Source organism: Enoplosus armatus, chromosome 8 (assembly GCF_043641665.1).
Source record: "Enoplosus armatus isolate fEnoArm2 chromosome 8, fEnoArm2.hap1, whole genome shotgun sequence".
Taxonomy (NCBI): Eukaryota; Metazoa; Chordata; class Actinopteri; order Centrarchiformes; family Enoplosidae; genus Enoplosus; species Enoplosus armatus.
Genome location: NC_092187.1, coordinates 10,283,402 through 10,339,687, shown reverse-complemented (window position 1 = coordinate 10,339,687; position 56,286 = coordinate 10,283,402). Strand labels below are relative to the sequence as shown.

The 56,286-nt window shown below is 40.9% G+C and overlaps 1 protein-coding gene across 2 annotated transcripts; it reads left to right on the top strand.

The window, feature by feature from the left end:
- The first annotated feature begins 716 nt into the window (after positions 1 to 716).
- chl1a (cell adhesion molecule L1-like a) lies at positions 717 to 51,352 on the top strand. 2 transcript variants are annotated; one of them, XM_070909660.1, is made up of 29 exons: positions 717 to 784; positions 18,209 to 18,384; positions 18,796 to 18,904; positions 19,056 to 19,234; positions 19,348 to 19,470; positions 21,072 to 21,242; positions 21,605 to 21,643; positions 21,855 to 21,966; positions 22,084 to 22,265; positions 22,383 to 22,517; positions 23,429 to 23,569; positions 24,892 to 25,003; positions 25,765 to 25,931; positions 26,861 to 27,026; positions 27,590 to 27,714; positions 27,924 to 28,028; positions 29,721 to 29,918; positions 30,286 to 30,356; positions 30,443 to 30,665; positions 31,585 to 31,700; positions 33,328 to 33,532; positions 34,326 to 34,448; positions 36,165 to 36,347; positions 42,592 to 42,654; positions 43,106 to 43,219; positions 43,519 to 43,680; positions 44,061 to 44,243; positions 45,451 to 45,523; positions 50,212 to 51,352. In XM_070909660.1, the coding sequence occupies exons 2-29, from the start codon at positions 18,303 to 18,305 to the stop codon at positions 50,423 to 50,425; spliced, it is 3,876 nt and encodes a 1,291-aa protein (XP_070765761.1). In that variant the 5' UTR covers positions 717 to 784; positions 18,209 to 18,302; the 3' UTR covers positions 50,426 to 51,352. The 2 variants fall into 2 exon arrangements, with proteins under 2 accessions (XP_070765761.1, XP_070765762.1); XM_070909661.1 differs by lacking the exons at positions 717 to 784; positions 42,592 to 42,654; positions 43,106 to 43,219; positions 43,519 to 43,680 and adding an exon at positions 15,898 to 16,019 and having other exon boundaries at positions 21,852 to 21,966; positions 44,061 to 44,192.
- The last annotated feature ends 4,934 nt before the right edge of the window (positions 51,353 to 56,286 follow it).

Sequence of the window (56,286 nt, the reverse complement as noted above, 5' to 3'; positions counted from 1 at the left end):
TTTAAAGTGTTTCCACCTACTCTTTCTAAAGTGGCCATGAGAGATATATTGTACAGTAGCACTTGTCCATTTAAATTATAAGCTATTCTTTAGCTGTATCACCTTTAAATTTGAGCAGGCAAATACAGCAGGGAGAAGGAGAAGTCCACTCAGCAGCCATTCATCCTCTTTAGATATTCGGAGAGGGCAATTACGTGCATGAATGAACAGTGATTGTCCTTTGAAATCACCAATAACAAATGTAACTGCCTTTATAAGGAGGCTCTACTGTGTTGCATATCAGAGGCAGCACTATGTGCGCAGGTAATGGTGACGGCGCTCTGCTCTCGCGCCTTTCCCTTTCCCTTGATTGACATTAGACGCGCGCGCACGCACGCACACGCGGAATGAAATATTTCCCCACGTTTTGTGTTCGCACATGTTTCACTCAAAGCCTGTGTCGGTTATAGTATATGACAGCAGCCATTCCACGCGCACCGTCCTCAGAGTCGCTGCGTGTCCTTTGACCCCTGTCGCTTTCCAAAATAGAGAAACGACCTTGTGGAGACTTAAGTCACAGTTGCAGTTGTTGACTGCGCAGGTTTGGCCGCCAGTCAAAAGAGTCTCGCACGTTGGGCGTCTGAGGTAAAAAAGCCTGCAGGAGTTGTGGTGTTTGTCAGTCCATCAGCGCTCGGGCATACCGCGGACTAAAAGTTGCCTTCACTGTTACATTTGATCCTGAATTGAGGACGAAACCTCGACAGGTGGAAGACTCTTGCCTTCACTGCAGTTGCTCCTCTCATAGGTAAGCTGTACAACAAAATTAACCTTAATGAACTTAATGTTATTCTATCCAGGTTTCTGACAACAACAACAACAACAACAACAACAACCACAACAAAAAGCCATTCAGCTTTGCCGTAGATGCATATGCTGATAAGTTGGGATGCCATGAAGTCAGAACAGCATTTTTCACTTAGAATCAAGTTGCTGCAAGTTGAACGTCTTGTTTATCATCTTGAATCAGGGGCAGTTCTCAGATAAAGCTGTCAGCTGTCTGATCCTTGTAAGAGACAAAACAATCAAAAGTGAGGGAGCCAAAGTGTGTAAAGTTTTACAGTGAATCATATCAAAAAGACAGAAGCAAAAAGCTTTGTTTTGTATATTGGCTATTCATTATTTATGCTGGAGATGCAGTATTTTCACTGTGTACAACTGTGTAAAACATTTCCCCATTAATGTTAGTGTCATGTTACAGCTCTGTTTTATGATGATCTGTAATCTCTTTCATATGTGTTAGTTTACCTTTTTTTCTGTAACCAGACTATTGTAGCTATCACTGCTTCCCAAGTATAAGTAACTTCAAAGTTATCCAAAATCATTAAAGTGAATTATACATTGTAACCCCTCAGCGGGTGATTCAGAGATAATTGGAATTTGTGATCCATGGTTTGTAAAGGCGTCGGAAACATTGCAGAGTTGTAGCAGGCTGTGTTGATTATGATTGAGGTTATTCCTATCCCTCATTCCTTAATTAGAGTTCGGGTTTTCATTGACAGTGTTTTGGATTTTTGTGTCATGTTACAGATTTTCAGGTTTTCATGGGGATTTTGCTGTACAGCCGTGTTAAACTCACTTGCTTTCTACCTCTTTCAAAAGTCAGAATTCCTTACAGGAATGCAAATGGTTTATAGCGAGATCACATCTCTCCGTGTCCGTCCTTCTGTCTGGCCACTCAGAGAGTGAAGAGGACTAGTGGCGGTGTTATTGTTGCCCAGAGCGTTGGCCACGCTCAGTCCTGTGAAGCTGGCCTATTCAAGCCCCTGCAGCTTTGTCAAAGCGAAATGGGTCGAGTCTCCCTCTTTGTGTGACCCAACTTGACTGAAATGTGGTAATTGGGGGGTCCTGGGATCCTCGCTCCCTGTGGTGATGTTTGGGCCGAGCTTTCAATAAATTCATTTACAGTACAACAAGTTGTTACATGAGAAACAGGTCAGCTTTTAATTCAGACTTTGAAAAACATCCAGTTTTGTGGTTATTCAGGCGTGTTGTGCTCTCTCGCTCAGATCCTCTTCCTGTCACAGCATACAGGGTCATGTGGTCTTAAATGATGGCAATGGTACAGTGTATGAGCGCATACACATACAGAAAATATGCCAATACATATGTACATGAATATGACATAAACACTCACACAAACGCAAGTTGTAACCATACCTCTGGCTCAGTGGGGATGCCAATGTCGGTCTGTTGGTTTGCTGGGTCAACACTTTAGTCCAGAATGAATTGGGGCAGATCTATGTCTCACAGTAACAAATATTGGACGCAATGCCATGAAATTTGGTTCATTGTCCCCAAAGGATGATGTTGATTAGTTTTCATGTAGTGCCACAAACAGGACCACAAGCCACAAGTCCAACACTTCATGAGAAGATACCCTCAAAACTAGTAACAGAATTCCCATCAGCCTTGGCTTTAGCATGCGAACATGCTAACTGTACGCATGATAACATTCTACGTTTCTGCGTAGCTGCAGATTTTCAACTATGTACATATACATACATATATTCATACATATATACATATATTCATACATATATATATATATATATATAACAACTTTGATGAGTGATTAACCGTTTCAATTTCAGAGCTTCTTAAATGTGAAGATTTCCTGATTTCTTTGTTTTATGTATCATTGCAAACTCAATATCATTTTCAGAACAGTATTTTGGACTGAAGACATTACCTTGCATTCTGCAAACCTGAAATGGGCATTTTTCACAAGTTTTATTGAACAAATGATTAATTGATTTATCGAGAAATGAATCAGCAGATTAATCAATAATAAAAATGATTGTAAGTTGTATTTTTTTTTTATGATTATTTTGCAATTCATCGTTTGTCTTTAAAATGTCAGAAAACTGTCAAAAATGCCCATCACAGTTTCCCCGCATGTAAACTGATGTTTTCAAATGTTTTATCTGGTTAGTTTACTGTGATTTATGACAAAGAAAAGCATCAAATCTTCACATTTGAAACCAGCAAACATTTTTGCTTAAAAAAACTATTTGTCGATCGTTGCAGCTCTACTTGGATTCAACACCCCACTTAAAAACCGACAGACATTTCTGGCTCTGCCTTCTTAAGTTTAATGATTCAACTCTTTCTCTCAAAGAAACATTGTATCGTGCAGGTTGTTTTGACTAAAAGGCTCTCCACAAACATGGAGTGAAACTTCCAAATCCATGTTTCTGCAGTATTTTCTGGTTTATTAGAGGCAGAGGAAGGATGATAAATTCTAAATGTCAGATGGTGAGTGGTTTGTCTGAGTGCACTTCTTATGAAGCAAGCACTTGAATACAAACTGAAAGTAGATTCATGCTGGAAATGTCATAATGCTTTGACACTGTGAAATGGAAATCCAAACTTTCTAAGGCAAATAGCTCCCCAGTGGCAACAATGACAGAACATAAATGTAAACGGGTCCCAGTAAATCTGCTTTTACAGAGGCTGTACACACCGTCACCCTGGGACAGGTATATCCAAAATGTGTTGCAACATGCCAGACATGTTGTCTCTGCCTGTCTACTCTGCCTTCCAGAGGGAAAGACGCAATAATAGCCTCTCACCAAACTCTGTAATTGTATAATTGGAGCCTGTTGGAGGAGTTTTACTGTATTCACTCAGTACTACACTTATAGGCCAAACCCTGGCTTTACAGAAACTGATAAAAACACTTCCAAAACTTCAAACGTTTGTGAAATGGATATTATATTATTACTGTATTATTATGAAATATTGTATGTATCATATTTGTGCAACAGGGTTTGAAATGCTGCCAAATGTGTTGTGACAGAACAGAGTATGTTTAGCTGCTGTCAGCATCTGAGCAGCTCATTGTTATCCATTAGGAGCAGCAAGAGCAGCGTAAGAGCCTTACCAGGCAGGGGGTGGGTTTCTTAGCCACTTAATCAGTGACGTGCTGGGAAGAGTAAAACTCCATGCCAGTCACTTATTGTCAACAACGTTATGCTATCAACATGCAGCCACTGCCTGAAAGAATATGGGATAACCCAATAATCTAATTTAGTGGTAGGATAAACTGTCTAGGTCGCAAATGGCTTTGCATTCTGCCACTTCCAGAGTTATTTCAGATGGTTAAATGTGTTTCAAATTCTGAGAGCCACGAGGAATCGATATCTGTGTTGGAACTTTATTGACGGGGCAGACACAGTTGGGGATTCCCTTAATTAGAAAGTATAGGAAGGGAGGCGGACACACATACCAAATCACAACATTTTATGCTATAAACATCAACTCATAACATCAGACCGGCAGTTGGCTGCTTAGTAAAGCAATTACATGTTTCTCATCCCTGCAAAATATAAACAGTTGTTTTAAATTATTTCATGCGCAAAGCTCTCTAATTGCAGTAGGAACAACAACTAAGTGTACATGAACATATTTTGAATGAGACACTGTCATATCATTCATAAATTACTACAACCAAGTCAGTAAATTGTGTGTGGGGAAACAAAACGCAAAGAGTGCTTAAAAATAGACGGCAAAGACTGCAAAATATATTTTATGCCTGAAGCAAAGAATTACTTTGGAAAAAAAAAACGTGATTGTGTTTGCTTTTCTAGAGAAGCACAATAATCAGATATTTTACATATCAATAGACTCGCAGAAAGCGCTCATGTGGATTAACTGTTTAAGTACTGTTTAAGAGGATAATCTGAGAATCCTGCATACATGAATACATTTAGCTGACTGTGTTCTTGAGAAATGTGACATAACAGCTGTCAGAAACATAGCGTCATAATTGATCTCTGCACGTTTAAATGACGTTTCGTGCAGACTGAAATTAGCAGCAACTTTTTTGTATTGGGTCCGGTCTTCAGCACCACAGTTCTCCTCAACATCTGCAAACAGCCCCCAAATACAAAACTAATGGACAGAAAGAATCTGAAGGAGAATTTGTATGTTTGACAAAGAATGGCAGGTGGTCCTGCCGTGTCCTTCCCATGGTCTTTCCTGCTGTGAGTATTAGTTTGTGCAGTAACTCCCCTGCTTCTGTTCCATAAAAGGACATGCAGGAATCCCTTCCCCACTTCTCGCTCAATAAGTTAATGATGCTTAGTCGGCTTTGATCAGAAGATGACCATGAAAGAGAAACTAAACGGGCTGAGCACTGATGTGTGTGTTTGGTGAGGGGATTTATTGCACTCCTCTGAGGACAGCCAGTCCACATTTGGAATGCTTGTGAAATATTTACTGCAGTCACTGACACAGGAACTCCCCACTGTCAACACTGTGGTTTAAAATAGAGGGGTCACTGTCAGAAACTGATTGTGTCTTCAGCCTGTCTATCATGTCTGCCTTTTTACCATTGCTGACAGATTTGTTAGCATCAAACTTTCACCCCGTGAAGGGATTGAGCTCGTATCCTGTGGAAAAGTCTTTAAAATTCCTAGTGAAAAAATCTTCCAGCATAGATACCAGCAGGCTTGTTACCATGGTGTCTGGCTTTCTGCCTCTCAGCTCTGGCTGTTCCTAACAACCAAGAGCAAAGGTCGTGACCGCTCCAGCCGACAACTGTTTGGTGAAATAAACGCCTCACACAGGGGGCACAAATAACTTTGCACCCCGTCTGAATTGGAGCGACTGAAGTTTCCCCAGCGAGCACAAGAGGAGCGGGATGATCTGGCTTTGAGGGCGGTCATGTATGCTGTCCTCAGCCTTCCTCCACACCCCCCATATTGCACTTTCAGGAGTTCAATTTACAATAGGCTGCATTCCTCCTAGCGATGAGGAACATGGTTTGCTGGCACTTGAAATGCTCTCCACGGCATTCATCTGGACTCTTGCTTTTGAACAGTGCCCTCACTGTGAGGACGCCTCTTTTGGGACAAACGCTCACTTTGAGACAGAAATACAAGTTGTGACATATACAGCACATTGCCTTGTCGACAGTGACAGCGTGCCGCAGTTGCCAGACTATGAAGTAAACATCCTCTCTGCGTGCGGTCACCTCCTGCAGATTTCTCAGTGGATCATTGCTAACTCTGTTTTGTTTTGGTCCTGATTTCCTGGTGAACCTGTACACAGGGGGAATCTTTAGGCTTGTTCAAAATCAGGGCATGTCGCACAATCATCGTTGAATCTGACTGTACAGCACTCACGTGTGTGGAAAACATAACGATAAGAGGTCTTCTGTGTTTGACAGGAGTAAAGAATTTTGCTGTGACGCACAGTTTCCATGTTCATACATGTTGCCCTGCTTTAAGGCTGTGATGATCGACATGAGCCACGACAGGTCCCCACCCAAGAGTAGGATCAAAACATGTCTCTTAGTTTTCTGCCGTGTAGTATTTCCACTGTGTTCCTTGATTTTCAGTATTGAGTTCAGTTGTGGAAGTACTTTGATTCTAAGTAGCAATACCATAATGAGAAAAAATGTTTTTGGTTAATTGTTTTGTCTATAAAATGTAAGAAAATTGTGAAAAATTACTGTTATAAGGGTGACATCTGTCCAAAAGACATTCGGTTTACTATCATGCATGACAAAGAACAATAAAATCTACTCATTTTGGAGACTGGAGCCAACAAATTATTGGCGTTTTTGACTACTGCAATTATACCATTATCAAAAAAAGTTTAATTTTCTGTCGATTAATTAGCTTTGCAGCTCTACTTGAAGCGCAGAAAGGGTCATGCATGAGATGTGGTTTAATTAACACACATGTTGAAAATATTATCTCTTATTATCGGCTATTTTTATAACCAGCAGAAGCAACAGTCTTTTCAGTGCTCAGAGTTTCACTCCTATGGTGAGTGTCGTACAAGCTTGTTTGAATTCCTCCAGTGTGTTATGGTAATATATGTTGTTTTATCCTTATCATATTTTCCCCGTGCCTGTGAAATCCTTATTTCTACTTTTGTAGCACACCATGGGAGGATTAACTTTGACCCTTGCACTTTGCAATGATTTTGCTCATCTACTGCTGGTATTCTTAAAAACGGGCTCCTAACTGAATGTCTGTCTTTTCCTGGAATTTGATTCATATGCTAATGAGTTCAGTTCCCATGGATTTCTCTCTCCTGTGCCGTACATATCACCCCCAATACTCCCCGTCTGTTTTTGTCTCTCTCGCGCTCTCTAACATTCATGCTTTCTCGGGGTCACAACCGTGCTCACAGTAATCTTACACATGCCTCTGTATGGTAGCATGCAGTTCTACCTTTGTTGATATGCATCATGTTCAGGCAAATCAGCATGTATCTCTCTGCTAGTCTGAAACGCTTCTTTCCAATGAATAGAGAAAGTTGAGGCAGCTGGAAAATTCCATCAGATAAACATTTATGTTTAGGTAACTTGAATTTCTGACTTTCTTGTGGAAAAAGATTCTTCACATCAAAGTGCAAAATAGTTTAGTTTTTTATACCTTCAAAATTAAGGACTGGTAACTATAGTTGTACCCTGGCACCAGAAAATACTTGCTAGTGAGTGTGCGTTTTGAGCACATGGGAGAAGTTTGCCTTCCAGCCTTTCTGCCAGAAAGCGCTTAGGAAGTCAGGTGACGTAGTATAAAGAGAAACAAAGTCTATCAGAGGATAAGGTTGTGGTGGATGAATGGGTCAAACACAGGACTTGAGAGATTAAGGTTCAACTCCTGTGTGGGGACAATTGTGCCTTATTATTTTCAGACTTAGTTGACTTATTATTAGCCCTGTGATAAACGGTCCAGGGTGTACCCTGCCTCTTGCCCAATGTCATCTGAGATTGGTTCCAGCCCCCCGCGACCCTGCAAAGGATAAGCAGTTACAGAAAATGGATGGAGGGATGGACTTATTATTTTTTATATTTTTTTTATATTTTCAGTTTTCAGTCGCAGTTTGATTAGGTTTAGGCAACAAAACTACTTGGTTAGGTTTAGGAAAAGATCATAAGTAATAAGTAAGTAAGATAATAAGTCAATATTGAACTACTACTTTTGGTTACATATGAGTTTTCTGGCAGAAAGCCATTTTTCTCCCTCCTGCACATTTTGACAAAAAACACAATGATAACCTGGTCGGTTCACAGCGACACAGTTTTGTGACAAATCAACTACAGACCCAGTTTTCAAAAGACAAGAGTAAAACTTAGATCATCACCCAGACTGCTGCACTGAAAAACATCTGACCAGATGTAATGAACACCATCAGTAACAATATGGTTTATATTTAACATGTGTATCAGTGATGCTGTGGTTTAAACTGCATGGCGCATGGAGGATACAGGTAAAAAACTTTGGCATGCGCTTCCAAGCCACGTGCATAGCTGTGTCGCTGGTTGACATGAAGCAGGAGTTCAGTGACCATCCAGTGTGTTTTGTAGTCGGTGTAACACTGAATATTGAGAGGTGAAAATTAGCTTTCATTTAGCTTTTAGACGCATTTGATAACTGGTCATTACAAATATTGGGTGGAACAAATTTCCATTGTTAATATATTGGGGGACATGACCCCCCGTCCCCCATGGTGAATACACGCTTGATTGCATCTCCTTCATGGTAGGAGACTTTTTGTGTTGCTTTGGCGTTTGACTTTTCATTGTTGAGTGTAGTGTTGTAATAACCACATGTCCTCCTTACTCCTAGCAGTACCTTGTGTGAGAAAATTAGGTATTTCATAATTGTTAGTCAGCAGCGTTGCCAGGGGGGATGTTGCAATCTCTGACTTACAGTAAACAGGCTTCAGCTGATACTTGGCGCTGAATGTGAGACCAGCCACCCCGAGGTAATCACAGCCTGCCGACATGTTCAGTGTCTGTGTTGAAACATTTATTAACCTGACTGATGTTGTCGCTTGTTATGTGGCTCACCTGTTCACACGCAAAAAGATGCCAAGCGGTGTGTCATCTGCATACGGATTGATCCGGGCCACCATGTCCTTCAGAGCCTGTTTTTTTCTTTGGCACTTCCCTTCATACACCAGCTCCCAAACTTCCGACCCAACACAGAGGAACCCCTAAAACACTCTTTAATGGACCCTTTCAATGGGGCGCGCAGACCAGAACAAACACTTTCATTCATGGTGTTCCAAAAATGCTAATGAAGCAAGGTCCTGACACTTTCACAGGGGTACCCCTGTCATTGGCCTGTGTTAGACAGCAGTGAGGCTATCACTCACACAGGGTGATGCAAGGTACAACTCCTATGTTTGCTGTGCCTAGAGTAATTTAGACCTACCAAGCTGATGAGTCTCCTCAAGCACCATTGGGTCTGAGCCACAGCATTGATGTAGCAGATTAAGGGTAAACCAGGTTGAATAGGAAATTGGAGTCGGTTTCCAGAAACAGCTCATGAAATGCCTCAGCTGCCTTTAGTGCTGTAATAGTAGCACATTTTATCCATCATCAGTCACTCTTATATTAGGATGACCCTGATTGTGTTTTTAGTTGACTTTTCTCACTGATTGAAATAATATGACTTACAAATGACGTGTCAATGTTGTGTTTCCTTCATTATACATTGTAGTTTTAAAGGCCAGGGTTTTATTCAGTTCAGTTTTTCAAAAGATCCATAAAAAAAGGGCAGTACTTATCTGATTGATTTTGTGTTGTGAGCTTGTGTCGGAGCTTGCTCCACATGAAATGATGTTTGAGGAATAGTTTCGAGGGTGTACGTTGAGGTGACTCATGAGCTGAAGCCTCTGGACATGTTGCAGCAGATGCTTCAAAACGCATTGATTGCCAGCTCATCACGAGTAGGCGGATAAGTAATTTATATCTGATGACTTTCTCACAAGTGTGATGATTTTGTAAATGCAGTGTTTGCCAGATAAATTGCCTTTGTGGATTTGTTTTGTCCCAAAAGCACTAAATTAACTGTCAGCACAACATTATTTCTCTTCCTTCTATTTGTCTTTGTTCAGAAATATATCACTTTTATTTTTTTTATGGAATGCTATTATGTGTTTGACTCTGTATCATTATTGCCCCACATGCCAATGATTAAAAGGTATTATCTTTTTAATCTGCACATATTATGCATGATACCTCTTCATGTCACGCACACTTATGGGATTGGAGTCCTGGCTCAGACTTGTCTTCATCCAGATAAACAGATGTTAAGCTAGGAATATTACTCCTCATCCTTTTCTGTCTTGTTTGAGAAGAAACGAGGCTGCAGGTGCAACCCGTTTGAAGAAAGACCCAAATGCGTTTATTCAAAGTGACAGGAAAATCGCTCTTTTCTTTTTTCCTTTTCTTTTAGTCTACCCAAGGCTTGAGTAATGACATCCACAAACGATGGTTGTGTGCATGCTACAGGTCCAGGCAGGTCTCACCCTGAAGTGAGGCTTCATTACTTTCTGTGTCTGAGACCTTTGGAGAGTTTTAACCCTGGGATCGAATTGTTATTTCTAAACATCATAAAAAGGCATTCATCACAACTTGTCACAAAGTACATGGACAGCTCTGTTGCTTCATGGGCGGCTGTCATTGTCAGTTCTTTCTATTCCTCCCACCGATGAGAAGAATATGGAGATAAGAGGAGTTAAGTGTGTCAACAGGTGTACTCCCTGTCATTTGTCTCAGTTGGAAATAGTACATTTGCTGCCATTAGGTATGGACATAAGAATTTGTATTGCCTGCATGTGTGCTGTTGATGCTAAATCAATAGCTGGAGAGCACTTAGCTTATTTGATTAATGAATGGAAAATAATTTCTTTATATACTCATACGCAACCTGAGCTACATAAGAAAAGTAGACCCATCACAACCCACTTGATCCATTAAACAGAAAATTAAATGAATAAAGAATGAAAAAAACCTTATATTTCAAATCACATATTATATTGTATATTGTACACAAGTTCTCCAACATTTCGAGTTCTCCAGGAGGAATGATGCATTGTTTTTAAAACTGAATGCTCACTTCTAGTGTCTCGTGTCATTGGAGTTAATCCTCAACATAAATAGACACACACACTGTATTTATAGGCCCTCTGCCCTGAAAACTAAACATACAGAAATCATTGTTAAAATAAATTAAATATGTAGTATATAGAGAGTGGAACCCAATATGAGACTTTAACTAATGGTATAAAAGGAAATATTGAGGTCATTATAAAGTTTTTATTTCATTATAACTGTCATTAATAGCAGTAATATTTGTAAACACAGCACTATACTCCCACAAAATCGTTCTGTTTTAAGTAACTTTTGCAAACGTGACTTTGGTCAAAATACTGAAGGATTGGAACAATGCCAACCAACAGTGTTTTTGAAGCAAATTTCTTCCATGTGTTGGACTTCACCACCTCAACTAAATACCACTTTAGGCCTGCGAGATTATCCCATAAACTAATTACCAGCTTAGTTCAGACCATAGAGCACAACACTGCTCCCTTATCGGCCTCTCTGCAACAGTGACGAACAATGTGTCAGGGTGAAGGAAGGTGTGAAGAGGTCTTCTCGTGGCCTCTGCGTTTGAAGGGAGGAAGTTGAGTGTGACTGCTTGTCTCCACGCCGTCTCTCCCTGTGCTGCAAGCTGTGGCACACTGATTAAGCTCCTGAATGCCGCTCTTTGTCACTCTCCACTTCTGCAAGGGACATGTTTCTATAGTGATTCATGTTGTTTCCTGGCCTGTGTTACTCAACAGACTTTGATTTTTTTTTTAAATGGAAATTCAGTTTTTGTAATAATTCATGATCATGTCCCCATGTTGTCTGTGAGGGGGGGGGGTATTTTTTCCAAAAAAGGAGGAGTGAATCTTTGTTTGTCCAGAAAGTACCCAACCTTAAGGTCTGTCTTTTGATATCAGTAATTTAAGGCTGTAATAGCGTGCAAAGTGTGTTTGTGTCCCAGCCAGTCTAGCTCCTGTTTGTAGAGGCATCTCATCACATGACATTCCACAATGCAATGTGTGTGTGTGTGTGTGTGTGCCAGTGCAGGAACCACTTAAAGCTTGGTGGCACTTAAATGAGCGACACACCTCCACAAACTTGTGGTTTGTGTGCTCTGCAAAAGTAGTTTCCATGAATTGACGGAGGAATGAAACCACTGAAAAAGTATGTTTTAATGACCTCAAAACCTATGTGGCTTTAGGTCAAATAAATCATATTCCAGTGAAGTATGAGATAAAAAGTCATATTAAGGTGAGGTATTCAAATGCTTATAACTTTCCACGTGCGTGGCTTTACAATGTTTTTGTTGGGAGTGTTTTAAGGCTTTGAAATATGAGCTGCCACACGCTTTTGCTATAAACCTGTTATACTTGTGTACAATGTAAAAGTATAGAACTTTTGCCTCCTTACATAATACTGGAAGTGCAGGTTTGATGTTGATGTGTTTGATGTGTGTCAGAGAGTTGTTTGTGGGAATACCAGACTATCATGATTACTAGCTTGTTGTAAGTGCTCGGGGGACTGAAACAGAGACAGGGCGCACGTTACTCTACCAATGAGTAATGACGGAATGACCTGTTGACCTTAGAGGTAAGGGTAGCTGTTATAATTCCTGATGTGTTTAGAGGGAAACATATATAGGCTTTTAAGCCCATATGGTATGGGCTTATATTGCATCAGATTAGCCTGGTGTAGATGGAGTTATCTGTGTTTTTTCAAGATATTAAGCTTGTTGTTGAGAGATAGAGAAAAACTGAATAGAGGGTCCACACTTATAACCAATGAGAATTGATTACCCTGACAGAGTAGGCTACTGTATCTGACACATAACAATTTATTTGATACAAGCATTGAGGTATAAATGTAGATAGCACTACAGGAATTTGCCGGATGTTTGCGGAAGTTCAGTACATCCGTTGTTTTGATCTGTGTTGTTGTTGAAGAAGACTCCTAGATAATAAAACGTAGATGAAGCGATGGTATTTGCCACACAAAGAGTAATTCGTCAACATCATCAACACATAAAGATGTGTGTCACTCATATGCCAACATCTAGCAATGACCGGACGGTAACCACATCAGTTGTACCAGTACACATGCGCAAACTAGTCCAGAGGCACACATTGTTCAAAAACACATTCCTCAAATTCACTATTCTTTTGCATGTGGTTTTTAGGTTTCGCTGTGTGGATTATACAAAAAACATTTGAAACTAATGATGCCTGCTTAAGGAACTGGTTGTAATGGTTGTCACTCCATAACTCAGCAGCGTGAACGCATGCATCCAGAAAACACACATTCTTTACTATCATGTTTAACATCCTAAATTTTAAGAATGAGACCTGAAGCAGCCCAACCCATTGACTTTTGTGTATTTTGATGAAACAAAGTAGACAGGGGGAAAGGTTTTGTTTGCAAAAGTACACTCCAGTATTTGTTCATGAAAAGAGCTTGTCTGAGGGCGGGCTTCCTCTCTGTCAGCCCCAGCAGATGTTTATGGACGTCTGAAACCTCCTCCATCATTGCTGTCATTGACTGTGCTGACAGCAGCGCTTGTCATGATGCGTTCCCTTTGTGTGTGCAGTCGGATGTCTGCATAGTGTTGTGCGGGTTCACACTCACTGAAATGTTTTCCATTGTGATTTCAGACAGTGTTTTAGAATGTAATAGAATCATGAATGGGTCACGACCTTAGCTGCTATTGTGACAGATTTACAGTACATTCTTAGGTGTGTCCTGGTGGCCTTCAGTCCTTTCTTTGATGATACTCATTACACACACATATATTTTTACAGTCATTTTAACCCAGTCACCTCGTGCTGTAGTAGGTCAAGCTTTTGTTTGTTAGTTTGTTTGAAAGGTATTTTGTAATTGCTATGTGTTTTTTAGCTTTGCATAAAGACAGGAGCAAAAGACTTACAATTATCACAAAGCACCAGAGGCAAGGATTGTTGGGGAGGAAATGCATCATGACAAAGGCACGGGGCAGGGCAACCTTTCAGGTTAGTCACCACAGGGGAGTGAGATGTTGGTGGAGAGGGAATTCACAAATGACGAATGTTGTCTCTCATTTGTTTTCACGTTCACATTAATTTAACAAGCACAATGACACTGGTTAAGAGTGGAGTATTTAAGTCTTTGTTTGTATACAACAATCGATGAAAGATTAAACATATCAAAGGACAAAAGTCCAAAAAATCCCAAATTCCACACAAAATGTAGGTGTCTAATTTGACACACACACAGAGAAAGATTAAATATTCATCATATATATGATATAGGGCAGCTAATGATTATTTTCAGTATCAATTAATCTGGAGATTATTTATTGGGTTGATTGATAAATTATTTGGTCTATAAAGTGACAGAATTTCTTTGCTTGAAAAATTACTGAGTGAATATATGAGTGAAGATATGTCATCCTAAAATATATATGAAAGATTTTGTATTGCTTAAGCATCAGTCTGTTATGTTGTATGTAACTCTGCTTGTCCCAGTTCCCACAACATACAGCCAGGTGACTCTCTGTATGTATTTACTTTGACCAGACGATGTATGTTTGACCATGCTACAGCTATTGTCTTATGATTTACATTAATCTTTTGTGCACATGGTCCCATGTCTACATAGCATGTCAAGCTATGACTGTCCGTTAGGCTTTGCCTCTAAGGTTTCTTTCCCAATGTTTACAGAAGCCACGCTCTCTTAAACATGGAAAAGGTCCATTTGAAGTGATGACAAATGGCTTAAATGGACTGCGTAATTATGTCCAGCCATTCTGCCCTGACAGTGACTTTATGTTGAACTGCAGGCAAGTCTGAATCAGTCACTGGTTTAAAAGTAACAGTCGAGAAAGTGTAGCTTCCTAATTAATGTCAGTTTTTTTAATCCGCAAATAAATAGACACAAAAGCAAGAAGACACTTCTAATTTGTTTATTAGGCCGAGCAAATGCAGTTAAGATTGTCTTCCCTCCAGAACGGCTCACTAAAGCTTTCTTTAAAACCATTCTTCACTATAAATTATCTCAGGGTAAGACTAGCAGGGTGCTTGCACTGCCTAATTTCAGGCTTTAAAGTACTGAGGCTGTGAATGTCAACTCCTTTTCCTGCTGGTTGGATGACCCTGCAGGGCAGTGTGAGCATTGCTTACCCCTTTGGTGCAGTCACTGTCTCCATTAGGCTTAGAAAATTATGTTGTGGATACAATCTCCATTATTCCTAATACAACGCAGATCTGGAAACAAATTGGAAAACACTTTAAATTCAGGTCAGTGTCTGTTGTGCTACCTGTATCGCAAATCCCTGCTTATAAATGGGGCCTATTGAGAGAATTACAAATAGATAACATTGCCAATCTCTGCATAAAAGGGGTATTTAGGTTGTTTGAATAGCTGCAGGAGAAATGCAGATCGTACTGAGTCGTTTCTTTACATATCTCCAGATAAGAAACTATGCTTGCCCGATAAAAACCTTTAAAAGAAAATGGCCTTCCGTCAAGAACATCATGTCTATTTCAGGCATGTTCTCCCATGGCCTCCATCTATGAATACCCTGGAGCACTGCATGGAAATTAAAGTACACTTCCACAAAAGCTCCGGTCCTCTCAGAGAAGATGACTCCCTTCCCTTTTCAATGCAGCTGAGACAAATTGCATCAAATTCATTGAGCCGGAGCTGGGTGTAAATGGGCGTGCATAGCTTGCGGAGGGCAGGATGGAGGGATCCAGGAAAAAAGGGAGAGAGACAGAGGGAGAGACATGCCTGTACTTCCTCCATTCCTTCCATTCTGTAATGCTCACTGAGTGGCCCCGCAGTGCAGGCTTTGTCCCAGTCATTGTCTCAGGCTTAGAGAGCCTCTTTGCCAAGTGAGAGGCTTTGGCGACATATGTCACTTCAGTGAGTCTCCTGTCGCTCCTTTAGCTGCTTGAGTGGAGGGGCGGGCAGGGAGGCGTGTCTGTGCGCCAGGAGAGGAGCGACGTGGGGTGGAGGAGGAGGGACATGTCAGAGATGTTGGTTCAGAGAGAGTTGTTGGAATAATCCCTTGATGGTCCGGTGCCACACTTTTTCTAAGGGCTTGTAGCACAGCTGCCTTGGGCCTCTGCTAGAGGTGGACTTAAGATGTGGAATGACTCAAAAACCAGTAAGTATTGTCCACTTCATGAAAAGTGTGCTGTAATAATTAGTCCCTGGGAAATGGTTTCTTTCTGTACTTACTGTATATTATGTATTTGAGTAGAATGACGTGTGTACAGATAATCTCTGCATTACTTTGCAGTCTGTACTTTGCAGCTACACTTACAGGGGTGCTGGATTGTACTGAGTTTGAGTTTAAAGAAAGGGAGTGGGTCATTGTATACAGAGTGAGTTGGCAAGGATTACTCATGTAGTAGTCGCACTCTTAGTGCCTTGGCCAACTATTGGCTCAGGAAACACAATCCCTGCGGATTTGCGGCTATGATCTGCCATGTGTTCAGGTAATAGATCCTTTGCTCCCATAACAAATGCTTTGTTATCTGTTTACATAGGGACTCCACCTCATTTTACGCTCTAAAGATTTTGCCTTTTCAACAGATCGTGTCAGCTTTGTTTGAGTTATCATTTAAGTGGCAGGTTTGCAGATCTCCTCGTGCATATGAAGCTTAGTACTCTGCCTACCCAACATGGTGCTTTGGGTGTGCACCAGGCAGTGGATTTGCTGCACATGAATGAAAGTCGCTTGTTTGGTTGTTGCCGTGTTGCCAGGATCAACATGAATCTGGATAAAAGGCCCCACTTCTCATGTCACTGGTGGACTGTGGGCCACTGCATGCATGCTCTGCTGGGCTGATGTGGTTTTCTGTCTGTGACATAAATCACAACACTGTCACCAAAGTTTTTGCTTATGCCTGTACAAAAGTACTGTAGGTGGTCTCTAATGCAAACCTGTATCTGTGTGTGCAGGCATGTGTGTGTGTGTGTGCCTCTGTGTGTGAAGTGCAGTATACAATAGCAGCAGACAAAGAATGAGAGAGGCTTACAGCTTCATTACATCATGAAAATGTACGTTTACTCCACTGGAGCAAACATCTAACCAGCTTTGTTTACCATTCAATCCGGCGGAAGATAATCACGAAAAGCCCTTATTGCAAATAATACTCACAATCTCTCAATTTGTTTAATTGATTCTAAATTCAAGCAGCTTAATCCTGCATCTAGTCTACAACAATCACTACATTAACCTTTCTCACTAAGACGGGACAACACATGCAGCTTTGTGTCCTTAGAAGAACCCTGAGTAGCACTCAGTCATTGTTAAGCAGCGCACTGTATGACTGCTCGAGCTCCCCGCCTTCATTCTCCTGATAGCAGGATTAGCTAGAGGGTGAACCCATTTGGCATTGCCCGTGCTGCTGCCACAGTCTCAGCACTGTGGAAACTAAGCCGTGAAATACTGACGGCTTAGACCAATTTAAAGTCTGCCATCTTGGATCTAGCGATCGTAGCAGACAGCAGCTTTGTGCCAGTCAGGTTTACTGTAAGCATGCCATGCTGATGCCACCAGCCAGGCTTTACAGTTCAAAGGGTAATCTCCAGACAAGTGCTCTGCTGTGTTGTGCTACGACATCACAACAATGAGGGACAACTGACTCTGAAGTGTCCTCACTGGGAAATTTTACATCAGTTAAGCACAGGTTCTTTAAATGGGCCTTATTGCAGAACTTCAAACTTTGGTATTTAATGTGCAAATGGAACGAATGTGATTATTTTAATTAAAGTAAAACATGAAGGGTTTTAGACATTTAATTATTTAGTCCATTGCTATTATTTAGTCTCTACTACTCCTCTGTGGCTGTTCTGCCTTTGAGTGCTAAGCCTTCAAATTCATTCAATAAATGCCCTTTATGTGATCATTTACATCTACATTTACAATACTCCACAAAGAACATTATTGTTTCTCTGAGGCACAGCACATTTGCAATGAACTTATCAAAACAGAACAGAAGGAATCTTTAATCTAACACTGCAAATTATATGTGTTTGACGGGTTTTTATGTTGTTAGATCTTATTTAGGCATTTGCCGTCTGGCTTTCTTTACTTTCACTTTGCAGTCAGCCACGCTGTATAAAGTGCCTGTTTTCAACATGGCTACCTTAAGTGTGATTATCCGCAGCCCATTTAGAGCTAAGCAACTCTCCCTCTGTGATGTTCAATCAGTGGTGCATTTCCGTGATTAGAACTGAGGCGTGCCTCTTTTTTGACCACCGTTGGCCAAACCGTTGTTTTTTTCCCCAAGTTGATTTGTCAGTTTATGACCATGTTTTTTTTTAATCTTATTCTGACTCTTCCAGGTCCTCTGTGCCTTACAAATTCCAAGTGACGCCAGCTGATCTGCATCAACACATTCTCCTGATCTCTACTGTCTCCAGTAACCAGTGGAGGGTGATGAGGCTGGTGGGGAGCCTGCAGCTTGTTCTACTGTTGGCCTTGACCTCCAGGTCCGCAGGCCTCGATATCCCTCTGGAAGGTAGGAGTGTCATGACACTGACTAAGGTTATGTTTACTTAATCACTCCATAATCTCCAGTAAATATGAAGAGTCGATTTACAAGATTTGATTCATATGGAAGGCAAAAAAACGAAACAGGTTGCTTAATGTGTAATATTTAAGTTCCTCTCTCTCTGTTCTAAGTAACATTACATTTATTACAAATGTGCGTTCATAATTTTTTAAAATTATGTCAAGTCAAGTGTTGCATCCAAGATTTCTTTGTTTAGGGCTAAGAATGCTTTGCAGTCAAGTCCTGGTGTGTTATTTTAGTTCAGTGTCTATCTAAGGCACCTTATTTGTCCAGATTATGCAGCGTTATTGGCATAAAACTTTGCCAGTTTAACCTTGTAACTTGATAATTTCGTGTGTATGTGTCCTCATATTATAGTGGAGCAGCCTCCGACCATAATAACTCACACATCTGGTCCCATTATTGCCCTTCCTTTTGACCACACCGTAACCATCAGGTGTAAAGCCAAGGGCAACCCACTACCAGAGTAAGTGACATCAACATCATCAAAAAATAAAAATAAAAACGCTGATTGAGATGAACTGTGAGAAAAGATCATCACTTTCATCAGTTGCACAACTCATTCTGTATATCAGTGATTCACTGATGGAAACCTGCTGTATGTTTTGCTCCAACAGATACAGATGGACAAAAGATGGCGAAGACTTCATCCCTCCTCACGTCATGACAAACAACACAGATGGCACGTTTGTGCTTCACAACAAGCACCTTGTCCAGTTTCAGGGCAGATACCAATGCTTCGCTGCTAACAAGCTTGGGACTGCCATGACGGAGGAGATTGAACTGAAAGTCCCCAGTGAGTAACCATTACATAAGAAGCTCATCTGTCATGTGAAATTGCTGTCTAATGCTTTTGAAAGTCAAAGTTATGTTTTCATGTTGTTTAATGTTTTTTTTTTTTTTGATTAGGTGTCCCCAAGTTTCCGAAGGAGGGAATTGCCCCCATTGTTGTAAATGAGGGAGAGCCAATCACGCTGCACTGTAACCCCCCAGAAGGCGTGGCCCCACGTCAGATCTACTGGATGTCTATTGGTGAGCCAGGAATCAGCTGTTTATGCTTGTCATTTATAAGGTGGATATGTCTGTTGGTTGGTTGACTTCCCACCAAAAACACTCTAAATGTTCTTCAGCTATACAGACTCCTCAAGGCTCTGCGTCACTTTTAGTTGTTTTTCACTTTTGTTACATTGATGGTGCATGGGTGGAAGGGGCCAAACACTGGCCCACCACTGTGGTATTCTTGGTTAAATCCCTGGTTGGTGGGTGCATCCGCCTTAATGGTGTATTCCAGTGAAGACTGTTGCAAAGCAAGCTTCCATACAACCCAGCAGAAGTATTTATACCTGTTTCGAATGGCTACACTCGAACGTGGGTTGAAAAGCCTGCTGTCATAGAGAGGGGTGAGATGCCATGATTTGTACAAATGGGGATAACATGGCACACTTTTGGACAGTCTCTCCTCAAATATATTCAGAGCATGAAATAGAAGTTCAGATCCTGGCTTCTTTCACTCCTCCGCATACCTGTCCAATAACTGGCAAGTTTCTCACAGATGAAAAGAAATAACTGGCGACACCATGTGCGTTGGAAGAGGCACGTCCTCTGGCTGTCCTCACCCTCCACATGCCATCAGTGAAGTGAGCAGTGACAATAATAAGGACAGTTAAGGAAAGGTACACACTAGAGGCCCCTCAAGTTTACTTCACATCAGGGCCCTTCCTCCCACCACTGCCAAAAAGAAGTGCTACCCTGTGTAAAAAGTCACCTCAGTTCTGTCTGAAGTGCTCTGTCAATAGGGGCTGAGTTTTCTGTCCAACCTCTTGAGAGCTCCTCAACCGTCTCTCCAACAAACCTGACTGATGTCAGAAAGAAAAATATCTGAGTTTTTTTTTAGGTGCTCAGAAGGATGGTGCCTAGAGGCATGGGGACAGAGTGAAAACACTTGTGCACTGTTGTTTTAAAGTTTGTTTAAAATCTTAGTGTCTTACTCTTAGTCTTACTTTCACGCATTTATATGTCATGGGATTGTCACAGCAAGCGATACATCCAACATGATAAAGGATACTTTGTATGGTAGTTTGTCTGAAAAATACAAACACATCAGAGGAAACTGATGATGTGCGTCTTCGCTCCCAGCAGAACATCGTGCTCTCTGCATGCGGTCCGAGTTGGAAAAACATTTTTCACTTCGTATTAGTGACCCGTCTGTCCCTCAAGTGCTATGCAACATGAATCAGAGCCAGATATATATATTTTTTTATGAGTTTGCCTTGAAACAACCAATGACTCAAGGCCATGTCTTAAATGAAGCTGTTAAGCGCTGTGAATGGGCTGACCGAGGAGTGACACTGAGCATCACTGACCCGTGAATTAAATCACATATGCTGTCACAGTGCACTTACAGTATGAGTTCACCAGCTCTATACAAGGAAACTCTTCATTTCCATTAATGTGTAGCGCACATGAAGCTACACTGTGTTGCAATTTGTTACCACATGACCTGAGTCTCATTATGAGGTTATTATTGAAATCATTTTTACCTATATTTGAGAAGTTCTGTCCAATTTGTGCTTTATACACAGACATTGCCGACATTGATAGCATATCATTGATACAAATATGCTCTTTTCCAGGTCTCCAGCACATTAAGCAGGATGAGAGGGTTTCCATGGGCATTGATGGCAACCTGTACTTCTCTAATGCCTTACAGAATGACAGTCGTCCGGACTACTGTTGCTATGCTGCCTTCCCCAGAATACGCACCATCGTCCAGAAATCTGCCTTGGCTGTCGTGGTCAAGAACTGTAGGTTTACAAAGGAGTCTGTGTAGCTTTAACCCAAAATACAGCCAGCTGTACTACTGTAGCTACTGTTTTTTTTTAATTATGACAGGACAGATCCCTGAGAAGTTAAAATACAAACAAATGATACAAATCAGTACAGCCCTTTTTCCAAAAGTGTGAGAAGAAAACATTTGGCATGAGTTTCCAGGTATTTTTACTGTTCTATTTGAAATATTCCTCCACCGCATACCAAGAAGCAGGGCTTGCCTTGTCATGTTGATGTTCTGCTCTGACGCTGATGGATTGAGCAGTGCATGTCGGTGAAGACAAACCATCACTACCACTGCCAGCGTTATTCTCACTGTATTTTGTTTTCGTTCCAGTGAAACCTGACAATGAATCTGCTGACAGCAGCAATGCCAGTGAGTGATATTCACACATCAAAGCCTTCACAGTAGAAATCAAAAACACGTCTCATATTACGTGAACGGGCAACATAGTCGGTTCATATATGTCGCAAAAGGCTGCAGATAACAGATTGACTATGAGCTTGTGTCTAGATTATGTGGCCATTGATTAAAATTATACATATGACTGATGACTGAAGGAGACTATTCTCTATGTTCAAAGCAGCTGAAGCCCCCCCAGTGAGAATACCTGGCCTGCTGCTGCCCTCTGGTGTTCAGACAGAGAAGGTGCTGTTGAAGGGAGAAAATCTGCTGCTCGAGTGTATACCGCAGGGATAGTATGTATACATGCCGTATCATCACAACTGCAGCCACATTATCACTGTATATAATCAATTATCATACATACTTTACATGTGTACAGGCTCATAACATGCCTGTGTTTCATGTCGTAGTCCCACTCCGACAGTAAGATGGATGAAACTGGGAGACAAGCTGCCACCACGGGCAAAACCGATCAACTTTGGAAAGCTGTTGAGCATATCTGCTGTGGAAGAGAGTGATGGGGGGAAATACATGTGTACAGCCCAAAACTCTGCTGGAGAGGCTGTCCACTACTTTGATGTAATAGTAGAAGGTAGGTTGATTATGCGTGAATTTGTGGGTGTGTTTCAAAGAGAAGGCTGTTGACACAGGGGTGGCAGTTGTTTTGACTCTGACCAACACAGCTCTTCCTCTCATCAACTTCTCCCAGAGCCACCAAAGTGGCTGACAGAGCCTCCTCAGAGCCAGCTGACTGTGATTGGGTCTGATGTTCACATCAAGTGCTCGGTCAGTGGAAAACCACCGCCAGACATAACATGGAGGAGGAATGGAGAAATTTTCAGAGGTGAGTGGGAATAATTCGAGCTGTGGGTTTCTGCATCTTTTGCCACTGGGCAGGAGGAGGAGGAGGAGGAGCTACACCAAACTTCAATCACTCAACCCTGAGTTTAAGTCCACAAGCAGCTGTTCTGCTAGGCGTTCTTCAAAGCTCATGAGACAAGCTTGATTTGTATATTTTCAGAATTTAGAACTCTGAATTGAAGTGCACACTGGTACCATTAAAAGTAATAGTTGTCTTTTCTTTGCTGATTATAAGTAAATGTATGTGAAAAACTTTGTGTTGCAGGGAATGCAACACAATCTTGCAGGAGTGGTGTAGAGGTCAACTGATATATCAGAGGGCTGACATTATAGACTGAAAATGAAACTGCAGTCCATACTATAAATGTTTTTAAGGATTTTATGTGTTCTTAGGATTATTGTTCTTAACTTTGTTGGATATGTGACTTTATCATTATCATTTTATCATTTTAAAATTAATTAAAATAAAAATTTCCAGTGAAATTTACAATCAAACCTTAAGTTTACTGTAATGCCATATTTAATGATTTTCCAGTGTGGATTAATCTGACGATTATTTTCTCCATTAAAAGATTGATCACTTGGTCTATAAAATGTTAGAGAAGTGAAAAATGTCCATCACAGTCTCTTTCAGCTTTAAAAGTCATTTTCTTCCTCTGACCAACAGCCCAAAACCCAAAGATATTCTGTTTATATTGTTATAAAATGGAGAAAAGCAGTAAATCTAGAACCTTATACAGTTAATTAATTATCAGAATTGTTGCCAATTTTCTGTCAACTTTCAAATATTGATGTCAGTGGTAGCCTAAAAAAAACCCATGTTGGTTGTGCTTTGGTGTAGTCTTTGTGAAATGATTTTGATGTTACGTATTTATGTCTGTATGTTGCTGTCAGATGACCCATCTACCAACAAGCGAGTGCTTGATGACACCGTGGTGCTCCATAACGCCAGAGCGGAGGACAGTGCCGTCTACCAGTGTGAAGCCTCCAACATTCATGGCAGTATTCTGGCCAACATTAACATCATGGTCATGAGTGAGTATCACAGCAAGACTTTAGCCCTGCGCAGGCAGCGAGGACATGGTTACTTGCTGGTGGCCGCTTTTATCAAGTGCACCCCAGTCTGAGAAATGTTGTGTGGGCTCAATAGCATTTCATAGTTCCTTTAGATTTTGAGGTGGTTAATTATTTCTACAAACATTGTTTTATCTGATCCCAAACGATGTCATGACCCATTATCGTCCTGGAAGCAATACCTGGGCAGCAACAGTCTTTAAGTAATGGATCCTTGGATTTATATTAGATACAGCCATTATTTCGCTCTTCAACCTGTTGGCATGAATGAGGAGTTTTCCCCCTTAGCTGAAATCTAGCTGGATCTTCTATTTATTGTAGTATTCGTTAGAAGTTATATGGTAAATGGCTGCATTTATATAGCACTTTTATCCAAAGCACTTTACAATTTGCCTCTCATTCACACACACACACACACACACACACACACACACACACACACACCATGGAAGGCACTGGCCTGCAATTTCGGGGTTCAGTGTCTTCAACATGCGGACAGGAGAAGCAGGTGATCTAAACTCCTACCCTGTGATTGGTGGACGACCTGTTCTACCTCCTCAGCCACATCCACCTTTATTTTATATACTACCTTGAACAAAAATCCCAGGCAGTCAGTCAGTCCCCTCTCAGATTATATGGCTCGAGTATTTTGTTAGCATGTCTTACTGTGTGCTTTATGTATATGTGAGTAGATGTTAACTTGAATGGAGGTTTACCTAATAAAGAGACTCAATGCAATCTCTCAAACTCAAAGATACTGCGTTTATTATCATAAAAGACCAAGAAAACCAGCCAATATTCACATTTTAGAAGGTAGAACTAACACATTTTTTAACATTACTTTGTTAATGGATTATATAGTTATATAATAGTTGCCAATGAATGTTCTGTCAATTGATTAATTGACTAATAATTTCAGCTCCATACTCGACTAACTTGAGTTAGTCTGCTAAAAACAGTAATATTAAATAAAAAGTGATATTAGATTGTTTTTTAAAAAGGATATATAGTCTTTATCTAGACATATGGAAGGAACCACACGCCTTGTTGGGCAAGTTTATATTCCTCGATTTTTAATCTCACTTCGGCACGTCAGCCCTCTTGAAATGTGTTACACCTCTTGAAGTGTTGCAAGAGGTTGTGATGCTTGTGCCTCTGTCTGAAATATATCTGCATTGTCAGTCATCTATTCTGCTGCCCGTATTTCTCGAGAAAATAAATCTCATGGGCAGTAACTTGACATTTGAGCAGCTGTGATCTCTCCTCCTTCCCATTGCTCTTAGATATGGCTCCTCGGATACTGACACGGGACTACCAAGAGTACGCTGTAGTGCTAGGAGGGGACGTCACCATGAACTGCAGTGTTTTCAGCTCTCCACCATCCAACATCACTTGGTAAGTGATGCAGGGAGAAGAGGTTTTAGTGTCACAGAACATTTTGACACATATTTTTAAGACAGAAGAACTTCACACCTCCATTCAGTGTGATGTGTTTTCTTCAGTTAACAATGGTTTTATTTATGCCTTTACATCACTGTGTCTGTGCTGTAGTCTAAAGAAGGATCCAGAGCACATGCGGTATCACAGCAGTGAGTCATGCTATTAATCCCACACTGCTTCAGGTGTCTGCATGACATAGTCTGATGTTGACACTTATGTCTGTTTAATGAGATAATCCTCTTCTGTTCCTTGAAATTGGGCTAATTAAATCCTGTGAACTACCACTGCAGCTCTGCTACAGTTCTACAAAAGGGAAACAGGATCTCAGGCAGTCCATGACAAAACACTTTACAAAGACCCTCACAATATTAGGATAGTGCTTCTGATCCTATTAGATGATATTCCACTATTCCAACCAACTATACCCTCATACGAAACCAAAGCTTTACTTCAGTGTTAGTTAGCAAAAAATACATTTCAATCAATTGAAATTCAAAGGTAAAAATAATGTATAATAATATATGACATAATGAAGATGACATCTATGGAAGAGAAATTTCCCCCTGACATGACAGTGAAATGGACGTGACAAACTCAAATCCGACCTAAACCAACTGAAACTGTAATGTAGCAAAACCTTAACTGGGAAATGCACTTCTGCTGTCGGATAAGTTGTACAAACACTCACAAACAGGTGTGAAAACTTTCTCTCCAAGGACCAAAGACAAGACTTCAGAAACCATCAAGGGCAAACGATTTGTTGCTCTCGAGAACGGATCTTTGCCAGTCATCGGTGCCAAAAAAAACAACAGCGGGATATATGTGTGTGCTGCCTCTAACGCGGAGGGCTGGTCAGCTGTCACTGCTGTGCTGGATGTGAAAGGTATCTCAGCAACATGATTAGTGCTCTCTTAAGCAGGAGTAGTACTAGTCCCTGCATACAATTATTCATTAAAGGGCCAGTTCACCCCAATGACGAACAGTTTTCAAATGTTTCTATCTGCTTGGCTAGACTGGAGGTGGGGGAAAAAGTTATTTTGTTATTCAGGTGAATTGACCCTTTAAAATTAAAGTCAACAAAAGTGTGTTTGTGTTATAACCACACTTGGTCTAGTAGTTGTAACACTGATACATTGCTCAATAGAAGGTCATGGAGCCCCTAAAGTACCATAAGGTGATATTTTTTATCTTTTGCCCGCAAGAGAAAAAAATATCACCTTATGGGACTTTAGGGGCTCCGTAGAAGGCTATGTGCAAAGCAACATAAGAGAAACAGTGTTATGTGGTTTGACATGAAACCTGCAAGTTTAAGATCTGGAAGGTAGAATCCTCTTTATTTATTTTCAACATGCTCTGCTGCAAATGATCAAGTAGTTAAAACGAGGTGGTCAGTCTCTGTCAGAAACATGCTTGTGCTGAAAAACTAATAAATATCTTAGCATCTAGACTTTAAATGCATCTTTCATTGGTGTTATAAAAAGATGCAGCACAAATAATGATGTGGTGGAACATACTTGTAAATATATTTTCATGGACGTTTCATAAATGCAGATTACCATGAAAATTTATGGAGAAATATCAAGACCCATTCCATTTTGATTACTCATTTCGCAAATCAAAGAGGCAGTTACTTCGAGAAAGACTCTTTTATAAAGTAAATAATTTGGCTCAACTTCAAATATTCACGTCTTATTTGAAGCATGCAGGAATTATCCGGCTCCGGTTCTAGCCTAACAAGACAAATATCATTATCTTATCTCTTTAATGAATGTTCTTTCGTCTGTGGCTTTTTTTCTTCTTTCTCATCTTTAGACCCCACGAAAATAGTAGATCCACCTCAGGACGTGCAGATCATCAGTGGGACCACGGCCCAGTTGATATGCCAGGCGGAGTATGATAAAAGCCTGCTGGGCACCTTTGAGGTGGTGTGGAGTAAGGATGGGGAGGAGATTCCACTTTCTTTTGAGGAAAATTCCAGGTAGGTGGCTGTGGTTTGATCATGTTTTCCATTAGTTTTCAGGCGGTTTGTGTTTAAGATGGCTTTGTTCAGTGTCTTTATCTCTATGCTAATGCAAGCGAAGAAAAAACGCATGAAAACTCCCTGAAGCTTTGTTCTTTATCCTCATCAGTAGAGGGTCAAAGACGGCGGATTTTGCTGGTCTTTTGTCAGCTTGGAGAATTGATTGGTTACCTCTGCCAAGGAGGTTTTATTTTTGTTTGCCTGGTTATTAGGCTGTTTGTTATCTAAACAAAAATGCTAAATGGAAAGTTAGGCCATAGCACAAACTACTGTGCTTACTTGAATGAAGAAAATCTGCCACATACAAACCATGATTGTCTATCACTATGTGCATTTTGATGCGGATCCAGACTGAGATGTAGATGAAAAAAAACTTTCCCTATTGTTAAAATCAATAGCACCGTTAAGGATTGTGCAGCTTTGGTTGAGCTGCTGTATCTGCTCACTGAGTACTGTCTTCTTGATTGATTGATTGAATTTACGTTCCAGCTATATACTTACAAATGTGCTTATATGTTCAGGTATTTTGCGGGCGATGGCATGCTGCAGATCATGAATGTGAACCTGAGTGATGAGGGCATATACACATGCATTGCTAGAACCAGCCTAGATGAGGACAATGCCACTGCACTACTCATCGTACTGGGTAAGAGGGTTTGTAAATAATATAGTATAGAATATCATTCATTATTGATCACACATTCTTTGGAAGAGCTTAGAATATAGTGATATAAATAATTCAAAACATGGTGTTGCATTGTGGTTTGAATGACTTAAACCTTCCAGATATTTTTGGTATTAGATTGACAGTTGCTACTAAACATCTAATGTTGTTGTACGTATTTTGTGTTGCAGACATTCCAGATGCTCCACAAAATGTAGAGATAGCTGAACTTAAGAGTCCGAGAAATGTTCGCCTGTCTTGGGTACCTGGGAGTGATCACAACAGCTCTGTCACAGGTAAAAGTTAATGTAGAAGAAGCAGAAAATCTGAAGTCTGAAAGGGGGCGGAGGGTGCTAAATAATGCAACAGAGAAACGACATTTACTCAGCGATCATCAACAGTTGCTTGTATACCGTGTCCTATTGTGACAGTCAGTCATTGCACTTTAGTTTACAGCCTACATAATGTTGTAATTACTGTGAAGTTGTGGTGCAATTACAAAATAGTGAGTTAATTAGGCGTCTGGGTGCATCCCTAAGACACACCCTGGCAAATATAATAGAATATAGTACAATAGAAGAGATTCCAACTTTATTGTCCAACAAGAGCTGGAATGTTGTCTTCACCACAGAGACAATAAATAACGTAATAGCATGTAGATAATGAAACAAACAAACACACACCTGATCACTGTTGACCACTAACTAAACTTCTTTTACAAGTTGATTGCTACGAATATCTGTGAAGTGCTGAGGATCCTGGCAGGGAAGCTCGTGTCTCATTTACGCTTCAAAAAGGGACTCATTATTTTTGGAACTGAGTGATGATGAGAAGTTATATCAATTTATAAATGTCTCCCCTTGTAGGCTTTTAATGTTTCTTAGCTTTGGTATGTGTTATCTTTGATCAGAAATTAGAATAGACGTGTGGCGACGATCCTTTTGTAAGACTGAAATGTCATTTTATTTGTTTAATTAAACATCTTGGAGCAGCAGACATCAGTTGTGAGGCCAGCTCTTTTCTAAACGATATCTCTGTATCACACAGTTTGGCTCAGCACCAGGTGGATGTGTGCAGAAATATTCATTTGTCTCAGAAATTGCCAAAAGCTATGACTGTGTCTGAAATCACTCCCTTGTTTACTCATTTATTATTGCATACATGATAAACAGTCAGTCGGGTACTCTTAGCGAGCAGTTAACTGAGACACTTATGAATCATCATCATTTTCGACACACTTACAGGTGAAGTGTTGCATAACTAATTTACACATCTGTCATTTCAGGAACAAGGATGAAGCTATGCATTAGGGGACTTTTAGTTTAGTTAAAGCTGCAATAACTTGTTTCTTTGGCCACTTGGGGACAGTGGAAACAAGTTGTGAACACAACATTTAAGTTGATATGGTGAACTTGTTAGCAAATGGTTGTTTATTTACACAACCAGCTTTTTCAGAGCAACATTATCATTTATTTGGAGTCGTGTTTCTCGCCACCTGATGAGCGTAAATCCAATATTCACTCGTTTTACTCTGTTTGTGGTCTCCTCCAACTCCTGAGGGAAATATGTGGCTCTTTAGCAGCTAAATGCTTCGCTATGTTCACCAGCTAGTCACTAACTATGGCTGTCTTTTGTTTGGTGCTGAGCAGGTAGTGTACAGTGGTTTTTTTTAGTGCTTTTTCGCTGAACAGCTGCATCTGAAAACGGCGCTTCAAGAGCAGTGAGAGTGAACTAAAACAGCACTGGACAGCTAAACAGTGAGCTCCGTAATGCTGAGGAGAGCTGCAGATTCTCTGTAGGTTTCATCACAACCCGTTTTTCATCGTAACATTGTTTTTTTCAAAAAGATTTTAGCCGCTTTAAAATTGTTTTTTATTACAATGTGGAACTTTTTAAGTGTACTATAATTTTACATTTGCACAATATGGCAAAAAATGAATACTGCATAATGACTGAATGTGTGTCTCCTGTCTCCCTCACGAGCACAGAATTTATAGTGGAATATGAGGAGAGCCAATGGGAGCCTGGCAGGTGGAAGGAGCTACAGAAAGTCCCCGGTAACCAGGCAACAGCCGAGCTGGCACTACACGGACACCTTAACTACCAGTTCAGAGTGTATGCTGTTAATGCCGTTGGCCCTGGACCCCCCAGTGAGCCCACTGAGAGATACAAAACACCCCCTGCCGGTGAGCCTCGCTCCCTATAATTAACATTTGTGTTGTGGTTATCCGTCGTTTGTGAAAGCTTGCAAAGTTTTAACATTTCCTTTGAAATGTGCAGAGAGGTGCTGTGTAGAGAGGCCAGCCTTTGGCCACAGGACTTTGTAGCAGCAAGCCCTTATAGCCGCCAAGTATTAGCATCAGCACATGTTGCTGCTTAACCCTGGCTCTCATTTGAATATGCGCATTTCATGTAAGAATAATAATAATAATAATAATAAATTTTATTTATAGAGGGCTTTTCAGGGTACTCAAAGACACTTTACTTGAGTTTAAATACTCATAAAAAGCAACAAAACGTGTTAATATATGATTTTATAACTTCTCCTCAAAGCTCCTGATAGGAACCCAGGAAACATCAAAATTCAAGGCCATCTTCCTCATCAGATGGACATTAGCTGGGAGGTAAGAGAAAGAGAATGTGTATCTATAAGATTGTACACTAAAAAACATTACAGTATGGAAGTCATCATTACTCTGTCCTGTTGTAGCCACTGTGGCCTATCGAACACAACGGCCCTGGCCTCGAGTACAAAGTGAGCTACAGGAAACTGGGGGTGGAAGATGACTGGAGGGAGCATCTGGTCAAAAGACACTCCTTTGTCGTGAGGAACACGTCCACTTTTGTCCCCTACGAGATAAAAATTCAGAGCAGGAACAGCCATGGCTGGGGACCCGATCCTAAAGTTGTTAGTGGTTACTCTGGAGAAGACGGTGAGTTATACACTTAATACTTCCTGTACTGTGTGAATTCATGCCATTCATATATTTAATTCAGAGTTTTAGTACATATGTGCAACTCACTTCACTTCTGCTGTTTCATTAAACCATACCCTTAGGCTCAACTAGCACATGTAGCTGTTGTTTTGCTCGTGACTCACTGTGAACTTTTTGTGTTATTGTATCCCACCCTGTCATCAGTCGTCTTTTGGCATTGTCTGCGGGAAAATGTGTCAGGTTAAGTTCTTTCCTTTTTCTTTTCCTTTTTGCCCATTGTTTTAACCCCTGTGCAGGTGTGCAGTAGTGACTTTTCCTCCCCTCTGAAAAAGAAAAAAAGAAAAGAAAAAACCCATTGCTGAATCCAGCAGGTGGCAGATAACCTTTGTAGAGCAGAGGGATGTCAAATTTCCACTTCTGTCTCAGAAGCTGTGGGAGATTTGACAGATCACGACACACTGTAGACCTACTGAGGCACAATGGCTGCTTCCCTCTCTAGTGTCTGCTGTGCTTCTATCCTTTCCTACTACCTATACAGTAACACGTAGAGAAGAGAATATTGAGAGCATTTTAATTTCATGTTTGGTGTTGTATTTGTCACTGCTGAAAGTAGAAAAAAACAGCTTTGACGCTGCCTCATTTGGTGTCCAGCTTCACTGTTTTTATTTACCCCCTTCACCAGCAACAGATCATTTCTGCACAGCCTAAACCCGGAAGAATATACATAACAGCTCAGACCATCTAATTAGGCTGTTTTGTGCAACAGGGTTATTTTATTGTTTCACTTACTGTGTCTTTTTCTGTACATTTTCTTTCCTTATACATGTTTAATGGTGGTGTTAAAGAGTCTCTGCAAAAGTGGCCTGTTGTTTGCAGTATGTCTGTATTCCTGACCTCCCACCTGTGTGTTCTTCAGTCCCTACTGCAGCACCGCGGGATATAGCCGTGGAGGTGATCAACACCACTGTTCTGAGAGTTAGCTGGACCCCGGTTCCGCCTGCCACAGTGAGAGGTCATCTAGGGGGCTATGACGTAAGTGTTTGTGGTCTTGAAGCTTGATTTCTTTCACACTACATTATATAACTGAAGAGTTTCAGTGGCTAAACACAACCAGCTAAACAAGCAATGATTTTGTAGCACAATACAGTAATTACTTGATGTTTATATGAGATTGATACAAAGAGGTAATTACAGTTAATATCATGAGATCATGTACATGTATGTGCAGTAATGACCTAATATTGACTTGGTAATCAGGCCTATGCAGAAATTACTGGTTTTTGCGTTGCTACCTGCCATTAGTTTCTAGATAATACTGGTGCAAAAAGATAATGAGCTGCGGTTGGCACAACTTTGTGACAAGCAGACTAATTAACTGTCACTAAAGAATACCTAATATTTACTACATATTTATATAGTTTTTACTGTAATCCAACATAAAGTGCTATCAAGGTTTTCTTTTAAGTAACAACCATTATTTTCATAATCCTGGAAGGACAGCAGGCCCGGTGCAATTAGATCTTTATTCCAGCTCATTTTTTTTCTAATTCTCATTCTGTTAGATTTTTCTTGTCTAACCGCTTTTCACTCACCTGGCTTCAGTGTGTCATAACCATATCAACCAAAGACAGCTCCCCAGGAAAGAGACCCAACTCACGGTTTTGTCTTTTATAAGTGACCTTTTCGACCAATACAGTAAGTGCAAACAAATGGTTTAATGGGCAGGATACAGCTGACACAGAGACACAAAAATGTTCATTATGGGATTGCACAGCCGTGAATCTTCTTGTTTTAGGTGCTATATCTATAGCAGGCTTAGCCCTGGTATAGATATTTTTAAGCAAAGCCTCCACAGAATGTGATTATATAGCCGAACTGGACATTATGAGTGACACATTTATAGTACTTTTAAAGCACAGTGCTCACTCTAAAAATAAAGTTATATGGCAGTTGAATTTGACAAATGTATATCTGGTAGGGTCGTAGTTGTTATAGTAATGAGCACATAGAGAAAGATTATTCCCTGAAATTGTAATGGTTTAAGATTTTGTGAGGTTCGCCCCTTTCTGAGCCGTGTACCTTTTCTGGTGAAATGATTTTGTCATTAGTTCGGTAAGAAACAGCAGTGTGCCACCTGGGGAGGATGAACCCAACAATGAGATTTCTGCATGTGCTCGCAGATGCACCTCCGTTTTGAGGGAAGTAGTTGTAGACTTGTGAAATAAGTAAGAAATAAGTTCACAAATTACATTTTTGCAGGCTGTTGTGTTTTTGCATTTAGTTTTTTAAACTAATATGACACAATACCTGTAAAAAGAATGCTTTTTAGCACATTTTTCCTTCCTTCACTCTGTATACTGTATACTGTAGGTGTAAAATTTTGTGGACGACACAGCGGTTGACAATGTGACAATGACAACATAGATCTGTTTTAACACATAACATCTGTTGAGGTGATTGTTAAAAAAAGCTGCATCTCAGATTCACAGTTCAAATGTGATGTTGGATTTCAGATATCTGCCTCATTAAAGGGGAAACCAGGCATTAATTGCTGCTCCTCAAAGTATTCTATTTCACAGTTCTGTCTCACTCTCTCCCTCCTCTCCTGTGGTCTGTTCAGACTTGTTCCTCACCATTGTCCATTAATTCTCTCTCACAGGTTCACTGGTCGAGACAACGGAGTCTACTGAATCCCAACAAGATTTTAGATGAGCGCCACTCCCTGTCTTTCGCTGGGAAGAGGACTCACGCAATCGTGCCGGGCCTCGAACCTTTCTCCGAGTACAGACTCACTGTCAACGTTTTCAACAAGAAGGGCAATGGACCCAACAGTGACCCAGCCACTTTCAACACTCCAGAGGGAGGTGAGGTGACACAGACATACATTGGTGGACATTTAAAGTGTCCAAATGAATTTTAACAACAGCACACATTTTACTTACATTGAAGTCCGTCGCCTTCCACTCAAAAATGTGTTTTGCTTGTTGTTACTTCACTTGGATCTTTGTGCTTCACTGTGTGGAATAATAATGTGCAGAGTTTGACACTAGAGGGCTGTTTTCACATGAATCTGCTGGAGGACGAAAATGTCTCTGTGCTCACCTTAAATCAAGGGCTTAAGGCGTTCACCTATAAGCATGATTTTGTGACATCACACAACTAGTTTGGAAATAAGTGTGATGTGACTTGAAAGCTCCCACGCACATAGACTAAGAATGGACTTTCCAGTGAAGTAGGAGACATTTTGTGTCCAGTAGTTAAACTTTAGAAAGGAAAAACATTTGCATATTCAGATTCTGGATTTTTTAAAGAGGGAGAAGTAGTTAATTTAACTTTATGTGGAAAAAACACATCAGACACAATTAATAATTCAGTATTTTATATATGTTTCAAAACATGTCTGGGCGAGAAGAGAGAACGAAGAAGTTGTCAAAGGCAGCATGGTTGCAAGTTTTTCATGAAAATAGGTGTTGTCAGATGACAAAGCTGCTTAATACAGGCAAACAGCCATATGCTATGCCAGAAAAAATATGAAACATGAGAGACTTAACTTATTTGGACATGACTGTTATGATTCAACACCCTGATGTCATTTTTAACTACCTTTTAAATAAATAAAAAGCAGTAAATGCATTAACATTACCATCATTTTCATAGTTCCTGAGCAAGTGCCCATCCTGACCGCCTCCAACGCCCAGAGAGACTCCATTTTGCTGGTATGGGGCCCACCGCTGGAGGCCAACGGCATCCTCGCTGGTTATCTCCTGCAGTACCACCTCAGTATGTACACACTCACACACATACACACACACATACAATGTTGTTTGATTGATTATTCACTGACTTATACAGTGTAGACCTTTGGTCCTCTGCAAGGTTTTTCATTAATAGATTTCTCTTTGCTGTAGCTCAGTGCTTTGTCTGTGGTGTGAGGCTTCGTGGGCGAAATGTGAGCTACAGTGTTGGTGGAGAGTAGGTGAGAAAAGATCAGGTCGGAGGGGAGGAAGTGTGGAGGGGGTGTATCTGAAATACTACAGTTTACCTTTGAGCCTACAGGTTTGATGAGAGTTTGATAAACCTGACAACATACGGCGTATCCGATCATCAACTCTTCTTCCCTTTTCTCTGCTCTGTTGTGTTATCATACCAGGACACTAGGTTGCACTGTTTAACACTGAACCCTCCACGATGGTCTGCAGCAGCTACTTCAGATTGTGGTTTGACAGTTTCTTATCTCGTATCCTCCTGGACTGCAGGTTCTCTTCCAAAAGGATCATTTAAGTCCCAGTGCTGTTTTTTTTTTTTCCTACAAATTTCTTCAGCATTCATCACTCAGAAGCATTTCAGCAAGCGAAGCCCCACCTTTCTGCTTGAGAACAGTAAGGGTGAACAAGTGAGTGAGGGGCTTTCATTATGCTTCCTGTGTTTTCAAAGCCCACACTCTTGTTGGCTGACATTTCTGAAGTCTTTTGTGTAAAATGTGAAGGCAGAGACAGCCCTTTTGCTGCCTCCACCAGCGCCCACGGAGTCTGGCCAGCTCTTCAATACACTCCGTCCCCCTCTCCTTTCTGCTTTTTCCCATATCAGATGTCAGACTTTACACAGATATTCCCACACAATGCAGTCTGTGGGTGTTGGAGGTTTTTCGGTTGAATTGATTCACCATGTAGCTCAAGCATATTTCAAATGTTGTCTTCTGTTAATTCTTACAAATATAACTATAAATAAATGTCTTACTATATGCACAGTTTGCACATTCAGTTGAATCGTGAAACTGCTGTGTAATTAGTCAATAGATAAGCTGACAAACACGTAAAATATCCAGCACAACGGGCTTGGCACATATTCAGTTTTCACCTGCATTTCAACATTAGCACAGTAATGACATCAACCGGGGGGCTTCAGGAGAAGTGTGTTGCTTTCTACAGTGTGCACACATACTGTACTTTGATCTATAATGCAAGTTTGGTGATATATTATGCTGCTTGTGATTTCTGCTCTTCTGATTTCCTTCTACTGCTTCTGCCTTATGTTTAATTTTCTTGCTTTTGTCTCTGTCTTCATTCTGCTTTTTCCACCTGTTCCTGTAATTTTTTTGACTTCCTTTTTCATTAGCATCTTTTCAGCTTTTCCTTCATCATGCCTCCTCCTTTTTTCCTTTTTCCTTCTCTCCACCTCCTTTTACTCATCGCCACTTGTTTACAGCCCACTCCTCCTCTTGAGCTCTCCATCTCATCCTTTCATCTCCTCACATCTCTCCTCATAATGTATTCCTCCTCAGCTCACCTGTCAAGACATGTATCTGCTACATTCACTTTCTGCATGAGCTAGCATGACATCTCTTCATCTTCCCCCTCCCTCGACCATTGACCCTCCTTATAGTTTCATTAACACACAACCTGAGACAACCGCGATGACTTCTTCTGCGTCTATAGGTCGTCATAGGCTCATTCACGCCACGTGAACTGACCTGACATCTCTCTCCTTCCTTTATAGTTAATGAGACCACACTGGAGGTGGTTGATTCCCAGGAGATAAACATCACTGGGGCTGACACCACCCAGTGGCAGCTTCAGGACCTAGAGGACAGCAGCCTCTACCGTCTCCACCTCAGTGCCTGCACTCAAGCAGGATGTGGACCTCCACTGGCTCAGGAGAGTCGCACCGTTGCTCAAGCACGTGAGTAGCATACCTGTCGTGGTAGTGTGGCTAATAAGATACTGGTTTGGGTATGAAAGCCCCATCAGGGTTTTTGAAGCATACAGTAGCACGTTACAGACATGGTAGTTGCTAAATAATAATACACACAAAGTGGAGATAGTTATACTAATGATTAATTGTACTTTACCATAAATGAAATAACTTTTTATAGTTATGGGGAGTAAAAATCAGCTAATCAACTTTTGAAAAAAATAACCCCTGATGGTGTCATCAGTGTTGTCTGGGCTTGGAAACTACAATTATATTTACGTAAAGGCTGTGTTACACACTTGTGCCATGGAGTCTGAAAGACGTGAGTGTTTATTAGGCCTGGATGGTCCAATGAAAAGACTCTTTTCATTGCATCGTGGGAATTGTGGGGTCCAGTGTTTTTGGAGTTTGGCCCACACTGAATGAAAATCAGTTCCCTGTTACATATTCCTGCCTCTCTGGATTTTCACTTGTCAAAACAGTTTGATGCTGAGCCATTTAGAGCTTTATATGAAAGCAAAAGGACTTTCTTCCAGACATTGTTTTTTTAAAAGATACAGGGAGCCAGTGCAGCTCATCTAAAACTACAGTGCTGTGCTTCCTCTTTTTAGTTTTTGTTTTGAAGTCTAGCTGCAGAATTGTGAATAATTTTTATCCTCTAAATACCCTTTTAAAGAAGACCAGTGAAAATGTACTACAGTCTGCTTGATGAAAGCATGAATTAGCTTTGTAGCAACTTGCTATAGAAGTGCCTGTATCCCGGCCGTATTTCTCACATTGTCTGAGATGTTGACCTACACAACTTGACTGGCTGAAAGAATGCTATTTTGGCTACACTGAGATGTAAAGCTGAGTTAAAATTCAAAGACAGTGGCTTAAAGTATGACTTCTAATTTGATCAGGGGAAGCAGATTAAAAACTAGACAGCTCAAACTAAAAAACTAAAAGACTTCCAAGAAAAGATTCTTGGAAGTCTTTTAGTTTTTGATTGCAGAAAGACAGGATGCCAATGAGCTTTAGGTATTTTGTTCATTTGGCTCTACTGAGTGTAATCTACATGTGTAATCATGTGTCATCTGCATAGCTGTGAAAATGTACATTACCCACTCTGAAGACCTCACCTAAAAGAAGCGTTAAAAGTGAGAAGATTGAGTATGAGATCAAAGCTTTGTTGTGCTACAACAAAAGAAGTGCTCCTTCCTGGACATCAATAGCTGTCAAGATTTCCTCCCAGTGATGTATGTACAAAGCAAATTTAAAACATCACCAGAAAGACATTTCTGAAGAAAATGTCAATGTTGTGACCAGTTGGGTCAAATTCTGCATTTAAATCAATTTCATTGTGCTTTGGTTTGTCCTAAAATCTGACTGGAATATATCCAGAATATTCACTTTAGAAAGCTGTTAATTTAAAGATAACTTTTGAAAGTATCTTGCGTTTAAGAGCAAGGTTTGGGCCTGCAATTAATGAGAACCTCATTGTTATTGTTTGTTATGATCTTATTGTTCGGGTTAGGGATTTTTTTAGGATCACCAGCCTCAGTCTCATGAGACTAACATTTTCAGGACACATTCAAAGCACTAGTTATAACTAAACCAAGATGGCACATGAATTTACTCTCAAACTTACTCTCACAAAGTTTGGAGGCAGAAATGAATGAGAAATAGGCATAGTTGCCTGCCTTTTGAAGGAGTGAATACAGAGTCATCTTTTGCTACAATACCAGCTTTGATGGTATCTATATTCTTTAACAGTAATTCCTCACTTTCCTCACAGTGGAGTCTTAAAAGTGAAGTAGGAAAGGAAAGGTTCTCTGATTATCTCAGAGAAATATGCTCTTCTCTCAGTGCATATAGCTTTATTATAAGTAGTTATGGGCTCTTTGTAAATTAAACATGGACTTCCAGTTCAGCTTGTCTGCATTTACTTTTTTTGGCTCTACATGATCTCTTTAGAGCTCGAATAGAGTAGATAAATCATGGTGATGTTCTGTCACACAATCCTTTAATGACCTTGAGTGTTCATCAGGTTGTTGTTCGGGGTGTCATCCATTTCAGCCGCAGAGCCGGTCTCACTGAGTGAATTAATGAGCTGACAAGTTCAGAGAACAAAACCTCTGCTGTAGCATCTCTGATCCCTTTCTGAACTGTGATTTCTCTGACGTTTGTGGTTGAAAATGTGTAGAAAAATGCACAATAACAATCATAAACAGGCCTTTTGACATTATCTGACACTTATGTTACGATAGTTATATGTAGCCACAGTAATGTGCTGAGTAAATTCTTATAGGTTATTATTAGAATTATTATTTATTTAGTGTTTATTTCTATAAAGATCAGTGCCACACACCACAGCATTTATAGACTAGGCTAATTTGCAATGCCCGTCCCTAGATGGGCCTTTAAAATACATAAAACTCAACAACAAATACACAAGAGACAGTACATAACACAAACTCAACAATAGGCAGGTACATTAAAAACACAAAACTCAGAACCCAACAAAAAAGTACAGACAAAACAATACAAGACACAAACTAATACAATAAAGCACCATAAAACAAGAAGCACCAAATCATTCATGACTACATGACTGATCCCTCTTCATGAATATAATTGGTTTTGTAATAACAAATGTGCAGGTCCCCATTTAAATTTATTCTGTCAAAACTGGTGATTCTGACTGGGAGACACAATTGCAGATTTCAGGAATAAATTGCCTTGCCTTGTTGGTCGGTATGAGAACTGTACGTCCACATTTCAGGTTCAAAGAAAGGTATGTTATGTGTCAAGATCAACCTCAGTAGAGATAGTTTGCTTTGAAAAAGTAGAAGCATTCCCATCTTCCTTCTTGTCCTGGCTAACTTCATGGTAAAAAAGTTGTAGTTTACACCACTAGCTACACTATCAGTTTTGAACCACTACATGCAAATCCTTCTTTGTTTTAACATTAAATGATTAAAGCTAATATGTGATATATTATTAGATGTGATTATAGCATCAATTAAATCATTCTAATGGAATAGTTGTTTCTTCTAAATTTGATTTGTTTTTGTAGAAATATTAGACAATCCTGGCCAAAAATGGTTCTCTCTACTATGCATTCTACCACTAGGGGGTGCCAAAGCAAAAAAATGTTTAGATTCTACACAAACATAGTGGCTTTAATTTATGTCTTACATAAAGTAAAACCATGCAGATCTGTTTTAACTCTTTGTCAACACTTTACACTGGTTGTTTGATGAATCATATAATGAATAATTTAATTCAGCCAATTTGTCCAGTAGATTGACCGATGGACCACACGATAAACCCTGAAAATGAGTGCGAGAATTTTGTGACAGTTCAAGGTTCAAACTCCTCCCTCCATTACTTGGCAAGCAAAAATATATATAAACGCATGAGAAAATATGTGTCCTCTATATGTGTCTCTGTGTTTTAATAAAAGTTATTCATTCCTTTCTGGCTTTTATACTTCCTTTGAGAGGCTCTGCATCTTGTAGGTGGATGTCCAGCCTGAGAGCCATTAGGTGCATTGTTTGTAAATATGGTTGAGTAGAGGCTCAGCGGGGAGATAAAATGGTTCTGTTTCGGAGCGTTGTCCTCGGGGCATGTTAGTCACAATGCAGCAGAGTAGATTTATGGATGCCAATAGCACGGAGCAGGGGCACCATGAATTTAGAGACGCTGATGGGGAGTGATAGTGAAAAAAAATGAATGCAGGCAGGTTCACCTTTGTGACTGAAGGAGCTTTTAATGCTTATCGCCATTTAGTTAGGATAAACAGTCTAGCTTAAAAATAGCCTGGACAAATTACAGACTGACACATTAGAACAAAATTCAGCCATAGAGGTATCAGCAGATGTGTGTGTGTGTGTGTGTGTGTGTGTGTGTATGTGTGTGTCCATGTGTCTTTGTTTGAAAAGCTTGTAATGCAGAGAGTGGCTGAAGTGAGAGAGAGAAAAAAAAACACTCAAGGATGGGGTGAAGCATCTGTGAGAAAGAGGAGCAGGAAAAACTGAGAGAGAACAGCTAACAGCCATCGCAGAAGAGTGTGGCAGACAGAGAAAAAATATCTATTTTTCTACATCAGGTCTCGTGAGATAACAAAGAAGCAGAGATAAAGCGGACTGCAAACATGACAAAAAGCAGAGTCACACAAAAATAACCAGCTCCTCCAGAGATTAAATTATTTGCTCCCTGGCACAGCATTTGAACACCCACGTTGTTTTTGCCAACATATTTGCTAATAGCTTGAACTTAATGTTTGGAAAAGTTTAGTATGAAACATGATAATGATGGGTTTCCTCTTCACTGCAATCAGCTCAGGACTCAGCAATCAGAGCAGGACAGGCTGGGTCAGTGTACAGCAGTGTTGATTTTCAGTTCAGGTTGGGGCACAACATGTGAAAATTAAATCATATGTCAGATAATGAAACAATTATACCAGTGATTGCAAGTTCAGTCCATGTAAAATCAATGTAACACTGGAAAATTACCAACACAGTTTATTGGAACAATACCAACATAGTGAAAAATTGTGTGACAAATTTCCCATAATCTAATCCAAAACCCATAATAATAATAGTAATTTACTATTCACTTATTAAATTCAGGTTAATCAGTTTTTACTTGTTGTCACGTGTTAAAGTACAAATCCTTAAAATTGTAATAAAAATGCATACTGTAAAGTACGACAGCTATTGTAGGTTAGAAATAAATCACGGAGCTGGGGAGTGGGGTAATACTCAGTAAAAAACTCCAAATTTCTGAGATTAAAGTCGTAAATTTACCAGAAAAAAAACTTTCTCTGAGATGCAAAAGTCATAAAGTTTGCCATATTTGCCTTATTATGCTCATTTCCAGTTCTATATTTTTATTCTTCCACTAGAGTAGCTTTGGATGATTCACAGTTCAAAAAAGTCTTTATTTATCTTGTACTGGCCCTTTAGCAGCCCCTCAGTTCACCCTCTGTCTGAAACAACGTGTTTTAGCTCCTGTCTCTTTAAGGCCCCCCTCCCTAAGATCCCACTTTCTTCTGATTGGCCAGTTAACTGTAGCTGCCGTTAGCTAGTTAGCCATGCAGCTAGTGGTCCTATTGGCTTAGCTGACTCTGCCTGGACTGGGAGCTCGGAGCTCTGGGGGAGTTTTGGTGTTGTACACTTGACGCTAACTTCCCTTCACAACCGAAAAAGCACTGTCTGTGAGACAAACTGAATAACCTCCAAAAACTTGTCCTGAGCAGAGTGGTCGAATAACTTAGACTGAGCGGGTGGATGAGCGCGTCCCTGTACTTCGTGGGTGTGCTGTGCCTGGAGCACATGACCTGCTGGGGGCATGGCTGAGTGTGGTGACTGTATAGTTGTGACTGTGATTTTACAGTTTAAAATGTCCTAGAACATTTTTGCACTTTTTTGTCATTGACCAATTATGCAAACTAATGCCAGATATACGATGTAATGGAACTTCCTGCAGTAATATGTATAATCAAGTGTCAGTGTATATGATGAAATAGTGGCATTAGAATGTGCCACTGGCCACCAAATTTGGGCTTTTACCCAAACCCCCGTAGCTGCCTACTTTTTCCCACTGGCTGGCTACTCCATATCCTTGTGGAAAGCCGTGATACGCTGCACACGTATTTGTGTAGATGTACGTGTGAGTGTGTGTGTGTGTGTGTGTGTGTGTGTGTGTTTGCGCCTGGTCTATAAACCTTAAAGCTGGCTTTCCATATATTTGTAATCTTCTGCTGTATTTCATTTTCTTTTTATCCCTCTGAAGATTTGTCCCCAACTCCAGCTGTGGCCCCTGTTCAGAGCAGTATGTATCACTGCGTGCAGCCGCTGCAGCTCTCTAACATAGAAGTAGTGGTAGAGATAGAGAAGGTGTGTTGGGTGTAGCGAGGAGCTGGCCTTATAGTCTCAGCCAAATGTAGTTTGTGTAATTCCTGAATACCACTTCAGGAAAGACAGAATATTTCTTTGTGAAAATACGTTGTCATAAATTGACTGTTGCTGTTTGCAATTTGCAATTCAGATTTACTATGTAGATCCAAACCCTGCTACTGTTACAGTGTGTTTGCAGTTACTGCCATTAATCCAGATTTCCCGGTCGCTCTAACAATCCTACCTTGATGTAGTCTATAGAGCTTGCTTGTTGCACAATATAGACTATTAGTCCTGACAGCATTGTAGCAGGAATCTTAACATCTGAGGCTTCTCTTTCATTTCAGGCCACAACTGCACTCTCTGCTTCCCCAGCTCTATCCCAGGCAATTCTACCCATGCTCCTTTAGGTATATAGCTCACTCTCACACATGCACAGCCAATGATATCCCTGTGATCTCATCTTGATGTTCCTCAACTTTCAACTAACAATAGGATTCGAGACATGGAGTCGTTTCAATCTATTCCGACTTCCGCTTGTGGTGGTGGGGGGGGGCGTCAGAAAATGCCAGCTTTGCTTAAGAGAGAGTGAAGACTGGATGTCACTCCCGCCCACGATCTCTATATCTACCCTTTATGAACCAAAATCCAGCTCCACTCAATTAAGTCGGAGGCCCAGCTTTGCCTTTTGAACTGTCGTCTTGAAGGGTTTCTGCGAGCTGCACTGTTCTCAAGCTGTGGGGGGAAGCTATTTGCCTCTGCTAATCCGCTTTTCCTGCCTTCTTTCTCCTTCTCTCTGTGCCTGTCTATGTTTTCCTTTCCTTCCTATTTTCCTCCTCCTATTTCTTCTCTCTTTATCAGTTCCAGCCCTGTTGAACATAAGCTCGTATGTGAGTGACACCTTTGCCAAAATCAGCTGGACTGCGAGAGAAGAGCAGCAGGACTCGCAGCTTTATGTGGCTTATATGAATAACCGTAAGCTACTTTTCCTGTCCCCGCCTTGCTAAACATTGATAGGAAATTTTAGGTGGCATCATGTTTAGGTGCAACTGGGAAGGTTTTATATAAACATCTAAAAATATATTATAATCCTGCATGACTACTTCCATCATTTCCATGTTAAAATGTATTTAAAGTTATATATAGTGCAGCACATACATTTAATAACTTGAGAACTTTATTACTTGCCAACAGCTCATCCTATCTTCTTTTTCGATAGCATGAATGCTAATACAGACTTGCTGCTTATGCACTTCTTGTGCTTGGCTGTGTAGGTGATGGTAACTGGCGGATTTCAGAGGCTGTAAACACCTCTCAAAGTTTCCACGTAATTGATGGGCTCAAACCTGGGGCCGTGTACACCGTACGCCTCATGGCCAAGGGGCCGCTGGATAACGCTAGCATTTTCGAGGATGTTATCCAGACTCGAGTCAAAGGTGAGAGGAGAGAAAAATGTTGCAGTCAGTAGAGTTTAGTGATTTGACTTCTAACCTGCCATAACAATACAAGCACATCATTGACAAATTGGCAGTAGTGAATGTGTGAGTTCATTTATTTTTCTTGCTTCTCCGTGCATTTGTTTTGCCTTGTTCCTATCTAATATTCTTTCGGAAGAGATAGAGTGTCATAGCTGATGGGAATGTAAGTCAAATACGACGTGAGAACATCCTCTCAAACTACAGTTCATCACGCTTTTCTGTTTTCAGTCACAAATAAAGTCGTATGAGGAGCGCTTGAGGGGCCTGTCATACTCAAATAGACAGATGTGCCAAGCCGACCCCTGAGCTCTGTGTCTCTTCGCTGTTTTTGTTCTCAGGTGTGGGAGGTCAGCGGAGCGACTTTTCGACCCAGGGCTGGTTCATCGGGACCATGTGTGCCGTGGCTTTGCTCACCCTGGTTGCGCTCATGGCCTGCTTTGTGCGGAGAAACAAAGGTGGCAAGTATGCAGGTACGCCGCCGCCGCCATCCCAGCGACAAGACATGTTCTCCATGGAAAAAGGTCAGTTAGTCTTTGACCAGGGTTGGGTCGCCATTGTCGTTTCACTTCAGGGAGTGAACCAAAATTTCTCATGAAATGTATGATACATCTAGAAGACATCAGTCTGACTTAGTTAAAGCTATTTAATTATCTCTAAAATGTTTAAACATCACCAGGTTGTCAGCGTGACGCCTTGATTTAACCCTTGATATAATTTTGGTTGACCTCCTGATAGAATGAAAATGTGCAATGGGCCTCACCCCTGACCCCCGGCCTGTTTGGAAATGCATTATGCATGCATGTTGGACACCTATGCATGCTTACCCTGCCAAGCTCAATATCATTAACCCCAAATGAAGTGTCCATGAGGTGCTTGCAGCGAGTGTAGCTTTACCTCATGTGGAACAATTTGTGTGGCCCTTTTAGTTCTGCTCGGTACCTCTGATTACATATCTTGTCAAGCCAGACGAGTGGGAACCAGCTGGCTTTGTTCCACACACCACCCCCCACCTCCCCACCCTTCACCTGTGCAGACCTTCCTTCCCCTGCGCCTTTGTGCTGTCTTGTACCAGAGCCAAATTCAGCCTCCTCACTCTTCTCTCTCAAACCTGCTTTCCCATCGTCCCCCTACCATTCCACTTCTTTGCCTGCAGTAGCTTTTGACATGAAGCACTGAATATTTCATCAGCTCCTTCGGATTCCCCCTTTGCTCATCCTGCTCTTTTCATGAAACCCCTCTTTTGTCTCTCTTGAAAGCAACTGGTATTTTTTTAAGCATATTTACACAAAGAGCTGGTGTGTAGCACTTTGTGCAGACATTCAGAAGAGAGGCTTTCAGTGTACACACTTCATATAATGTTTACACAGTCATATTTAGTTGGTCTCAAAAGCTTTTCAGTTATGACTTTTGAATTCAACTCTTATATATACTCAAGTGATGTAAAAGTTCAGATCATTTATTCCTGTACACCTACAAGCCATTAATGTTGAGTTTGCTTTTGCTCTAGTTTCTAAGAATCATCTGACAGAAAATCACTGAGGTTGATTAAAACTAGCAAAAGGCAGATGCAACTGTTTGAGTTATTTCCCTTTGGAAAATGTTAAAGACAGGATGCATTACAAATGATTTTATGTCCCAACAGTATAAGTAATATGTTATTACATCTATGGATGAAAGTGCTGCTCTTTAACAATGGTGCTGCAATGTCTGTCCTGTCCCCCCCTGCAGTGAAAGAGAAGGAGGACCTCCACCCTGACGTTGAGTCACAAGGACTGAATGATGACACCCTCTGTGAATACAGGTGAGCTGTACTCCTGCTCTGCAGTGGAAAGCTGCAGTGCCAAATTGGGCTGAAGAAACAACATTTTTTATCTCCTGGAAATGCATAATGTTGTAGCAATATTAATCCAACAGCCATATGTTAAATCTTTTCTCACTGAGAAACTCATTTGTCATCTGTCACAGTAATGTTTTTCTCTCCCATCCCAAAAAGCAAACCATGCATTCATGGGCTTTACCAGGATCAGCCTAGAAGCCACTGTTCTCATCATTTAATGGGCTAGGTAATCACACTGTAGTTAAGAGTAGTGGGCGACAAAAACTTTGACCTTTGTTCCCCTTTAGTTGGAGTTATGTGCTTTTACTTTGTTGTCAGATTGTGAGTGTGTGATTCATCTTCGTCCTGTAGGTTATTTTGTGTGTTACTGTGTGCATCAGCATATATATATATACGTATATATATATATATATATATATATATATATATATATATATATATATATATACATATATATGAGCATTTTTTCGTCATACACCTGAAAGTGCCCAGCCCACATGGGCTTACAAGACACTTCTTTACATTACCTTCAGAGGAAAGAGAAAACAAAAAGCAAGTCAATACATGGTACTGTATACGTGTGTCACACATTATATGATATATAAACTTAAAAAACATACAACGCTCTCATATGTTGATGGTAAGCATTTAACAAAAACTGAGTTATGGCAAATGTATTGTTTGTATGTAAACATGTTATATTATATAGTGTTTTATTTTATCTAAAATTACATGTGCATCCCCCAAACCAATATTATATTAAAATGTGGTAAGAATCAAAATTTCAAAATCAAATTTGTACCAAAATTTGTTGACTGTTGGTAGAAAAATGGAAAATCAGGCTAACAAAACAGACAGTAATTTCACCTGCATAGCTGAAGACGTCTAGAGGTCACATCAGCCTTGAATCCATCAAGATCTCGCGTCGAAAAAGGATAAAACGTCACAAGTCCAACATGGATAATAAACACACAAAAACACACAACACATAGCAAAGCGATCATTGCTGTAAGCAGTCTATGAGAGCAAAGCTGCAGTAGTTTTTTAGTTGGGTAGTCTATTGTATTGGCCTGAATATGAGACAACCAAGATCCAAGATACAAAACACTTTCAGACCAGTCCTGTTGGGAAAGTTCCCCTGTGATGCTATTAGTCCAAGGAGAAAATAGTCCTCATCCGTGAAGCTTTTATCTCGTAAAATACTGCTTTCTTAAAACGCTTCCATTAAAGCAGAATGTGAATGCAAAATTTGTTTGTGTCGAATGTCACACACTCTCCTCTCAGGCTCTTTGGAAGCAGTCAGAATGATTTTCTCTGCATATTATAGACAGATATTTTGAGTTAATATCTGATGTGGAAAATCTGATGCTTTCAGTACGGAGTTGTCTCGTCCTCTATTATAATACGACCCCCACTTTTTCAAAACAAATATCGTCTTGCCAATACGGTAATATTGTAAACAGAGTAATAGCCAATCAAATTCATAGGTGAACAATGGTGAACTTTGACTTCAGAATCAGAAATACTTTATTGATACCCGGGGGTAAATTATACTACCTGCACATTTAGTTACTTACTTAGTTACTTGTTTTATGGTCCATGTTGTGTTTCCTGAAGGGCTTTTGCTCGTATCAAAACAGGAAACGTATTCTTAAATTCAGCAGCCGCATTTTACAGTTTACTTGAAGCGAACGGCAGGATGGAGCAAAGAAACTGGTGGCAGTGTGACCGCACTTTGCCCCCAAGACATTTCTTAGACAACAGCTGTAATGCCATTAATTATTTAAGCTCTTAGATCAGCTGCCTGCTGAACCTACTGTATTAAGGTCGTGTTTTAGCCACCTCTAATGCAGAGAGATGTACAGTTAGTGAAACATAAAATGTTGCTCTCTGTTGCTGTAGTGCCTGTGCCTGGTGTAGTGACTGATGTAGATTTACCTTTAATTCTGATTCACATGGTGAATTAGGGTGTATTGTGCGGAATATCTTACATAATACAGGCCACCCTTTTAATTGCAAGAGAGGAAGCTTCCACTGCAGACGCACAGATTGATTCTAGATGTATAGTAACTGCTGATGGAAAATATCTTACTTTCAATGAAACAGGCACAAACTTAGCATGGCAAATGGGTGGAAAAACTGAGCCCTTAAGCCCGAAACAGACAGCTGTTGTACTTTATAATAGCTGTTGAATTTCCATTGTTTGCATTGTTCAGCCGCTACGGTGACAGTTTAGGGAAATCGAGTGAATCCTATTTTGCTTGACAGCACTGCAGCAACTGTGTGACAATGCCGTGTTTGTTTGTGCGCACGCAACAGAAATCACCTAAAATAGCCTCTTCTGTCTGCTTTGATTCTGCTCGTCATCATATTATTCAGAACATGATTACTCACAATTGTGTGGTTGCTGCCAATTACATTCCTGTGGTTCTTGCCAAGACTATAATTCTGTTAAACAGGGAAGAATGCATTGTCAACAGTCCTGTTTATAGCTTATATAGCTTAAAGATGTAATAAGGAAGTTTTTACTGTCCCATAGCTCCAAATGACTATGTTTGTGTGAATGAATTAGGGTTTGCCGATATATCAATGGCACATGGTTAATTGTGTGAACCATCAATGTTATCATGTGTCATAATATATATCTTCAAGTTCACTGCCTGATCTTTCAAGTCAGGCAGGAGAGGCTGTGGTGATATGAGCTTGTGAGTTGGTACAGATGTTTGGCTGCATCTGTTTGGAATGCCTCTCAGGGTCGTTTTTATGAGGCTGCTCTGACTACTGTCCCCCCAGAGTGCCCTTAGCCTTACTATGATGTTGTTTTCCTGGCTTTAGAACTGGATTCAGGGCTCTCTTGTGCCCTTTGAATCTCTGAAGGCAACAGACCACCCACTAGTATGCCACGTGTCTGGGGAGCTGACAAGTGGTAATTATGCTTCAGACGATTTCTCTTTGGAGACAGCCCTTTGCCACCTCGCCCCTCTGTCCACTGCAGGAACAGCAGGTGTCATAGCTGGAGGAGGCTGTTAGCCAACAGTGTGATGCAATATTTTCCTCAGCTAGTTTATCTGTTGTTTTGTTTTTTTCTTTTACCCCCACTTCTTTTTTTCCCCTCATTTTATCTCTATGTGCAAATCGGGAGACGGCAGCAGATGTCGCGAAGTTTTCCTCCAGACACCTTTAAACTAGAATTAATACAACTTCAGGGGGGAGAAATCTTCCTTCCACCTGAAGTTTCTGTGCTGCCCCCAAAGCAAGTCAGCATGGGTCAATGGCACGACAAATTTAATTACCTTCTGCCTGGTGAAGTGCCTCCATCTCTCGCCCGTTTGTGAGGCTTACGGAAATCCTTTTCATGGCGACAGCTGAGAGGTAGCTGGACACCCAAAGGAGGCCTCAAATGAGAGCTGAGGCTCACAAGCACTCGGCCCCATTTTATCATTGTATTCAAAGTCACTGTGGGCAGGCTGCAGTGGCTGTGGCATTCCACTGCTCTTAGATAACAGCCACTTATCTTGGGCGCTCTAGAGTCGTCAGAGAAAGAAGGTTTGATAAGAGTTGAAATGCGGGGCCCTGATGTGGCTTGCATGGTAAACGGCCTCGTGAAATAGGATAGATAAGATTGGGTTATTAAAAATCCCAGTGAAGTAGACCCAGATTTCGAATCTTCGCTTGAACCATGTCTCGGCGCTAAAAAAACGCTGCTCAAGATGGCGGGCTTGTATTTGACACAGGTGTCAACTAACAGTACGCCTCAAATGGCGCTATCATATACCAGCCACCTGAGCGTCGTCTATGAACGCAGACGCTCTGTGTCATGAATACTAAACCGAAGGAGGGGGGGGGTTACCAAACATGGATGGTTTAGGGAATTAGAAAAGAGGACAGGGAGGAAAAATATCCTCAGTGTTTTGAGGTGACCCCGCGTCTTGTAGTGAGACACCTGCGAGTTGGCCAGTTGCCCGGCCTTAAATTGGCATCTAATCTCCTCGGCCTGCGTGTGGGCCCCTTGGGAATACCAGGAATGACAGGCTGTTTGTCTGGGATTGCATATGCCCCACCTCTTCCCCCCGCTCTTCCTTCTCCTTTTCTCAATCTCAGCCCCCCAACCCCACCCACCCACCACCACACACACACACACATATATATGCACACACACCTCCCACACGTCTTCTTTCTCACTGCACTGCAATTTCCATTGCTGGTTCTAAAGAGATTTGAAATTGCCTTTGGTCCTGAAGCCTTGGCAATTAGCAATTAGTGAAGTGATTGTAGCAAGCCCTCCCCACCTCCCTTGTGCTCCCTTTCCTGCTGTGCAGCCGCTGCATCCACCCCTGCCTACCACCGGTAGTGATGTATTGAAACCATAAGAACTCGCTTTGAGACTAGGAGTGTGTGTGTGTGTGTGTGTAGCCAAGCATTTAATAGTCTTTATGTACTGTGCAGGCTCTTTATGGTGGTGTTTGCGTGTGTATCCGTGTAGCATTTGGTTATATGTAATATTGTGTGTGTGTGTGCTTGTGTGTCAAAGGCAGCCTCTTAGGGCCATGTGTTTTGCTTCCGAACATCTGCCTGATGGTCTATACAATGTGTTTGTTTGTGCGTTGCACCACTGACCCCGGACCATCCCTCTCTGTTGTTGTTCATGGCAGTGACAGCGATGAGAAGCCACTGAAGGCTGGTAGCTCGGGTTCCCTGAATGGCGACGACGCGGTGGGGGACAGCGTCAGCAGAGACAGCCTGGTCGACTACGCCGACGGTGAAGGAGAATTCAATGAGGACGGCTCATTTATCGGAGAGTATTCCGGACGCAGGCACCGAGGCTCTGTTAGCGAGCCCAGTGGACCCAGCCCAGTCACGGCATAAAGCCAGGCTCCGCTTCAAATCCTTTCAAGATACTTTTTAAAGTCAGCCTCGCTGCCATTAAATATAGCTTGAATAGCCAAATATGGGGGGATAAAAAAATGACTCAATGTGCAGAAGTTTTTACAGCAGGCAGAAGAAGGGGCCGGAAAGGAAAGAATACACCCACCATACAGTCAGTGTGAAAACCATGTGAGTCTTTGTACATACTGTAAGAGAATGACCTGTATCGTTGGGGTGTTTCATGGTTTTATTAATGATAAGTGTTTTTTGTACCCAACAGCCACAATCTTCTTTTTTTGGCATTTCTCAAAAGGCAGAAGATCAACAATTGTTTTCCACAATTAAAAAAAAAAAGCACTGGAAATATCACCATATATGTATTCTTTTAACACAGTGGATGATAATAACACATACAGTAGACCCATATGCATCTATAACATTTATCACACAGTGCAGGATGTTTATTGAAGACAGAATCGCTCTCCTTGAATGGAACCAATATCTAGCCAATAATGCTTTACTGTCTGTTACTTTATATTTTATGTATATATTTTAGATTTTTGTTTATATTCAAATGTGTGAAAGTTGATGATTAGTTCATAACCAAAATGCTGATGATACCTTTTATATCATTATATCAAACACTTTTTTAAATTGCTTTTTGTATTGAACAGGAGACAACGACATAAACGTGAACACGAGAACAAATTCAAGAATCAAAATTCCCCTTAACCGTGCCCCTGGTTGGTTGGGGGAATTACAGCAGGGATGTATAAGTTGTTTGCATTTATCTCTGGAGTGTAATTATGAATACATTTATTTAAGGAACTTGTGAAAACTCTTAATTGGTGAATGAAGCTTTCACCTTAGGGCCTCCCAACTGCTGAAGAGGAAGTTCTGAAGCTAAAGCAATTTGTCATACTGCTATTTATAAGGTTTTGGACTTTTTTTTTTAATCATGTGCCTTTATTCTGCTGGATATCCCAGTGTGAATTACTCTACATCCCTTTAAAATTATTAGGCAGCCAAGCTATTTATTATCTTGAAATTGTTAATGTCGGGTCCTCACTTCCGAGTCTCTTTTTCATACTTGGTGTAATGATTAATCAGTTTCTATTTGCTGCTCCTTTTTATGTAATTTAAAAAGCGCCCACTTTCAAGTTGAGATGTCCTTCCGCTGAACATGGAATGTGAATTCTTTATAAGAAATATTCTTCCATGGTGTTTAGCTGTTTCCAAAATTATTCAGCAAATTTTGTTCACAAGCTAAGCACAAACTGATACTGGAATGATATAAACATTGCTGAATTGAGCTCGATATTCTCAAAGGTCAAACGCATTGCAAATCCCGAAAATATTCACGGTTATCTCCACAATACATGCTGTGAATCCTCACATGCATAATGCATGTTGCTAAAATATTCATCAAGCATATTACTTAAATAAAGTTGAGATTTGACCCATTCAATAATCTTACTGAAACAGATGTATTAAAACAGCAGTGGTGCTGGCTACAAAGTAGTTGTTTCATTGGCTAGAGGCTTATTTTTTTATGTTTTAAGATTCACCACCGAGCTCTTTCAAGACACGAAGACCTCTTTAAGATTCTTGAAAACCAAAAAGATCCAGTTTGATGTGTAACTTTGTCGAAAATAAAAGTCATGTAGAGAGTTTAAATAAGGAGAGTTGTCATATGGAAGAAAGTTTAGCTATGAAATATAATCAACATTGTTGTCAATCTCGTTCCCATTACTAGGAAATCTCTTTCACATTACTTGGTTCAGATAATTGGAGCCAGGGGACCTGGCTCCAATTATCTGAACCAAGCAGTGCTCGCTCTCCCCTTCAATTTCTGAGGGGAAAATATAGCACCTTTGATGAGGCAGAAATCCCAACTAACGAATATGCGAGATGATCGACTCATTCGTCATTTGGCGGGAGCCCCAACTACCCCTCTGATTCACGCCATTATTTTTGAGCCTTTCAATAAAACGACTCAGAGGTTCAGAAGGAAGATATATTTTCCTTATTTACCATATTTGTTTGTACCGAAATTCCAAAATGAACAACTATGACTGAAATGAATTCTTTTTTAATTTAGCATGCGTACAAAGACTGGAAGATGCGCATAGTTACAGAAGTCTGAGCATTTATTGAAGGACAAGCCATTACAAGACAACTATTTTTTTATACTTTATTTCAGCTTTTCCTCTCACCTCTGTCACTGGACTTCTTGCATATCTGTAAAATACCTCAGAGGCCCTTATCTTCCTTTCAGAATGCACAGCCTCCTTGCGGCTGTATAGTCTGTCTGTAGCCTGGTGATTATAAATAGGCATTGTAACCGTAATCAAATCAGACTTGGGATAGTGGAGTTGAAAAGCACTCCATGCCTCATGGCAAGATAAAGGTCATTTACAGAGATAATCCCTGTATTGTCGGGGATTACGCCCTCATCCGTTTTAAAATTGCTTTCTCCGTGGAACGTTAAAACCTCTAAACAACAACAAAAGATTACTCGAGTCAAAGCCCCCCTGAGTGTCACACAAGCAGCTTTTTTTGCTCTACTAAATCTATTTTGAGGACATGCAGGTGACCCTTTCAAAAGTCGTAATAGCCCCCATTTTGGAGCGAGCAAAGGTCAGGATGTTAACGTCGCCTGAATCCATGCTGAATGGTACAGCCGCGCTTGCTGCTCACGTTATCACTGGCGGAAGCTGCACACTCACACACAAACTCTTGAGTTCAAAGCGGATCGCTCCCTTTCAGTCGATTTGATCGGAGCTGATATTTAGGCTAAGTGCCCTGGAAATTGCCTGGTGGGAGGAAATCGATAGCATACTCACACATGCTGTGAGTCCAGCCCAGTAACCGCGGGCTGTAACCACTCAGCGTTGCACTAACTTTAAACCAACCCGAAGACGCTGCAAGAACAGGACACTGTGCAAGAATCTGTAGCACGCAGTGAAGATTTGCAGTTTTCTCAGGGTGTGAGATATTGAGTTTTACGCTGTAACTACCCAGTAAAGAAGGAGGTAGCACGATGGCCATGAAGATCTCATCAATAATGAACGCCTGCTGGGTTCACCGAGAGGGGAACTGTGACAGGTGTTTCCGGAGAAGCTCTTATGGAGGACCTTCTTCTCTTTGGCCGCTTTTGAAGGAATGCAGCTAAGGCATTTGCCGAGAAATCTGTACCAGGAGTTAAACCAATGTTACGGCTCCAGCTTTTTTAAAGGGACAAATAGCCAGTCGGGCCCATTGAAAGCAACACACAAACACTTTTAAGGATGTGCTTTGAGCACTTTAACAGAGAAAGGAGTTAAGGGTGGGTGGAGAAAAGGGGGGTGGAGTATTGAAGGTTGTTTGACTGCACGCTCTTTATTGAAACCTGCCTCAGCAGCATCGCAGATGAAGAAGAGGAGCTCAGAAAGGCGGCTTATGACCTTGACACACAATCAGAACGACAGTGTTTCATCCTCCACATACTTCCAAATGGTCTTCATTCTTTGTCTGCATTTTTTTGAAGTGGTTGTTGGATGAATGTCCGGGCTTACCTTTTCATTGAAACACAAAGCAGACTATCGAGAAAAAGACACAGCCATCGAGCAAGACATCAACGTCTAGACTCGCATTCAAGAGGTTGTTATTGTCTGTCTCCTTTCACAGTCAGTCAGTAACTCCTCCTAACATGTAGCTTCTGTTGATTCAATGTTTAAAAAGCTCAAATAAATCTAAGTGCATCAATGTTTAAACAAAAGTTGTCAGTCACACCCAGAAGAACTCCCATCTAATTGAGGTCTCAGGCGTCTTCCCCCCATTCCTCCTCCTTCTTTTGTCATCTCAACACGGTGCTACACTCACCTTCTGCTAAAATTTAATTTGTCTCAGTAGAATGCAAATGGAATTGGAGGATTCTGCATACAGAGAATCCTTTTAGAGGGCTATTATTTCCCTGGTAAACTGCTTTAGATGCAAGCCCAGACACTCTCAAATGCCAGCCAGCAATTGAGTGGATGTTTGTGCCTGTGTGTTGTGTGTGTGTGTGTGAGAGAGAGAGAGAGTGAGGGTATGAGTAGAGCAGGAGGAGGCAAAGACACTCAGCCATGGCAGAAACTAATGAGACATGCATTGGTAATATGATTACAAAGTCAGCGCGGCTATGTCAGAGACCAGGGGGGTCACTTTAGAGACACAGGACAGCATGGACACTGGGATGTTCAGTTGCACTGTGTCTGTGTTGCATTACTGTACCTGTAGGTGAGTGGCAGCGAGCGCGGATGACGAAAATTATGCTCACGTCGGTTGTCATTCAGATAATGACGACACTTTCATCAACAAAACGGAGCTTGATGACTGACGATCTGAAACAGCTTATCATTCGGGGGCCCCGTTCAGGTCAACGCGTCCTGAGTTTGAGCAGCAGACGGTTTCCATCTAGACCGCTGCTGGAGGATTCGATCAGAGACTTGAAAGTGCTGCGTGGGCGGGGAATAATCGCCACCTTCCTTTCTTAGTGCAGGGCTGTCAAAGCAGCTACTTGGCACTATCCACAAACAATACGTGAGCCAGCTCAAAGTCTCTGCGACAGAGCCGTGTGAAAAAAATGGCGTCCTGAACTTTGCACAGCCAAAGGAGCATGATCAAAAATGACTTTCTTATTTGTTCACGTTTGAACACTCCACCTGCTCAACCCGCCGTGATGTTTTTAATGTTATTTTTAGTGCATCTGAAATCCTTGTTAATAACAATTCAATTGGTCTATTTTAAAAAATGTCAGAACACAAAGTGCAGCAGAGCGTGTTCTTTTTTTTTTTTTCTTTTTTCTTCATAGGCAGTGATCAGACTCTGGCATTGTACAAACAGCCCCCCACCCCACCCCCCAAAAAGACAAATTGAGTTTGAGACCTTACCCTGATATTCGGTTTTAGTCTTATTAAAGTGCAAAAAGCTGGCGGCGGCAAGTGAGAAGTGGACACAGAGTGAGTGCATCCCCCTGCACTTTACAAACTAATTAAATGGGTGATTTCAGTTTGCTGACGTCTGTTAATAAGCAAGTGATGAGCAGCCTTGGATATCAAACAGAAGGGAGAGATACTCCAGCGTCAATTTTTATTTTTCCAAAGCAATTCTCTTTTTCTATGAATTTGTTCCTGCGGTGCGTTTTTCTCGCGCAAACACCACTTCTGAATTATTCATGACGCCTTCATTAAAACAACTCCATTTGCATAACACACAGGGCCGCGTGAGATGCATTAGGGCTTTTGATCCTGGTGTACATGTCAAATTATTTGATGGAGAACTGGACCGGCCGAAAAAAAGAGAAGACTTTAAATGCCTCCAACATAAACTGATAAACTGACAAAAGTTTGAAATGAAAAATTATCATGCAGAGATGTAAGTGGGTCAGAGTGGACCCCTTTGGTGCAATAACCCACTTGAAGAAGTAAATAAAGTATGATAAAGGAGTCGTGATTCTGGAGGACATTAGTGTTTTCTCTGGAGGAGCTACAGCGATGTGATTCATTAGAATCATTATTTTGATGGAGGCGATGACAACGTTTTGTCAAACCTGTTCTTTTTTTTTTTTTTTCCAGATGTATCAATAATGATCAGAGCAAGTTGTGTGACATTTTCATTTCAGTCACACCAGTTTGCAATCTAGCACACACACACACACGCTCATTTGCATATCCATCATATTTAAAAATGCATTCCTGGTTGTTTCTCCCTTGGTTGTAGCAATCAGGCTAATGAGCACAGATTGAATGATAAAAGCCGCATTTCAATGACGCCGGGGGGTGGGGGGTGGGGGTGGGGCTAATCACCGGCCTCTGTGTCCAAAACACAGTTACAGCTGA

Coding starts and splice junctions, on each gene's coding strand:
- chl1a (XM_070909660.1), top strand. CDS start 18,303: ATGAGGCTGGTGGGGAGCCTGCAGCTTGTTCTACTGTTGGCCTTGACC. Junction 27,715..27,923: donor TGCACTACTCATCGTACTGG/GTAAGAGGGTTT, acceptor TTTGTGTTGCAG/ACATTCCAGATGCTCCACAA. Junction 36,348..42,591: donor TCGCACCGTTGCTCAAGCAC/GTGAGTAGCATA, acceptor CTTTCATTTCAG/GCCACAACTGCACTCTCTGC.